The 72,089-nt window shown below is 43.3% G+C and overlaps 2 protein-coding genes across 2 annotated transcripts; both read left to right on the forward strand.

Annotated features, from left to right (window-relative positions):
* The first annotated feature begins 3,830 nt into the window (after window positions 1-3,830).
* Window positions 3,831-35,478, forward strand: LOC149113600 (uncharacterized). The gene is made up of 7 exons (XM_089287361.1): window positions 3,831-3,869; window positions 29,950-30,037; window positions 30,797-30,820; window positions 31,613-31,742; window positions 34,032-34,134; window positions 34,628-34,709; window positions 35,343-35,478. The coding sequence occupies exons 1-7, from the start codon at window positions 3,831-3,833 to the stop codon at window positions 35,378-35,380; spliced, it is 504 nt and encodes a 167-aa protein (XP_089143487.1). The 3' UTR covers window positions 35,381-35,478.
* Window positions 35,479-43,438: 7,960 nt separating this feature from the next.
* On the forward strand, window positions 43,439-53,250 carry LOC149113601 (uncharacterized). The gene is made up of 4 exons (XM_089286145.1): window positions 43,439-50,403; window positions 50,904-51,081; window positions 51,915-52,002; window positions 52,341-53,250. Exon 1 carries the CDS (start codon window positions 49,593-49,595, stop codon window positions 50,190-50,192), a length of 600 nt encoding a protein of 199 aa, XP_089142271.1. The 5' UTR covers window positions 43,439-49,592; the 3' UTR covers window positions 50,193-50,403; window positions 50,904-51,081; window positions 51,915-52,002; window positions 52,341-53,250.
* Window positions 53,251-72,089: the final 18,839 nt, after the last annotated feature.

The raw sequence follows: 72,089 nt of genomic DNA on the forward strand, positions 1-72,089 counted from the left end.
GGGCCGAAATATATCCCCACTTTACTTTAAGACTCATAGAGTAGCCGAGACCGCCTTCCACGCATCGTGATTTTGACCAACTTCGGCTCGATTTCCAGGAACTTAGGGGATATTTTCTAGTACCGGGGACTCTAAACTAACTGCTGATGGCCTTCGTTTGCAGTCAAATGGACAGAGCAAAATCTGTTGAACATTCCGTTTCGAGCTTCTGGGCCGAAATATAGCCGAGACTTCATTGCCCGCATTGTGATTTTGTTCATATTCGGCTCGATTTCTCGGAAATTGGGGGATATTTTCCAGTCCCGGGAACTCTAAACTAACTCCTGATGGGCTTAGTTTTCAGTGAAATGGACACAGGCAAAAGGAGCGCACGCTGGGTGTCGAGCTTCTAGGCCGAACTGTAGCCCCACTTCATTTTAAGACTGAAAGAGTAGCTGAGACCCCCTTACGCGCATCGTGATCTTGAGGTACTTTGGCTCCAATTGCCGGAACTTGGGGGATATTTTCCAGTCTCGGGGAGTCTTAACCTACTCCTGATGGCGTTAGGTTTCAGTGAAATGGACACAGGCAAAAGGAGCGCACGCTCGGTTTCAAGCTTCTAGGCCGAAATAGCTTCACATTTTAAGACTGAAAGAGTGGCCGAGACCGCCTTACGCCCATCGTGATTTTGAGCGACTTTGGCTCGATTTCCTGGTACTTGGGGGTTATTTTCCGGTGCGAGGGACTCTAAACTAACTCCTGATGGGCTTAGTTTTCAGTGAAATGGACACAGGCAAAAGGAGCGCACGCGTGGTGTCGAACTTGTAGGGCAAAAAATATAGGCCGACTTCATTTTAAGACTGAAAGACTAGCCGAGACCAGCTTTCGCGCATCGTGATTTTGAGCAACTTTGGCCCGATTTGTTGCAACTTGGGGAATAGTTTCCAGTCGCGGGGACTCTAATCTAACTCCTGATGGCCTTACTTTTCAGTTAAATGGACACAGCCAAAAGGAGTGCACGCTCGGTGTCGAGCTTCTAGGCCGAAATATAGCCCCACTTCATTTTAAGCCTGAAAGAGTGGCCGAGACCGCCTTACGCGCACCGTGATTTTGAGCAACTTTAGCTCGATTTACTGGAAATTTGGGGATATTTTCCAGTGCCGGGGACTCTAAACTAACTGCTGATGGCCTTAGTTTTTAGTGAAATGGACACAGGTAAGAGGAGCGCACGCTTGGTGTCGAGCTTCTAGGCCGAAATATAGCCCCACTTCATTTTAAGACTGAAAGAGTAGCCGAGACCCCCTTACGCGCATCGTGATTTTGAGCAACTTTGGCTTTATTTGCGGAACTTGGGGGATATTTTCCAGTCCCAGGGACTCTAAAGTAACTCCTGACGACCTTAGTTTTCAGTGAAATGGACACAGCCAAAGATAGCGCAGGCTCGGTGTCTAGCTTGTAGGCCGAAATATAGCCCTGCTTCATTTTAAGACTGAAAAAGTAGCCGAGACCGCCTTACGGGCATCGTGATTTTTGCAGCTTTGGCTCGATTTGCCGAAACTTGGGGGATATTTTCCAGTCGCGGGGACTCTAAACTAACTCCTGATGGCCTTAGTTCTCAGTGAAATGGACGCAGGTAAAAGGAGCGCACGCTGGGTGGAACTTCTAGGCCGAAATATAGCCCCACTCTATTTTAAGACTGGAAGAGTAGCTGAGACCGCCTTAGGCGCATCGTGATTTTAATAATAATAAAATAATAAATAAATAAATAATATTTAATATTTCTAAGGCGCAAATTAACATGTAAATATGATCAAATGCGCCTAACAAACCATATGAGTAATATAAATTAAACGATATGCTATGAATAGTGTGATTAATTAAAAACTAATTATTTACAATAATTATGTACATTAGGCTAAGGTAACGAGCTAAAAATTAAAATATTAAAAACAAGGGATCTAGTAAAAATGTATATAAAACATCAAGAGCTATTCAAACGCTTTTCTAAATAAAAATGTCTTCAGTTTGGACTTAAAACGGTTAAAATTGTCCTCCTCTGTTATTGCACACGGCAATTTGTTCCAAAGTGATGGTGCAGCAGCAGTAAATGCCCTTTCACCAAGTGTTTTCTTCGTTTTCGTGGATGGTGGTACTAATAAAACTTGAGAATTAGAGCGTAGACCATACCGGGAGGGATTTTTAATACGAATAAGATTACAAATATAGTCCGGTGCCTGGCCATGTATGGCCTTAAAAGTAATTATTAAAATCTTATAAACAATTCTGAATCTGACAGGTAACCAATGTAAAGAGTATAATACAGGAGTAATGCGACTAAAACGCGGAGTCGAGCAAATTAGCCTAGCAGCTGCGTTTTGCACACATTGTAGCTTATTAATATGAGTGGTCGGTAAACCATGGAGAAGACTGTTGGAGTAATGAATGCGTTCCATTATGAAGGCATGCACTAGCACCTTGGTAGACTCAACCGTAAGAAACTTCCTAATACGTCTAATGTTATGCAGATGATAAAAAGCAGCTTTACATGTCTTCGTAATGTGTGTCACTAGACTAAGGTTGGAATCAAACCAGGTTCCGAGGTTTCTTGCAACAGCAACAGGGGCAACACTCACATCACCCCCCGATAACTTCTCGATGTCCACCTTGCTAAGCTGTTGTCGTGTACCAATTATTAAGAATTCGGTTTTGTCGTCATTTAGCTTTAACTTGTCAGTTATCATCCACGCTCTGATTGCCTTAATGCAGAGTTCCATTGCTTCAATTGCATCAGATTGACTTGATGTGGTGTCGGACTTGAAGGACAAGTAGAGTTGCGTGTCATCTGCATACGCATGTGCAACAGGTAGATGATCCTTTATCACCTCAAATAGCTTGCTAGAATAGATCGTAAATAGCAGGGGTCCCAGACATGAGCCTTGAGGAACCCCATGTGGCAGCTTGGAACTCTCAGAGAGACATCCGTCTAAAAAGACGCTTTGCGATCGGTCAGAAAGGTAAGATTTAAACCACTTCAGAGCCGTTCCTGTGATACCAAAACTCGACTGTAGACGATGAAGTAAGATTTTGTGGTCCACCGTGCCGAAAGCCGCACTGAGATCTAGAAGAGCTAGAAGTGTCACGTGCTGGCTATTCATATTCATTAGTATATCATTCTGGACTTTTAGGAGCGCAGTCTCGGTACTATGGCATTTACGATATGCAGACTGGAGTGGAGGATACAGGCCAAGATCCATGATGTGGTTGTACGTCTGGTCAAATACAGCGCGTTCTGTCAATTTTGATAGGAATTGAAGATTACTCACAGGTCGAAGGTTTTTAAACACCGAATCAAGGCCAGCCTTCTTTAGGAGGTGGTTGACAAGAGCTTCCTTCCATTCACCAGGAAAGTAGCCTGAGAACAGCGATGAGTTAACTATGCGCGTGATGACGGGGAGGAGCACATCAAGACAACCGACGACCAGTGATGTTGGCATGGGGTCCGTTAGACAAGACTTCTTAGCTAACATCTGGATTAAAGCCCATACATCATTCTCAGTAAGAGGGTGGAAGGCGCTTAAAGATAAACATGTTGGAACGACTTCTACTTCAGGTGGAGTGGGTACTCCATCATCCACAACAGTGGCATCGATGTCTGAACGAATTCTGGTGATCTCACGAACGAAAAAGCCGTTGATGTCATTGGCTAGGGCCGTTTTGTCATGATAGTCAGGAAAAGATAATTCATCCTTTCTGAAAAGGAGTTTCTTGGTAGCTCTAAATAGCCTTCCTTGATCGGCACTGTTCTGATCGATAATATTGGTATAAAACGCCCATCTAGCTTGATTCATGAGATGAGTCACGTGATTTTTCTTAGACTTAAAGATAATCAGGTGGGCAACTTTGGCTTGATTAGCTGAAACTAGGGGGATATTTTCCAGTCCGGGGGACTCTAAACTAACTCCTGATGGGCTTAGTTCTCAGTGAAATAAACAGAGGTAAACGGAGCGCGCGCTCGGAGTCGAGCTTCTAAGCCGAAATATAGACGCACTTCTTTTTAAGAGTGAAAGAGTAGCCGACACCGCCCTACGCGCATAGTGATTTTCCGCAACTTTGGCTCGATTTGCCGGAACTTGGGGGATATTTTCCAGTCCCGGAAACTCTAAACTAAATCCTAATGGACTTACTTCTCAGTGAAATGGACACCGGTAAAAGGAGCGCACGCTCGGTGTCGAGCTTTTAGGCCGAAATATAGCCACACTTCCTTTTAAGACAGAAAGAGTAGCCGAAACCACCTTGAGCGCATCGTGATTTTGACCAACTTCAGCTCAACTTCTTGGAACTTGGGGGATATTTTCCAGTCCCGGGTACTCTAAACTAACTCCTGATGGGCTTGGTTTACAGTGAAATGGACACAGCAAAATTTTTTGAACGCTCATTTTCGAGCTTCTGGGCAGAAATCTAGCCCCACTTAACCTCAAGACTGAAGACTAGCCAAGACCGTCTTGCGCGCATCGTCATTTTGACAAACTTTGGCTCGATTTTCCGGAACTTGGGGGATATTTTTCATTCCTGGGGACTCTAAAGTAACTCCTGGTGGCCTTGGTTTCCAGTCAAATGGACACAGCAAAACTTTTTGAACGTTCACTTTCGAGCTTCTGGCCCGGAATATAGCCCCACTTCACTTTAAGACTGAAAGACTAGCCGAGACCGCCTTGGGCGCATCAGGATTTTGAACAACTTCGGCTCGATTTCCCGGAACTTCGGGGATAGTTTTTAGTCCCGGCGACTCTGAACTAACTCCTGATTGCCTTGGTTTGCAGTGAAATGAACACAGCAAAACTTTTTAAACGCTCACTTTCGATCTTATGGGTCGAAATATAGCCCCACTTCACTTTAAGACTGAAACACTAGCCGAGACCGCCTTGCGCACATTGTGATTTTGACCAACTTCGGCTCGATTTCCCGCAACCTGGGGGATATTTTCCAGTCCCGGGGACTCTAAACTAACCTCTGATAGCCTTGGTTTGCAGTGAAATGGACATTGGAAGACTTTTTGAACGCTCACTTTCGAGCTTCTGGGCCGAAATCTAGCCCCACTTAACCTTAAGACTGAAAGACTAGCCGAAACCGCCTTGCGCGCATTGTGATTTTTATAAACTTTGGCTCGATTTTGCGGAACTTGGGGGATATTTTTCATCCCCGAAGACTCTAAACTAATTCTCATGGCCTTGGTTTCCAGTCCAATGGACACACCAAAACTTTTTGAACGCTTACTTTCGAGCTTCTGGGCCGAAATATAGCCCCACTTCACTTTAAGACGCATTGAGTAGCCAAGACCGCCTTACGGGCATCGTGATTTTGACCATCTTCGGCTCGATTACCGGAACTTGGGGGATATTTTCCAGTCCCGGGGACTCTAAACTAACTCCTGATGGCCTTGGTTTGCAGTGAAATGGACACACCAAAACGTTTTGAACATTAACTTTTGAGCTTCTGGTCCGCAATATATCCCTACTTTACTTTAAGACTCATAGAGTAGCCGAGACCGCCTTGCGCGCATCGTAATTTTGATCAACTTCGGCTCGATTTCCAGGAACTTAGGGGATATCTTCTAGTAGCGGGGACTCTAAACTAACTCCTGATGGCCTTGGTTTGCAGTGAAATGGACAGACCAAAATCTTTTGAACATTCGGTTTCGAGCTTCAGGGCCGAAATATAGCCCCACTTCACTTTAAGACTCATAGAGTAGCCGAGACTTCATTGCCCGCATTGTGATTTTGTTCATATTCGGCTCGATTTGTCGGAACTTGTCCTGGGGACTCTAAACTAACTCCTGATGGCCTTAGTTTTCAGTGAAATGGACACAGGCAAAAGGAGCGCAGGCTCGGTGTCGATCTTCTAGGCCGAAATAGCTTCCCTTCATTTTAAGACTAAAAGAGTGGGCGAGACCGCCTTACGCGCATCGTGATTTCGAGCAACTTTGGCTCGATTTGCCGGAAATTGGGGGATATTTTCCAGTCCCAGGGCCTCAAAACTAACTCCTGATGGCGTTGGTTTGCAGTGAAATAGACACAGCAAAACTTTTTAAACGCTCACTTTCGAGCTTCTGGGCAGAAATATAGCTCAACTTTACTTTTAGACTCATGGAGTAGCCAAGACCGCCTTGCGCGTATCGTGATTTTGACCAACTTCGGCTCGACTTCCCGGAACTTGGGGGATATTTTCCAGTCCCAGGAACTCTCAGCTAACTCTTGATGGCCTTCGTTTAAAGTGAAATGGACACGACAAAACTTTTTGAACGCTCGGTTTCGAGGTTTTAGGCGAAAAGTTAGGCCTCCTTTACTTTAAGACTCATAGAGGAGCCAAGACCTCCTTGCGCGCATCGTGATTTTGACCAACTTCGCCTCCATTTCCCGGAATTATGGGGATTTTTTCAAGTTTGGGGGACTCTAAACTAACGCGTGATGGCCTTGGTTTGCAGTGAAATAAACACAGTAAAACTTTTTGAACGCTCACTTTCGAGCTTCTGGGCAGAAATCTAGCCCCACTTAACCTTAGGACTGAAAGACTAGCCGAGACCGCCTTGCGCGCATCGTGATTTTGAGCATCTTTGGCTCGATTAGCCGGTACTTGGGGGGTATTTTCCAGTTCCAGGGACTCTAACCTAACTCCTCATGGCCTTGGTTTGCAGTGAAATAGACACAGAAAAACTTTTTGAACGCTCACTTTCGAGGTTCTGGGCCAAAATATAGCCCCACTTAACTTTAAGACTCATAGAGTAGCCGAGACCGCCTTGCCCGCATCGTAATTTTGACCAACTTTGGCTCGATTTCCTTGAACTTGGGGGATATTTTCCAGTTTCGGGGTCCCTGAACTATCTCCTGATGGCCTTGGTTTGAAGTGAAATGGACACAGCAAAACTTTTTGAACGCTTACTTTCGAGCTTCAGGGCCAAAATATAGCCCCACTTCACTCTAAGACTCATAGATTAGCCGAGACCGCCTTGCCCACATCGTAATTTTGACTAACTTCGGCTCGATTTCCCGGAACTTGGGGCATATTTTCCCGTCCCGAGGACTCTAAACTACCTCTTGATAGCCTTAGTTTTTAGTGAAATAGATACAGGTATAAGGAGCGGTCGTTCCATTTCAAGCTTCTAGTCCGTAATGAAGCCCCACTTCATTTTAAGACTGAAAGAGTAGCCGAGACAACCTTACACGCATCGTGATTTTAAGAAACTTTGGCTCGATTTGCCTGAACTTGGGGTATAGTTTCCGGTCCTGGGGACGTTAAACTAACTCCTGATGGGCTTAGTTTTCAGTAAAATACACAGAGGTAAAAGTTACGCACGCTCGGTGTCGAGCTTCTAGGGCAAAATATAGCCCCACTTAATTTTAAGACTGAAAGAGTAGCCGAGACCGCCTTAAGCGCATCGTGTTTTTCAGCAACTTTGGCTCGATTTGCCGGAGCTTGGGGAATATTTTCCAGTCCCGGGGACTCTAAACTAACTCCTGATGGCCTTAGTTCGCGGTGAAATGAACACAGGTCAACGGAGCCCACGCTCGGTGTCGAGCTTCTTGGCCCGAAATATAGCCCCACTTCATTTTAAGACTGAAAGAGTAGCCGAGACCGCCTTAAGCGCATCGTAATTTTCAGCAACTTTGGCTCAATTTTCCGCAACTTGGGGGATATTTTCCAGTTCCGGGGACTCTAAACTAACTCCTAATGGCCTTAGTTCTCAGTGAAATGGACACAGGTGAAAGGACCGCACGCTCGCTGTCGAGCTTCTACACCGAAATATAGCCCCACTTCATTTTAAAACTAAAAGAGTAGCCGAAACCGCCTTACGCGAATCGTGATTTCGAGCAACCTTGGCTCGATTTGCCGAAACTTAAGGGATATTTTCCAGTCGAGGGGACTCTAAACTATCTCCTGATGGCCGTGGTTGGCAGTAAAATGGACACAACAAAACTTTTTAAACGCTCACTTTCAAGCTCCTTGGCCGAAATATATTCCCACTTCACTTTAAGACTCATAGAGTGTCCGAGACCGCCGAGCGTGCATCGAGATTTTGACCAACTTTGGCTATATTTCCAACGAAGTTGGGGATATTTTCCAGTCCCGGGGACTCTAAAGTAACTCCCTATGGCCTTGGTTTGAAGTGAAATGGACACAGCAAAACTTTTTTGAACGCTCACTTTTGAGCTTCTGGGCCAAAATATAGCCCCACTTCACTTAAAGACTCATAGAGTAGCCGAGACCGCCTTGGGCGCATCGTGATTTTGACCAACTTCCGCTCGATTTCCCGGAACTTGGGGGATTTTTTCCAGTCCTATGGACTCTAAACTAACACCTGATGGCATTGGTTTAGAGTGAAAGGGACACAGCAAAACTTTTTGAACGCTCACTTTTGAGCTCCTGGGCCGAAATATAGCCCCACTTCACTTTAAGACTAGTAGAGTAGCCGAGACCGCCTTGCGCGCATCGTGATTTGACCAACTTCGGGTGGATTTCCGGAACTTCGGGGATATTTTCCAGTCCCGGGGACTCTACAATAACTCCTGATGGCCGTGGTTTGCAGTGAAATGGACACAGCAAAATATTTTGAACACTCCCTTTCGAGCTTCTGGGTCGAAATATAGCCCTTTTTCACTTAAAGACTGAAAGAGTAGCCGAGACCGCGTTACGCGCATCGTGATATCGACCAACTTCGGCTCGATTTTCCGGAACTTAGGGGATATTTTCCAGTCCCGGGGACTCTAACCAAAGTCCTCATGGCCTTGGTTTGCAGTGAAATGGACACAGAAAAGTTTTTGAACGGTCACTTTCAAGCTTCTGGGTCGAAATATAGCCCAACTTCACTTTAAGACTGAAGGAGTAGCCGAGATCACCTTACGCGGATTCTGATTTTGACATACTTCGGCTCCATTTCCCGGAATTTTGGAGATATTTTCAAAACCCGGGAACCCTAAACTAACTCGTGATGGCCTTGGTTTGCAGTGAAATGGACCCAGGTAAAACGATTGAACGCTCACTTTCGAGCTTCTAGGCCGAAATATAGCCCCACTTCACTTTAAAACTGAAAGAGTAGCCGAGACCACCTTACGCGCATCGTGATTTTCACCAACTTCGGCTTGATTTCCAGGAACTTGGTGGATATTTCCCAGGCCCGGGGACTCTAAACTAACTCCTTATGGCCTTGGTTTGCAGTGAAATGGACACACAAAAAGTTTTTGAACACTCACTTTCGAGGTTCTGGGCTGAAATATAGCCCCACTTCACTTTAAGACTCATAGAGTAGCCGAGACAACCTTACGCGCATCGTGATTTTCACCAACTTCGGCTCGATTTCCCGGAACATGGGGGATATTTTCCAGTCCCGCGGACTGTAAACTAACTCTTCGTCGCCTTGGTTTGCAGTGAAATTGACACAGCAAAACTTTTTTAACGCTCACTTTCGAGCTTCTGGGACGAAATATAGCCCCACTTCTCTTTAAGACTCATAGAGTAGCCGAGAGCGCCTTGCGCGCATGGTGAGTTTCACCAACTTCGGCTCGATTTCGAGGACCTTGGGGGATATTTTCCAGTCCCACGGACTCTTAACTAACTCCTTATGGCCTTGGTTTGCACTGAAATAGACACAGAAAAACTTTTTTAACGCTCACTTTCGAGCTTCTAGGCCGAAATATAGCCACACTTTACTTTGAGAGTCATAGAGTAGCCGAGACTACCTTCCGCCTATCGTGATTTTGACCAACTTCGAATCGATTTTCCGGGACTTGCGGGATATTTTCCAGTTTCGGGGACTCTAAACAAACTCCTGGTTGCCTTGGTTTCCAGTGAAACGGACACAGGAAAAATTTTTTAACGCTGACTGTCGAGCTTCTGGCCCGAAATATAGCCCCACTTCACTTTAAGACTTCTAGAGTAGCCGAGACCGCCTTCCGCGCATCGTAATTTTGACTAACTTCGGCTCGATTTGCCGGAACTTCGGGGATATTTTCCAGTCCTCGGGACGCTAAACTAACTGCTGATTGCCTTAGTTTGCAGTGAAATGGACACAGGAAACCTTTTTGAGTGCTCCCTTTTGACCCTCTGGGCTGAAATATAGCCCCACTTCACTTTTAGACACATACAGTAGCCGAGACTGCCTTCTGCGCATCGTGATTTTGACCAACTTCGGCTCGAGTTGCCGGAACTGGGGCGATATTTTAAATTCCCGCGGACTCTAAACTAACTCCTGATAGCCTTGGCTTGCAGTGAAATGGATAGAGAAAAACTTTTTTAACACTCCCTTTCCAACTTATGGGCCGAAATATAGCCCCACTTCACTTTAAGACTCATAGAACAGCCTAGACCTCCTTTCGCGCATCGTGATTTTAACCAACTTTGGCTCGATTTCTCTGAACTTGAGGGATATTTTCCACTTCCGAAGACTCTAAACTAACTCCTGATGCCATTGGTTTGCAGTTAAATGGACACAGCAAAACTTTTTGAAGCCTCACTTTCGAGCTTCTGGGCCGAAATATAGCCCCACTTCACTTTAAGACTCATAGAGTAGCCGAGACCGCCTTACGCGTATCGTGATTTTAAGCAACTTTGGCTTGATTTGCGCGAGCTTGGGTGATATTTTCCAGTCTCGGGGACTCTAAACTAACTCCTAATGGCCTTAGTGTTCAGTGAAAGGGAGACAGGTAAAAAAAGCGCACGCTGGGTGTCGAGCTTCTAGGCCGAATTATAGCCCCTCTTCATTTTAAGACTGAAAGAGTAGCCAAGACCGTCTTACGCGCATCGAGATTTTGAGCAACGTGGGCTCCATTTGCCGGAAGTTGGGGGATATTTTCCAGTCCCGGGAACTTTAAACCAACTCCTGATGGACTTCGTTTTCAGTGAAATGGACACAGGTAAAAGGAGAGTACGCTGGGTGTCGAGCTTCTAGGCCAAACTATAGCGCCACTTCATTTTAAGACTGGAAGACTAGCCGAGAACGCCTTAGGCACATCGTGATTTTGAGCAACTTTGGCTCGATTTGCCAGAACTTGGGGGATATTTTCCAGTCCCGGGGACTCTAAACTAACTCCTGATGGCCTTAGTTTTCAGTGAAATGGACACAGGTAAAAGGAGCGCACGCTGGGTGTGGAGCTTCACGACCGAAATATAGCCCCACTTCATTTTAAGACTAAAAGAGTAGCCAAGACCGCCTTACGCGCATCGTGATTTTGAGCAACTTTGGCTTGATTTGCCGTGACTTGGGGGATATTTTCCAGTCGCGGGGACTCTAAACTAACTCCTGATGGGCTTGGTTTGCAGTGAAATGGACACAGCAAAACTTTTTGAACGCTCACTTTCGAGCTTTTGGGCCGAAATCTAGCCCCACTTAACCTTAACACTGAAAGACTAGCCGAAACCGCTCTGCGCGCATCGGGATTTTTACAAACTTTGGCTCGATTTTGCGGAACTTGGGGGATATTTTTCATTCCCGAAGACTCTAAACTAACTTTTGATGGCCTTGGGTTCCAGTCCAATGGACACACAAAAACTTTTTGAATGCTGACAATCGAGCTTCTGGACCGAAATATAGCCCCACTTCACTTTAAGACTGCAAGACTAGCCGAGACCGCCTTGCGCGCATAGTGATTTTGACCAAACTTCGGCTCGATTTCCCGAAACTTGGGGGATATTTTTCATTCCCGGGGACTCTAACCTAACTCCTGATGGCCTTGGTTTGCAGTGGAATGGACACAAAAAACTTTTTGAACGCTCTCTTTCGTGCTTCTCGGCTGAAATATAGCCTCACTTAACTTTAAGACTCATAGAGTAGCCGAGACCACCTTGGGCGCATCGTGATTTTGACCAACTTCGGTTCGATTTCCCGGAAATTGGGGGATATTTTGCAGTCCCGGGGACTCTAAACTAACTCCTGATTGCCTTGGTTTTCAGTGAAATGGACAAAACAAAACTTTTTGAACGCTCCCTTTCGAGCTTCTGGGCCGAAATATAGCCTCACTTCACTTTAAGACTCCTAGAGTAGCCGAGACCGCCTTGCGCACATCGTGATTTTGACCAACTTCGGCTCGATTTCCGGAAACTTGAGGGATATTTTCCAGGCCCGGGGACTCTAAACTAACTCCTGACTGCCTTGGTTTGCAGTGAAATGGAGACAGAAAAACTTTTTGAACGCTCAGTTTGGAGCTTCTGGGCCGAAATATAGCCCCACTTCACTTTAAGACTGAAAGAGTAGCCGAGACCGCCTTACGCACATCGTGATTTTGACCAACTTCGGCTGGATTTCCGGAAACTTGAGGGATATTTTCCAGGCCTGGGGACTCTAAACTAACTCCTGACTGCCTTGGTTTGCAGTGAAATGGACACAGGAAAACTTTCTGCTCGCTCAGTTTCGAGCTTCTGGGCCGAAATATAGCCCCACTTCACTTTAAGACTGAAAGAGTAGCCGAGACCGCCTTACGCACATCGTGATTTTGACCAGCTTCGGCTCGATTTCCGGAAACTTGAGGGATATTTTCCAGGCCCGGGGACTCTAAACTAACTCCTGACTGCCTTGGTTTGCAGTGAAATGGAGACAGAAAAACTTTTTGAACGCTCAGTTTGGAGCTTCTGGGCCGAAATATAGCCCCACTTCACTTTAAGACTGAAAGAGTAGCCGAGGTCGCCCTACGCGCATTGTGATTTTGACCAACTTCGGCTCGATTTCCCGGAGCTTTGGAGATATTTTCCAAACCCGGGAACCCTAAACTAACTCCTGACTGCCTTGGTTTGCAGTGAAATGGACACAGGTGAAACGACTGCACGCTCACTTTCGAGCTTCAAGGCCGAAATATAGCCCCACTTCACTTTAAGACTGAAAGAGTATTCGAGACCGCCTTACGCCCATCGTGATCTTCACCAACTTCGGCTCGATTTCCCTGAACTTGGAGGATATTTTCCAGGCCCGGCGACTCTAAACTAACTCCTGACGGCCTTGGTTTGCAGTGAAATGGACACACAAAAATTGTTTGAACGCTCAGTTTCGAGCTTGTGGGCCGAAATATAGCCCAACTTCACTTTAAGACTGAAAGAGTAGGCGACATCGCCTTACGCGCATTGTGATTTTCACCAACTTCGGCTCGATTTCCCGGAACTTTGGAGATATTTCCCAAACCCGGGAACTCTAAACTAACTCCTGATGACCTTGGTTTGCAGTGAAATGGACAACTGTAAAACGATCGCACGGTCACTTTGGAGCTGCTAGGCCGAAATATAGCCCCACTTCACCTTAAGACTGAAAGAGTAGCCGAGACCGCCTTACGCGCAGCGCGATTTTGACCAACTTCGGCTGGATTTCCCGGAGCTTGGGGCATATTTTCACTCCTGATGGCCTTGGTTTGCAGTGAAATGGACACAGCAAAACCTTTTGAACGATTACTTTCGAGCTTCTGGACCGAACTATAGCCCAACTTCACTTTAAAACTGAAAGGGTAGTTGACACCGCCTTAGGCGCATCGTGATTTTGACCAACGTTGGCTCGATTTCCCGGAACTTGGGGGAAATTTTCCAGTCCCGGGGACTCTAAACTAACTCCTAATGGCCTTAGTTTTCACTGAAATGGACACAGGCAAAAGGATCGCATGCTGGGTGTCGTTGTTCTAGTCCGAAATATAGGCCCACTTCATTTTAAGACTCAAACAGTAGCCGAGACCGCCTCACGCCCATCGTGATTTTGAGCAATTTTGGCTCGATTTGCCGAAACTTGGGAGATATTTTCCAGTCCCAGGGTCTCTAACCTAACTCCTGATGGCCTTAGTTTTCAGTGAAATGGACACAGGTAAAAGAAGGATACGCTCGGCTTTGAGCTTCTAGGCCGAAATATAGCCCTACTTCATTTTAAGACTAAAAGAGTAGCCGAGACTGCCTGACGCGCATCGTGATTTTCAGCAACTTTGGCTCGATTTGCCGGACATTGAGCGATATTTTCCAGTCCCAGGGTCTTTCAGCTAACTCCTAATGGGCTTAGTTTTCAGTGAAATGGACACAGGTAAAAGAAGCGCACGCTGCGTGTCGAGGTTCTAGGCCGAAATATAGCCCCACTTTATTTAAAGACTGAAAGAGTAGCCGAGACCGCTTTAAGCGCACCAAGACTTTCAGCAACTTTGGCTCGAATTGCCGGAACTTGAGTGATATTTTCCAGTCCTGGGGACTCTAAACTAACTCCTGATGGCCTTAGTTTTTAGTGAAATGGACACAGGTAAAAGTAGCGCACGCTGAATTGCGAGGTTCTAGGCCGGAATATAGCCCCACTTCATTTTAAGACTCATAGAGTAGCCGAGACCGCCTTCCGCGCTTCGTGATTTTCACCAACTTCGGCTCGATTTGCCGGAGCTTGGGGGATATTTTCCAGTCCTGGGTACTCTAAACTAACTCCTTATGGCCTTGGTTTGATGTGACATGGACACAGCAAAACTTTTTGAACGCTCGCTTTTGAGCTTCCTAGCCGAAATAAAGCCCCACTTAACTATAAGATTCATAGACTAGCCCAGACCGCCTTGTACGCATCGTGATTTGACCAACTTCGCCTCGATTTCCCGAACCTTGGGGTATATCTTCCAGTTCGCGGGACTCTAAACTTACTCTTGCTGGCCTTGGTTTGAAGTGAAATGGACACAGGAAAACGTTTTCAACGCTCAGTTTCGAGCTTCTGGACCGAAATATAGCCCAACTTTTTTCTACGACACATAGAGTAGCCGAGACCGCCTTCCGCGCTCCGTGATTTTCGCCAACTTCGGCTCAATTTTCCGGAACTTGGGGGATATTTTCCAGTCCCGGGGACTCTAATCTAACTCCTGATGGCCTTGGTTTGCCGTGAAATGGACACAGCAATACTTTTTGAACGCTCCCTTTCGACCTTCTGGGCCGAAATATAGCCCCACTTCACTTTAAGACTCCTAGAGTAGCCGAGACCGCCTTGCGCGCATCGTTATTTTGACAAACTTCGGCTCGATTTTCAGGACCTTGAGCGATATTTTGGAGTCCCGGGGACTTTAAATTACGTGCTCATTCCCTTGGTTTGCGGTGAAATACACACAGCAAAACTTTTTTACGCTTACTTTCGAGCTTCTGGGCCGAAATATAGCCCCACTTCACTTTAAGACTCAGAGAGTAGCCGCGACCGCCTTGCGCGCATCGTGATTTTCACCAACTTCGGCTCGATTTCCCGGAATTAGAGCATATTTTCCAGTCCCGGGGACTCTAAATTAACTCCTGATGGGCTTGGTTTGCAGTGAAATGGACACAGCAAAACTTTTTGAACGCTCCCTTGCGAGCTTCAAGGCCGAAATATAGCCCCACTTCTTTTTAAGACTCATAGAGGAGCCGGGACTTCCTTTCGCGCATCGTGATTTTGACCAACTTCGGCTCGATTTCCTTGAACTTGGGGGTTATTTTCCATTTCCGGGGACTCTAAAGTAACTCCTGATGGGCTTGGTTTGCAGTGAAATGGACACAGCAAAACTTTTTGAACGCTCCCTTGCGAGCTTCAAGGCCGAAATATAGCCCCACTTCTTTTTAAGACTCATAGAGGAGCCGGGACCTCCTTCCGCGCATCGTGATTTTGACCAACTTCGGCTCGATTTCCTTGAACTTGGGGGTTATTATGCAGTCCAAGGGACTCTAAAGTAACTCCTGATGGCCATAATTTTTAGTGAAATGGACACAGGTAAAAGGAGCGCACGCTCGGTGTCAAACTTCTTGGCAGAAATATAGCCCCACTTCATTTTAAGACTGAAACAGTAGCCGAGACCGCCTTACGCGCATCGTGATTTTCAGCAACTTTGGCTCGATTTGCCGGAACTTAAGGGATATTTTCCAGTCCCGGGGACTCTAAACTATCTCTTGATATCCTTGGTTTGCAGTGAAATGGACACAGAAAAACTTTTTGAACGCTCCCTTTCGACCTTCTGGGCTGAAATATAGCCCCACTTCACTTTAAGACTTCTGCCTTCTGTGCATCGTGATTTTGACCAATTTCGGCTCGATTTGCCAGAACTTGGGGGATATTTTCCAGTCCCGGGGACTCTAAACTAACACCTGATTGCCTTGGCTTACAGTGAAAGAGACACTGGAAAACAGTTTGAGCGCTCCTTTTTGAGGTTTATGGCCAAAATATAGCCTTACTTCACCTTAACACTGATAGATTAGCCGAGAGCGCTTTGCGCGCATCGTGATTTTGGCCCACTTCGGCTCGATTTGCCGAAACTTAAGGGATATTTTTCAGTCCCGGGAACTCTAAACTAACTCCTGATTGCCTTGGTTTGCACTGAAATGGACACAGCAAAACTTTTTGAACGCTCACTGTCGAGCGTCTTGGCCGAAATATACTAAAACTTCACTTTAAGACTGAAAGACTAGCCAAAACCGCCTTGCGCGCATGGTGATTTTGCTCAACTTCGGCTCGATTTCTCGGAACTTGGGGGATATTTTTTAGTCCCGGGGACTCTAAACTAACTCCTGATGTCCTTAGTTCTCAGTGGAATGCACACAGCAAAACTTTTCGAACGCTCCTTTTCGAGCTTCTGGGCCGAAATTTAGCCCCACTTCACTTTAAGACTCCTAGAGTAGCCGAGACCGCCTTGCGCGCATCGTGATTTTGACCAACTTTGGCTTGATATGCGCGAACTCGGGTGATATTTTCCAGTCCCGGGGACTCAAAAATAACTCTTGATTGCCTTAGATTTCAGTGAAATGTACACATGTAAAAGGAGCGCACGCTCGGTGTCGAGCTTCTAGGCCAAAATATAGCCCTACTTTATTTTAACACAGAATTAGTAGCCGAGACCGCCTGACGCGCATCGTGATTTTGAGCAACTTTTGCTCGATTTGCCGGAACTTGGGGGATATTTTCCAGTCCCGCGGACTCTAAACTAAGTCGTAATGGCGTTAGTTCTCAGTGAAAGGGACACAGATAAAAGGAGCGCACGCTGGGTGTCGAGCTTCTAGGCCGAATTATAGCCCCACTTCAATTTAAGACTGAAAGAGTCGCCGAGACCGCCTTACGCGCATCAGAATTTTGAGCAACTTTGGCTCCATTTGCCGGAAGTCGGGGGATATTTTCCCGTGCCGGGAACTTTAAACCAACTCCTGATGGTCCTAGTTTTCAGTAAAATAGACAAGGTAAAAGGAGCGCACGCTGGGTGTCGAGCTTCTAGGCCAAACTATACCCCCACTTCATTTTAAGACTGAAAGAGTAGCCGAGACCGCCTTACGCGCATCGTGATTTTGAGCAACTTTGGCTTGATTTCCAGTGACTTGGGAGATATTTCCCAGTCCCGGAGACTCTGAACTAATTCTTGATGGCCTAAGTTTTCACTGAAATGGACACACGTGAAAGGAGCGCACAAATATAGCCCCACTTCATTCATTTTAAGACTAAAGGAGTAGCCGAGACTGCCTTATGCGCATCGTGATTTTCAGCAAATTTGGCTCAATTATTTTACAGTCCTGGGCACTCTAAACTAACTCCTGATGGCCTTGGTTTGCATTGAAATGGACACAGCAAAACTTTTTCAACGCTCACTTTCGAACTTCTGGGCCGAAATATAGCCCCACTTTACTTTAAGACACAAAGACTAGCCGAGATGGCCTTGCGCGCATCGTGATTTTGACCAACTTCGGCTCGACTTCCCTGAACTTGGGGCATATTTTCCAGTCCCAGGGACTCTAAACAAAATGGTGATGGCCTTGGTTTGCAGTCAATTGGACACAGCAAAACTTTTGAACGCTCGGTCTCCAGCTTCAAGGCCGAAAGATAGCCCCACTTCACGTTAAGACTCATAGAGTTGCGAAAACCGCCCTGTGCGCATCGTGATTCTGACCAACTTCGGCTCGATTTCCTGGAACTTGGGAGTTATTTTCCAGTTCCGGGGACTCTAAACTAACACCTGCTGGCCTTGGTTTGCAGTGAAATGGACACAGCAAAACTTTTTGAACGCTCAGTTTCGAACTTCTGAGCCAAAATATAGCCGCACCTTATTTTAAGACTCATAGAGTAGCCGAGACTGCCTTGCGCGCATCGTGATTTTGACCAACTTCAGCTCGATTTCCAAGAACTTGGGGCATATTTTCCAGTCCTGAGGACTCTAAACTAACTTCTGATGCCCTTGGTTGTCAGTGAAATTGACACAGCAAAACATTTTGAACGCTCGCTTTCGAGCTTCTGGGCCGAAATATAGCCCCACTTCACTTTAAGACTCATACAGTAGCCGAGATCGCCTTCGGCGCATCGTTATTTTGAGCAACTTTTGCTCGATTTCCCGGAACTTGGGGAATATTTTCCACTACCGGGCACTCTAAACTAACTCCTGATGGACTTGGTTTGCAGTGAAATGGACAGAGCAAAACTTTCTGAATGCTCACTTTAGAGCTTCTGGGCCGACATATAGCCCCACTTCACCTTAAGACTGAAAGACTAGCCGAGACCGCCTTACACGCATCGTCATTTTGAGCAACTTCCGCTCGATTTCCCGGAACTTGGGGGATATTTTACAGTCCTGAGAACTCTAAACTAACTCCTGATGGCCTTGGTTTGCAGTGAAATGGACACAGCAAAACTTTTTGAACGCTCGCTTTCGAGCTTCTGGGCCAAAATATAGCCCCACTTCACCTTAAGACTAAAAGAGTAGCCGAGACCGTCTTCCGCGCATCGTTATTTTGAGCAACTTTTGCTCAATTTCCCGGAACTTGGGGAATATTTTCCACTACCGGGGGCTCTAAACTAACTCCTGATCGCCTTGGTTTGAAGTGAAATGAACACAGCAAAACTCTATGAACGCTCACTTTCAAGCTTCTGGGCCGAAATATAGGCCCACTCTACTTTAAGACCCATAGAGTAGGCGAGACCGTTTTACGGGCATCGTGATTTTGACAAACTTCGGCTCGATTTCCCGGAGCTTCGGGGATATTTTCCAGTCCCAGGCACTCTAAACTAACTCCTGATGGCCTTGGTTTGGAGTGAAATTGACACAGCAAAATTTTTTGAACACTCGCTTTCAAGCTTCTTGGCCGAAATATAGCCCCACTTCACTTTAAGACTCATAGAGTAGCGGAGACCCCATTGCGCGCATCGTGATTTTGACCAACTTCGGCTCGCTTTCCCGGAACTTGGGGGATATTTTCCAGTCCCGGGGACTCTAAACTAACTCCTGATGTGCTTGGTTTGAGTGAAATGGACACAGCAAAAGTGTTTGAACGTTAACTGTTGAGCTTCTGGGCCGAAATATATCCCCACTCTACTTTAAGACTCATAGAGTAGCCGAGACTGCCTTCCACGCAACGTGATTTTGACCAACTTCGGCTCGATTTCCAGGAACTTAGGGGATATTTTCTAGTACTGGGGACTCTAAACTAACTGCTGATGGCCTTCGTTTGCGGTAAAATGGACAGAGCAAAAAATCTGTTGAACATTCCGTTTCGAGCTTCTGGGCCGAAATATAGCCGAGACTTCATTGCCCGCATTGTGATTTTGTTCATATTCGACTCGATTTCTCGGAAATTGGGGGATATTTTCCAGTCCCGGGGACTCTAAACTAACTCCTGATGGGCTTAGTTTTCAGTGAAATGGACACAGGCAAAAGGAGCGCACGCTCGGTGTCGAGCTTCTAGGCCGAACTGTAGCCCCACTTCATTTTAAGACTGAAAGAGTAGCTGAGACCGCCTTACGCGCATCGTGATCTTGAGGTACTTTGGCTCCAATTGCCGGAACTTGGGGGATATTTTCCAGTCTCGGGGAGTCTCAACTTACTCCTGATGGCGTTAGGTTTCAGTGAAATGGACACAGGCAAAAGGAGCGCACGCTCGGTTTCAAGCTTCTAGGCCGAAATGGCTTCACTTCATTTTAAGACTGAAAGAGTGGCCGAGACCGCCTTACGCCCATCGTGATTTTGAGCGACTTTGGCTCGATTTCTCGGAAATTGGGAGCTATTTTCCAGTCTCGGGGACTCTAAATTAACTCCTGATGGGCTTAGTTTTCAGTGGAATGGACACAGGCAAAAGGAGCGCACGCTTGGTGTCGAGCTTCTAGGCCAAAAAATATAGCCCGACTTCATTTTAAGACTGAAAGAGTAGCCGAGACCGCCTAACGCGCACCGTGATTTTGAGCAACTTTAGCTCGATTTACTGGAAATTGGGGGATATTTTCCAGTGCCAGGGACTCTAAACTAACTGCTGATGGCCTTAGCTTTTAGTGAAATGGACACAGGTAAAAGGAGCGCACGCTGGGTGTCGAGCTTCTAGGCCGAATTATAGCCCCACTTCAATTTAAGACTGAAAGAGTCGCCGAGACCGCCTTACGCGCATCAGAATTTTGAGCAACTTTGGCTCCATTTGCCGGAAGTCGGGGGATATTTTCCCGTGCCGGGAACTTTAAACCAACTCCTGATGGTCCTAGTTTTCAGTAAAATAGACAAGGTAAAAGGAGCGCACGCTGGGTGTCGAGCTTCTAGGCCAAACTATACCCCCACTTCATTTTAAGACTGAAAGAGTAGCCGAGACCGCCTTACGCGCATCGTGATTTTGAGCAACTTTGGCTTGATTTCCAGTGACTTGGGAGATATTTCCCAGTCCCGGAGACTCTGAACTAATTCTTGATGGCCTAAGTTTTCACTGAAATGGACACACGTGAAAGGAGCGCACAAATATAGCCCCACTTCATTCATTTTAAGACTAAAGGAGTAGCCGAGACTGCCTTATGCGCATCGTGATTTTCAGCAAATTTGGCTCAATTATTTTACAGTCCTGGGCACTCTAAACTAACTCCTGATGGCCTTGGTTTGCATTGAAATGGACACAGCAAAACTTTTTCAACGCTCACTTTCGAACTTCTGGGCCGAAATATAGCCCCACTTTACTTTAAGACACAAAGACTAGCCGAGATGGCCTTGCGCGCATCGTGATTTTGACCAACTTCGGCTCGACTTCCCTGAACTTGGGGCATATTTTCCAGTCCCAGGGACTCTAAACAAAATGGTGATGGCCTTGGTTTGCAGTCAATTGGACACAGCAAAACTTTTGAACGCTCGGTCTCCAGCTTCAAGGCCGAAAGATAGCCCCACTTCACGTTAAGACTCATAGAGTTGCGAAAACCGCCCTGTGCGCATCGTGATTCTGACCAACTTCGGCTCGATTTCCTGGAACTTGGGAGTTATTTTCCAGTTCCGGGGACTCTAAACTAACACCTGCTGGCCTTGGTTTGCAGTGAAATGGACACAGCAAAACTTTTTGAACGCTCAGTTTCGAACTTCTGAGCCAAAATATAGCCGCACCTTATTTTAAGACTCATAGAGTAGCCGAGACTGCCTTGCGCGCATCGTGATTTTGACCAACTTCAGCTCGATTTCCAAGAACTTGGGGCATATTTTCCAGTCCTGAGGACTCTAAACTAACTTCTGATGCCCTTGGTTGTCAGTGAAATTGACACAGCAAAACATTTTGAACGCTCGCTTTCGAGCTTCTGGGCCGAAATATAGCCCCACTTCACTTTAAGACTCATACAGTAGCCGAGATCGCCTTCGGCGCATCGTTATTTTGAGCAACTTTTGCTCGATTTCCCGGAACTTGGGGAATATTTTCCACTACCGGGCACTCTAAACTAACTCCTGATGGACTTGGTTTGCAGTGAAATGGACAGAGCAAAACTTTCTGAATGCTCACTTTAGAGCTTCTGGGCCGACATATAGCCCCACTTCACCTTAAGACTGAAAGACTAGCCGAGACCGCCTTACACGCATCGTCATTTTGAGCAACTTCCGCTCGATTTCCCGGAACTTGGGGGATATTTTACAGTCCTGAGAACTCTAAACTAACTCCTGATGGCCTTGGTTTGCAGTGAAATGGACACAGCAAAACTTTTTGAACGCTCGCTTTCGAGCTTCTGGGCCAAAATATAGCCCCACTTCACCTTAAGACTAAAAGAGTAGCCGAGACCGTCTTCCGCGCATCGTTATTTTGAGCAACTTTTGCTCAATTTCCCGGAACTTGGGGAATATTTTCCACTACCGGGGGCTCTAAACTAACTCCTGATCGCCTTGGTTTGAAGTGAAATGAACACAGCAAAACTCTATGAACGCTCACTTTCAAGCTTCTGGGCCGAAATATAGGCCCACTCTACTTTAAGACCCATAGAGTAGGCGAGACCGTTTTACGGGCATCGTGATTTTGACAAACTTCGGCTCGATTTCCCGGAGCTTCGGGGATATTTTCCAGTCCCAGGCACTCTAAACTAACTCCTGATGGCCTTGGTTTGGAGTGAAATTGACACAGCAAAATTTTTTGAACACTCGCTTTCAAGCTTCTTGGCCGAAATATAGCCCCACTTCACTTTAAGACTCATAGAGTAGCGGAGACCCCATTGCGCGCATCGTGATTTTGACCAACTTCGGCTCGCTTTCCCGGAACTTGGGGGATATTTTCCAGTCCCGGGGACTCTAAACTAACTCCTGATGTGCTTGGTTTGAGTGAAATGGACACAGCAAAAGTGTTTGAACGTTAACTGTTGAGCTTCTGGGCCGAAATATATCCCCACTCTACTTTAAGACTCATAGAGTAGCCGAGACTGCCTTCCACGCAACGTGATTTTGACCAACTTCGGCTCGATTTCCAGGAACTTAGGGGATATTTTCTAGTACTGGGGACTCTAAACTAACTGCTGATGGCCTTCGTTTGCGGTAAAATGGACAGAGCAAAAAATCTGTTGAACATTCCGTTTCGAGCTTCTGGGCCGAAATATAGCCGAGACTTCATTGCCCGCATTGTGATTTTGTTCATATTCGACTCGATTTCTCGGAAATTGGGGGATATTTTCCAGTCCCGGGGACTCTAAACTAACTCCTGATGGGCTTAGTTTTCAGTGAAATGGACACAGGCAAAAGGAGCGCACGCTCGGTGTCGAGCTTCTAGGCCGAACTGTAGCCCCACTTCATTTTAAGACTGAAAGAGTAGCTGAGACCGCCTTACGCGCATCGTGATCTTGAGGTACTTTGGCTCCAATTGCCGGAACTTGGGGGATATTTTCCAGTCTCGGGGAGTCTCAACTTACTCCTGATGGCGTTAGGTTTCAGTGAAATGGACACAGGCAAAAGGAGCGCACGCTCGGTTTCAAGCTTCTAGGCCGAAATGGCTTCACTTCATTTTAAGACTGAAAGAGTGGCCGAGACCGCCTTACGCCCATCGTGATTTTGAGCGACTTTGGCTCGATTTCTCGGAAATTGGGAGCTATTTTCCAGTCTCGGGGACTCTAAATTAACTCCTGATGGGCTTAGTTTTCAGTGGAATGGACACAGGCAAAAGGAGCGCACGCTTGGTGTCGAGCTTCTAGGCCAAAAAATATAGCCCGACTTCATTTTAAGACTGAAAGAGTAGCCGAGACCGCCTAACGCGCACCGTGATTTTGAGCAACTTTAGCTCGATTTACTGGAAATTGGGGGATATTTTCCAGTGCCAGGGACTCTAAACTAACTGCTGATGGCCTTAGCTTTTAGTGAAATGGACACAGGTAAGAGGAGCGCACGCTTGGTGTCGAGCTTCTAGGCCGAATTATAGCCCCACTTCATTTTAAGACTGAAAGAGTAGCCGAGACCCCCTTACGCGCATCGTGATTTTGAGCAACTTTGGCTTTATTTGCGGAACTTGGGGGATATTTTCCAGTCCCAGGGACTCTAAAGTAACTCCTGACGACCTTAGTTTTCAGTGAAATGGACACAGGCAAAAGTAGCGCAGGCTCGGTGTCTAGCTTGTAGGCCGAAATATAGCCCTGCTTCATTTTAAGACTGAAAAAGTAGCCGACACCGCCTTACGGGCATCGTGATTTTTGCAGCTTTGGCTCGATTTGCCGAAACTTGGGGGGTATTTTCCGGTCGCGGGGACTCTAAACTAACTCCTGATGGCCTTAGTTCTCAGTGAAATGGACACAGGTAAAAGGAGCGCACGCTGGGTGTCGAGCTTCTAGGCCGAAATATAGCCCCACTCTATTTTAAGACTGGAAGAGTAGCTGAGACCGCCTTACGCGCATCGTGATTTTGGGCAACTTTGGCTTGATTAGCTGAAACTAGGGGGATATTTTCCAGTCCTGGGGACTCTAAACTAACTCCTGATGGGCTTAGTTCTCAGAGAAATAAATAGAGGTAAACGGAGCGCGCGCTCGGTGTCGAGCTTCTAAGCCGAAATATAGCCGCACTTCTTTTTAAGACTGAAAGAGTAGCCGACACCGCCTTACGCGCATAGTGATTTTCCGCAACTTTGGCTCGATTTGCCGGAACTTGGGGGATATTTTCCAGTCCCGGAAACTCTAAACTAAATCCTGATGGACTAAGTTCTCAGTGTAATGGACACCGGTAAAAGGAGCGGACGCTCGGTGTCGAGCTTTTAGGCCGAAATATAGCCACACTTCATTTTAAGACTGAAAGAGTAGCCGAAACCGCCTTGAGCGCATCGTGATTTTGATCAACTTCAGCTCAATTTCTTGGAACTTGGGGGATATTTTCCAGTCCCGGGTACTCTAAACTAACTCCTGATGGGCTTGGTTGGCAGTGAAATCGACACAGCAAAACTTTTTGAACGCTCATTTTCGAGCTTCTGGGCAGAAATCTAGCCCCACTTAACCTCAAGACTGAAGACTAGCCAAGACCGTCTTGCGCGCATCGTCATTTTGACAAAGTTTGGCTCGATTTTCCGGAACTTGGGGGATATTTTTCATTCCTGGGGACTCTAAAGTAACTCCTTATGGCCTTGGTTTGCAGTCAAATGGACACAGCAAAACTTTTTGAACGTTCACTTTCGAGCTTCTGGGCCGGAATATAGCCCCACTTCACTTTAAGACTGAAAGACTAGCCGAGACCGCCTTGCGCGCATCAGGATTTTGAACAACTTCGGCTTGATTTCCCGGAACTTCGGGGATATTTTTTTAGTCCCGGCGACTCTAAACTAACTCCTGACTGCCTTGGTTTGCAGTGAAATGGACACAGCAAAACTTTTTAAACGCTCACTTTCGATCTTATGGGTCGAAATATAGCCCCACTTCACGTTGAGACTGAAACACTAGCCGAGACCGCCTTGCGCGCATTGTGACTTTGACCAACTTCGGCTCGATTTCCCGCAACCTGGGGGATATTTTCCAGTCCCGGGGACTCTAAACTAACCTCTGATAGCCTTGGTTTGCAGTGAAATGTACACTGGAAAACTTTTTGAACGCTCACTTTCGAGCTTTTGGCCGAAATCTAGCCCCACTTAACCTAAAGACTGAAAGACTAGCCGAAACCGCCTTGCACGCATTCTGATTTTTACCAACTTTGGCTCGATTTTGCGGAACTTGGGGGATATTTTTCATCCCCGAAGACTCTAAGGTAACTTCTGATGGCCTTGGTTTCCAGTCCAATGGACACAGCAAAACTTTTTGAACGCTCACTTTCGAGCTTCTTGGCCAAAATTTAGCCCCACTTCACTTTAAGACTGAAAGAGTAGCGGAGACCGCCTTGCCCGCATCGTGATTTTCACAAACTTTGGCTCGATTTGCCGGAACTTGGGGGATATATTCCGGTCCCGTGGACTCTAAACGGACTCCTGATGGCCTTAGTTTTCAGTGAAATGGACACAGATAAAAGGAGCGCACGCTGGGTTTCGAGCTTCTAGGCCGAATTACAGCCCCACTTCATTTTAAGACTGAAAGAGAAGCCGAGACCGCCTTACGCGCATCAAGATTTTCAGCAACTTTGGCTCCATTTGCCGGAAGTCGGGGGATATTTTCCCGTCCCGGGAACTTTAAACCAACTTCTGATGGCCTTAGTTTTCAGTAAAATAGACAAGGTAAAAGGAGCGCACCCTGGGTGTCGAGCTTCTAGGCCAAACTATAGCCCCATGTCATTTTAAGACTGAAAGAGTAGCCGAGACCACCTTACGCGCATCGTGATTTTGAGCAACTTTGGCTTGATTTGCCGTGACTTGGGAGATATTTTCCAGTCCCGGGGACTCTAAACTAATTCCTGATGGCCTAAGTTTTCACTGAAATGGACACAGGTAAAAGGAGCGCACGCTGGGTGTCGAGCTTCTATAGCCCCACTTCATTTTAAGACTAAAAGAGTAGCCGAGACTGCCTTATGCGCATCGTGATTTTCAGCAAATTTGGCTCAATTTGCTGGAACTTGGGAGTTATTTTACAGTCCTGGGCACTCTAAACTAACTCCTTATGGCCTTGGTTTACAGTGAAATGGACACAGCAAAACTTTTTCAACGCTCACTTTCGAGCTTCTGGGCCGAAATATAGCCCCACTTTACTTTAAGACTCAAATACTAGCCGAGACGGCCTTGCGCGCATCGTGATTTTTACCAACTTCGGTTCGATTTCCCTGAACTTGGGGCATATTTTCGAGTCCCAGGGACTGTAAACAAAATGCTGATGGCCTTGGTTTGCAGTCAATTGGACACAGCAAAACTTTTTGAACGCTCGGTCTCGAGCTTCAAGGCCGAAAGATAGCCCCACTTCCTTTTAAGACTCATACAGTTGCGACAACCACCCTGCGCGCATCGTGATTTTGAACAGCTTCGGCTCGATTTCCTGGAACTTGAGAGTTATTTTCCAGTTCCGGGGACTCTAAACTAACACCTGCTGGCCTTTGTTTGCAGTGAAATGGACAAAGCAAAACTTTTTCAATGCTCGCTTTGGAGCTTCTGCTCCGAAATATAGCCCCATTTCACTTTAAGACTCAGAGAGTAACCGAGATCGCCTTCGGCGCATCGTTATTTTGAGCAACTTTTGCTCAATTTCCCGGAACTTGGGGGATATTTTCCAGTCCTGAGGACTCTAAACTAAGTCCTGATGTCCTTGGTTTGCAGAGAAATGGACACAGCAAAACTTTTCGAACGCTCCCTTTCGAGCTTCTGGGCCGAAATATAGCCCCACTACACTTTAAGACTCATAGAGTAACCGAGATCGCCTTCCGCGCATCGTTATTTGGAGCAACTTTTGCTCGATTTCCCGGAACTTGAGGAATATTTTCCACTACCGAGGACTCTAAACTAACTCCTGATGGGCTTGGTTTGCAGTGAAATGGACAGAGCAAAACTTTTTGAATGCTCACTTTACAGCTTGTGGGCCGATATATAGCCCCACTTCACCTTAGGACTGAAAGACTAGCCGAGACCGCCTTACACGCATCTTGATTTTGACCAACTTCCGCTCGATTTCCCGGAACTTGGGGGATATTTTACAGTCCTGGGGACTCTAAACTAACTCCTCATGGCCTTGGTTTGCAGTGAAATGGACACAGCAAAACTTTTTGAACGCTCGCTTTCGAGCTTCTGGGCCAAAATATAGCCCCACTTCACCTTAAGACTAAAAGAGTAGCCGAGACCGCCTTCCGCGCATCGTTATTTTGAGCAACTTTTGCTCGATTTTCCGGAACTTGGGGAATATTTTCCATTACTGGGGGCTCTAAACTAACTCCTGATCGCCTTGGTTTGAAGTGAAATAAACACAGCAAAACTCTATGAATGCTCACTTTAGAGCTTCTGGGCCGAAATATAGGCCCACTCTACTTTAAGACCCATAGAGTAGCCGAGACCGTTTTACGGGCATCGTGATTTTGACAAACTTCGGCTCGATTTTCCGGAGATTGGGGGATATTTTCCAGTCCCGGGCACTCTAAGCTAACTCCTGATGGCCTTGGTTTGGAGTGAAATTGACACAGCAAAACGTTTTGAACGCTCTCTTTCAAGCTTCTTGGCCGAAATATAGCCCCACTTCACTTTAAGACTCATAGAGTAGCGGAGACCACCTTGCGCGCATCGTGATTTTGATCAACTTCGGCTCGCTTTCCCGGAACTTAGGGGATATTTTCCAGTCTCGGGGACTCTAAACTAACTCATGATGCTCTTGGTTTCCAGTGAAATGGTTACAGAAAATTTTTTTGAACGCTCACGTTTGAGCTTCTGGGCCGAAATATAGCTCCACTTCACTTTAAGACTGCAAGACTAGCAGAGACCACCTTGCGCGCATCGTGATTTAGACCAACTTCGGCTCCATTTACCTAAACTTGGGGGATATTTTCCAGTCCTGGAGACTCTCAACTATCTCCTTATGGCCTTGGTTGGCAGTAAGATGGACACTGCAGAACTTTTTGAACGCTCACTTTTGACCTTCTGGGCCGAAATATAGCCCCACGTCACTTTAAGACTCATTGAGTAGCCAAGACCGCCTTACGGGCATCGTGACTTTGACCATTTTCGGCTCGATTTCCCGGAACTTCGGGGATATATTCCACTGCCGGGGACTCTAAACTAACTCCTGATGTGCTTGGTTTGCAGTGAAATGGACACAGCAAAACTTTTTGAACGCTCAGTTTCGAGCTTCTGAGCCGAAATATAGCCGCACCTTATTTTAAGACTCATAGAGTAGCCGAGACCGCCTTACACGCATCGTGATTTTGACCAACATTAGCTTGATTTCCCGGAAGTTGGGGGATATTTTCCAGTATCAGGGACTCTAAACTAACTCCTGATGGTCTTGGTTTCCAGTGAAATGGACAAAGCAAAACTTTTTCGACGCTCACTTACGAGCTTGTGGACCAAAATATAGCCCCACGTCACTTGAAGACTGAAAGACTAGCCGAGACCGCCTTGCGCGCATCATGATTTTGACCAACTTCAGCTCGATTTCCAGGAACTTGGGGGATATTTTCCAGTCCTGAGGACTCTAAACTAACTCCTGATGGCCTTGGGTTGCAGTGAAATGGACAAAGCAAAACTTTTTCAGCGCTCGCTTTCGAGCTTCTGGGCCGAAATATAGCCCCACTTCACTTTAAGACTCATAGAGTAACCGAGATCGCCTTCCGCGTATCGTTATTTTGAGCAACTTTTGCTCGATTTCCCGGAACTTGGGGGATATTTTCCAGTCCTGAGGACTCTAAACTAAGTCCTGATGCCCTTGGTTTGCAGTGAAATGGACACAGGAAAACTTTTTGAACGCTCGCTTTCGAGCTTCTGGGCCGAAATATAGCCCCACTTCACTTTAAGACTCATAGAGTAACCGAGATCGCCTTCCGCGCATCGTTATTTTGAGCTACTTCCGCTCGATTTCCCGTACCTTGGGGGATATTTTACAGTCCTGGGGACTCTAAACTAACTTTTGACCAACATTAGCTTGATTTCCTGGAAGGTGGGGGTATTTTCCAGTCCCAGGGACTCTAAACTTACTCCTGATGGCCTTGGTTTGCAGTGAAATGGACACAGCGAAACTTTTTCAACGCTCACTTACGAGCTTCTGGACCGAAATATAGCCCCACTTCACTTTAAGACTCAAAGACTAGCCGAGACCGCCTTGCGTGCACCATGATTTTGACCAACTTCAGCTCGATTTCCAGGACCTTGGGGGATATTTTCAAGTCCTGAGGGCTTTAAACTAACTCCTGATGCCCTTGGTTTAATTCCAGTGAAAAGGACACAGCAAACATTTTTGAACGCTCGTTTTCGACGTTCTGGGCCGAAATATAGCCCCACTTCACTTTAAGACTCATAGAGTAGCCGAGACCGCCTTGCCCGCATTTTAATTTTGACCAACTTCGGCTCGATTTTCCGGAACTTGGGGGATATTTTCCAGTCTCGGTGACTCTTAAGAGGCGCCCTCTGTAATTTTCAACTATGGCCATTTGGACCAGAAAAAATCAAATTCCTCAAACTTTTTCAGATGAATGGTCTAGATAAGTGATTCACAAAAATGAAACTTTCAGTTCAATTCGATTCGTATTTCGCTTACGTTTGCCACTGTGGGCGAAAGACTGGTTTATATTGACAAACAAGCGGAAAAAATGCCCATGTTTAGACCTGGTATCTGCAGTAAGAGTAATACAAATAAGTAGCTCTAAACTAGCCATTAATTTTGTGTCACTCAAATGCTCAGAACATGTCACTTAAAGAATATTTGGTGTGTTTTTGTATCAGGTAAAGGTTACAAAGGGAGACGAAACGCGAACTGCAGTGTTCAAGGAAACTATTCCAGTATGGCCCTCCGACATCCGCTGGTATTCTGGTACGTCCTGACGCCAAAACAACAGCTGGAAAATATTATTTGTTCTAGAAATCTAATGCCCATGTGTACTCTTAAAACTAGACCTTATTCAAGCTAAAACTTTCCAATGCACCCATAGTAGTCTAATTGGTAAGTAATTGGTTTGGTTTTGGTTTTAGGACACTCAATTGAAAACCACTCTATGCTCAAGGTTTCCTAGTACCGTATGATAACTTTCTGAACTCTATTATTAGTATAGGAAATCGTATGAAAGCGAGTGCAATTAAGGACTACACCACGAGTAATAGTTAAAAAATTGTACGATTGCTCATTCCTGGCTTATTTATTATACGCCTACCCGCTATATATTATGCATTGTATTGGATTTACTTTTAAGTGTGATTATGCATTTGATATATTTTATCCACTTTAACTGGTAGGTTACTTAGATACTAGTTAGTTACACATGACCCCTCAAGCATGTAATGCTTTTAATCTTATCGTATTTAAATAAAGGATTTTACTAACTTACTTACCTCCTCCCCCGAAAGTTGACGCTCACGCGTTCAGCCGTCTCTTCTCGCGGAGGAACGTAGACCAGACTCGAGAGAGCGGCGGAAATCGAGCCTTCATCAGAGAAGGCAGAATAATTCTCCTATTCATGCTCTCTTGACCGCACTGCGTAATAATAGTGGCATATGGCCATTATGATATTAAAGTGTAACACAAACAGCTTTATGAAGTCAATTTAATAAACTTATCTCGTATTTTGCTTTGCAGTTAGAGCCTGGCTTAATCCATACGGTAAGTAGAATGAGAATGACGCAAAAAAGTATAAATAAATTTAAATATGATGAAAGAAATTAGTGAGATAAAGTTAAGAAACCATTCTTATGAGGGTATTTAGAGCTACTTAGAAGCCGCTGCGTTCAGAACCACTGTGTTTTGGCCTTGGACCTGAAATTCTCAGTCGAAAGCTTTCAATCGTCAACGGCTTAAAACTGTATATATTGTATCAACTTCGGTGATTTACAAGGATTTCCGGCCCTGAGAAAAGCCGAAATTGAACATGTGAGTAAACCTACGATAATTTAACTGTAATGATATCAATGACGTGATGTTTGATATCAAGGCATGCTTGACCCTTTCACTGTACTTAAATTTGTTGGTGTTAATCGAAACATCTTCAGATGTTCCTCGAAAGTCTTCTGCAACTTCGGTAATCTTCGGAAATTTTCGGAAAATGTCTTCGGAAACGTGCGTGGGCTTAGGAATCATTTGGAGAATACTTAAAAATTTTCGGAAACTGGTCGGAAATCTTCCAAAAATCGTCAAAAACGTCGTTATTTTTATGTTTATGTAACAAACAAAATAATACATGGTTGCTTTTAGATATGGAATTTCTATTCTCGTGTTCAACTTTATATCTTAGGAGTGAGCGCAGTTCACTCGTAAGATATCCAGTAGAACACTTGAAGTTCCTTATCTACGATTACCCATGCATACATGTACGTATCATTCTAGAAAAAAATGCATGTGGAGCCTGTCTTATTTCATAGCATGCTCCTTTCATGTTCATTCTGTTTATTTCAACAGTTTCCTACTCGGTCAAAGTTTACGGATCGGACACAGAGACTAAAAATATCTTGTCACTGGCTGTTGTGATTGAAGGAGAAGATAACACAGAAACTAAATTCAAATACTTGACCAACAAAGCGACAGAAGGGTATGAAATGTTCATCATGTCTTCAGCCGAAATGGCGGGTCCCGGTCGGGGGGCTGGAGGGGGGGGGGGGGGCTGGTATAGCTTAGCATGTTTAATAAATTGATCAATGTTTATCCTGGCAGCTGGGAACACAATACGTTTGGAATCAGAGAGAACTGATACCTTTTATAGGTGAAGAAGGGGGAGACGGCATGGCCGAGTGGTTAGGGCGCTCTGACCACTAAGCTGGATTTGTTTCTCAGTAGACCCTAGTTCAACTCTTCGGCAACGCTTGTAAATAGCCAAGTGTTCTGCCTCCTTCCAGTTGGGATTTGCAACTATGTTATGTTCATTTGCAATATTTGTTTCATAAGGTCTAGATAGCAGCAGACACGTAAAGATTTTGAGGAAAACGACCAATTTTTTAAGTTTAAAAGACATGTTTCGACAGAACTTCTGTCATCTTCAGTTGAATGAATGATTACAAAGCAAGTTGAACAATAAGTAGTACTTTTGTACAGGACATTCAATCTTTATCTATGTTTGGTAAATTTATGGTTTCCTTCGATGTTGAAAGTCTCTTTACTAACATACCTCTTGAGGAATGTATTGATCTGGCGGTCAATTACATTTCCGAGGGCAATCCTGACCTCAAGTTAAGTAAGCCTGAACTTAGAAGCCTTTTCACTGTAGCCACCGCCCAGACCCATTTCTTATTTAACGGTTCTTTCTATGACCAAATTGACGGTGTGGCCATGGGGTCTCCCCTTGCTCCCGTATTAGCCAATCTTTTTATGGGGCATCATGAAAAACTATGGTTGGAAAATTTTCAATATTCTAAAATTTTATTTTATCGTAGGTATGTTGACGACACTTTTGTTTATTTCACTCGGAGCACGATGCTGTTATATTTTTTGACTACATTAACTCTAGGCACCCCAACATAAGGTTTACTATGGAAAAAGAACTTAATCGCAAATTACCCTTTCTAGATGTCCTTATTGATAATAGTGACACTAATTCCTTCCTAACTAGGGTTTACCGTAAGAAAACCTTCACTGGGTTATTAACTAATTATTTTAGCTTCACCTCGTACTCATTTAAAGTAGGTCTCATTAGGACTCTTGTTGACAGGGCCTACAAGATCAACAACACTTGGTCGGGGTTACACGAGGATATAACCAAGCTTACTGAAATTCTCAAAAAGAACCTTTTCCCTGCCCATTTAATTGAAAAAGTGGTTAACCGTTACATCACTGGGACCCATAGCAATCATTGTCCCCGGGGCTACCCCCTTACCACCTCGCCCACGTTTTACTTTAAGCTGCCGTACATAGGCCATTTCTCTGTCATCACTCAGAAGAAGATTCGACACTTAATCAAGCGCTATTGTAATGATTTAGACATGAAATTAGCTTTTTCTTCCTTTAAGATAGGTAACCTTTTTGGTGTGAAAGACCCTATCCCCGGCGGGCTTCGTTCACGTGTGGCTTATAAGTTTACATGTGCGGGCTGTAATGCCTGTTATGTCGGCGAAACCTCCCGACATATTTTTCCACACGCGTACGTGAGCACTTAGCCGTTGATAGGGCCTCTCACATCTTCAAACAGCTTCAGAATTCTGAACGTTGTCGCTCATTGTGTTCAATAGACTGCTTTCATATTTTAGATCACGCCACTACCAGCTTTCAACTCAAGATAAAGGAGGCTATCCATATTCAAAAAGAACTACCTTGCCTCAATCAGCAATTACACCATGTAAATCTAAAATTATCCTTTTAATATACACCTTTTCACGTTCTGTTGTTAATATTTGTCTCAATCAGCATTTTTGTCTACTTATTATTCAACTTGCTTTGTAATCATTCATTCAACTGAAGATGACAGAAGTTCTGTCGAAACATGTCTTTTAAACTTAAAAAATTGGTCGTTTTCCTTAAAATCTTTATTTGTTTCATCATTTGGTTTCTTTGGCCCTGAAAAGCCCCATCGGGGAAGTAGTCAATTAATTAATTAATTTATTTATTTAGTTAGTTATTTAGTTATTTATTTATTTACTTATTTATTTATTGATGTAAAAAGAATTCCAGCAGCGCCCACAAAATGCGATTCCGGTCCTCTTTCTCGTCCCCAGAGCCTCCGTTTCTTTTGGTCATGTGGTCGGCAATTTTAAAACGAGTAGCACTGGGATCGAGAACTGGGACTACCGATGATAGCTCTCGTCAAATTTATCTCCCGTACGGTTACAGGGAGGAAAAATCTATAAAAATCGGTTCTTATTGCCAATTTTCTCTTGTTTACTCCCTTTAGTAACCAACTCGTCATCAAAGGCAGTTTCAGGGATATTAATGTGGGTATTATGGAATGGATTCGGGTAAGAGCAGCGACAACAATTGATTGGACTCTTAAAGAGGTACAGTGATATTTCCGGTAAAAGTATCTTTAGTGACGTAGTTCAAAAAGTTCAGGCACTGGCACTTGAAGTAATTTGCCTCTACAAAGGTTAACACTTAGAGCGGTTTTCAATTGTGTATTGTAAAACCAAAACCGATGACATCCCTCTGACCAACCATGAAGGAGGTAGCCAGTCCAATTAACCAATCAACACTCGAAGCAAATGCATGAAGTCGGCCCGATGCGCGGGAAAATCTGCGCGAACGAGTTTTACAGGCCTGCAAATGATCTCGGGACTGCAAATCATCCCCAAATTATACCGCAAATGATCCCCCGACCAGAAGTTGTCGCTTCGCTATTTTAAGCCAATTACTTAGCGTGGTAATTTAAAACCAAAGAAAATGGCCTGCTGCATGATCTACTAGCACTAAACTGAAACTTTACTCCTGCCTCTACCCCGTTTTATTGATTCCAAGGGTCGCCGAGTAATATTTGTTTTGCTTGTGTATCAGGTAAAGGTTACAAAGGGAAGGGAGACGGTAACTGCAGTGTTCAACAAAAAGACTACCGCATTTAATCTAAATAATTATCGAGGTAGGTCAGATCAGCTGACTTGAAACTACTCAAAATAGTATTTACTTTTTGTTTTTGTTGTCAGAAGTGTTTTAGCTCTCGTAAGCTTGTAATATTTTTTTTCCTGCTAGCAGCTGTTATTGTTTTGAGGCTAGGGGCATTGTTTCTGTTGTTTTGTCTATTGTCCTCTCAAAGGGTATCAAGCCATTCGTATGAGACCTTGCGAGAGCTACCACCCGACCCCTTGTTGTTGGCTCCCTAGACTCAAGTTGTTATGGGAACACGCTTCACTTCTCGAATACAGCCAATTTGGGTTTTAATTTTCCTAGCTAGCGGTCCGAATTACCATGAAAGTATTGATCAAAAAAAATTATGACAACACTTCGAAGATAGAATTGATATTCCTACTTAATTCAAGTCCTATTTTTTCTTTTGATTTCCACTGTGTATTGGTTTCGCGTTTTTCATCTATCTGTAGGAAATTTGGTGGCCAAAGATAAATTTTATAACATTAACTGAGTAAATAAAGCAGTATCGGACTAATAATAGTTTCGAGGAAAGTTGGCTGTATAATGCTGTAAGCTGATTAAAGTTCGAACTAATAGAGACAGTTATTGATTATCAGTTAAAATGATTTTGCATTTTGTTTTGCAGCTAGGGCACAGGCGTCTAGCCCACCGTCTGGGTCATAACGGTCAGCGGAATGGGAACGGAGCACAAATAGCATGCGCATAATCTGCAATGAGAGGAAACGAGTGAAAAAAAAATAAATAAAAAATTTATGATTGAAGTTTCTTTTACGACTTATTCAAGTCCAGTTCTTAAGTTTCACGGATTCCCAGACGGTTACAGTGAAATCGTTATTTCTCAGTGAGTTTGAAACTTGCTCGGTATAAGAAGGGACTTTAGATATCTTGAGCGCTTACCATCTGTGTAGAAAACCAGCAATCAAAATGAGAAGGGATGAGTGTGTACCATTTGACAACATTTGAAAACCTTCCATTGGAAAGGACATTCTCGACTCCAGAGCTACTCTCTTTTGCGCATGCCTGATGGCTTCGTGTCTTATATACCTAGTCCAGAACGCGAAGGTCTGAAGCGGGAATGGTGGAAAGGACTGTTTCCATTTCCCAGTTTCCCACCGAAACGACTGCGTATTTCCCGGCGGGCTGAAGTTGTCTTCCAATTCACTACAGAATCTCCTGCTGCCAATTCCCCCGCTAGAAGTACACTACCAATTTGTTTCCCTTTTGATTTTATACAACTGCTGCAATCACTAGCTTTCTAACCCCGCACGCAACCGGAAAATATCATTTGCGCACATGCAGAACTAAACAACACAAATGTAATATGGTTTACGTATCAAGACTTACTTAGAAGCACGCATAACTATGGATTTTCACACGGTAATAACCTTTTAGGAATGCTTTCGCTATTTTCCAAACAATATAACATGCTTTTCGAACGCATATTTCATCTCTTGGTATTAGAACCCTGTCTCTTAAACATTGGATGGAAATATAATCCCTAACATGTGAGTCATGGCTCATAAACGTAGTGCCAACTTGCCACGACGTCTAATATTTGGGTCCAATAACTTGTTATGTAGTGCCTTGGTAGTTTTTGGCTGATATCAAAAGATACCACAGTCGCCAAAACCTTCATCTCTCGCTAATAGAATCACGTCTCTTTCACGGGTCGAAAAAGAGTATGATGTCAAACTTTGGATAGGTATTACTTATATTCCACCATCTTGAAACTAGATTTAACCTTTGGGATCTAATATCTTTTACTGTAGGACCTTGCCAACAGTAGTCCATCTTGATATTCAGTCCGCAAAAAGGACCAAGGTACAACACAAAACGTTATTAGACTCGAAAAAGTGGACATAGTTTTAAGACAAGAATTGGTTGGAAGCTGCCGGCAGGTTGGTGAAAAAATGCTGGGAAACTTGGAGTGATAAATTACAACATGGCTTTTAACATAGTATCCAGTCTCGGACCACTTCAAGATTATGTAATCTACTGCTCATATGGTGTTTGTAAGCTTAGACAACCCCTGTGCTGTTAAATATAGAGACTGAGGGGTCACAAAGCCACCGCGCCCTAAAGGTACTATTACAAAAAAAACAAATATTTGCTCTTTCCCTGGTCCCCAGGGCTCCACTTCCTTAAATCCACGGTCTTTTTCAGTCTCGCATGGAATATAAACAAAATACTTGGGAAGAGTGTGACTTTTCCGTCCAAGTACTTTAAAAGTGTATGCCAGCGAATTTTACATTGTGGACCTTACAACCCGTTCTGCCTTTTTATTAGTCCGTCAAGCGAAAAAGGACAGAAACAAAACGCATGTGATGACATAAGGCGTGCGCGAGAACACAAGCGGCCGAGACGCGCCCGCATAATGTGACGGAGGTTTAGCCGGCCGCATCATACAGCAGATGGTTTCAGGGGCACAGCACAAGGGCGCGCTCCGTGTTCGTGTATCGCGCTTTGAGTATCGGAGCTCTGCCCCGCTAAACCACCTGCTGCGGGCTACAGAAATCACAGGAGAACCTGATGAGAGCAGGAAGACTTGTTTGTCCACAGCCATTTCTTCTTTTCTTTCTAAGTAAGCGCGAGTTCCATTTCCCGAACAACGCCGACTGGTAATCGAGCCTAGGCTACGCCTTACGCACACCCCCCGTGAGCGGACATCGGTCAAGAAACATCTCAGGTTTTATTTCCCATGAGCGGGACCCCCTCCCAGCTGGGTCTTTTTCACTTGCTAAAAGCGTACGCTAAACGGAAGATTTGTCTAACTCCGTAAACACGTTACATTATACTGTGATTAAACACAAGGAAGTTCTACTGAAGTCTCCTAAGCATGCTCTAACGAAATATAAAATAAGCCCTTAAATAAGGGGACGTTATTCCTGCGTGTTTGGGAGGTGTGGAGGAGTTTCTTTTTTTTTTCACCTATCGGGCACCTTTCCCCTGCGAGACATGACAGAAAATCGAGCGATATAGCTTACATAAATGCAGAATTTTGAACATTTCACGATGTGGCTTTTGCAGAGGACAAATGGCTAACCTGTAACCTTCATTTAACCTTTAGCTGTGCGGTATTTTCGAGTGTTTTCTCATAAGAAACCCCAAGAAACCCATAGCAAAACCATTTAAAGGCCAGTGCAATTAAAAAAGCCAATCAGAAACCAGACCTTACCCACGTGGGTCAGGAAGCCAATAAGAAATAAGGTTTAACCTAGGTGTTAAGGATTACTCAATTTCGCGGGTCCTCTTCGTCCTTGAAAGTCTACTTTAAAATCTTGAATGGCGAGAAGAAACGGGAAATATTCACAGAATTCGAAGTTATATCTTCTAAAACATCTTAAACTTACAGTTTTCAAACTGCGTAATGGCTTTTTTCATCAAATTGAAAGTCACTGACAGTCAATGACGTAGTCGACGAAAGCCCGTGCAACGAAACAAGCCAATCAGCGCAGAGTAGTTTATCACGTGATGTGCGGCCGAAAAAAGCGCTGCTTTCAAAATTTCATTCCCCGCCAAATATGCACCTCGAAGGAAGTGAATTTTTTTCACTGAAGAAGCTCGGAATTTCTATTCTTTACCGACTTAATTGACGGTGTAACCAGCTTCAGCAACATTCTTGCAGTTACGAGAAGCTAACTGCGATAAACATGTGAGTGTATTATTGTTTCAGGCCACAAAATGTTTCAAAAATCAACACATGTTTGCGAGTTAATGTTGCTTCATTCGCGGCGAAGAAAAGCTCGTTTTCCGTTCACGTACGTTTTCCTCAAAAAATTATACGTACGAACTAGTTCCTCTTTAGTAATTAATTGTAATTTTGTATTTGTAGGCAGAGTTTGCCAGAGAAAATGAGAACATTGGTCGTACACCTCCGTACACAAATTTGCTGTACACTCGCCCTCGCCATGCCGGATTAAAAACCATGTTGACAGTTCACAAATCGACAGGTAGGCGAAATTCACTCGTTACACTTGAGCTAAATTTAAAAAAAGTAGCTGGAATTATTTTTATACGCAAAATTTTCTTTCAAGTTCCCTTATTATTCTAGAAATGAGGAACGCTAGAGAGTTCCCGCGCGAAGCGCGACGTTTGCCGCCAAACTGAACCAAAATGTTTCTCAAGTGGTTATGCGTTTTTCGCGGAATGAAATTTTTTTTTTCGAAGTCGCTCTATAAAGGTAAATTACTATTCTTTTCTTTAAATTATTGTTGCTGCTTCTAAATTCCGCAATTAAAAGTTAGGGAAAAGTGAAATTCCTTAGAAAGTCGCCATAATTATCTGAAGATGCGACTTACGATTTATAGTCAAATTTCTTGTTAGCACCTACGTAAACAATATTCTGTTTTGGACTATGAGCGTATTTGGTTTTGGAGCGATTTTACAATACCGGGCCACTTGTTAACATATCAAAAAGAATCATTCAAATTAAGTGAGATGCAAATGAGTTGTCCGTTTTTCTAAAATCGTGCCTAGGTTTTATGGGATCTTGAATTTAAGTTGTAAATAACGGCCTGAAAATGTTTAAATCAGTTATGTGACACTCGAGTTTCTAACACCGACTTCAACAACAGTTTGCTGTACAGATAATTACCATTTCCTTTAAAATCCTTAAACTTGAGTTAAGCAAAGTGCTTCTTTTAAAAACTTTAATTTCTGTACGTAGAGTTAATTACTTTTAATTACTTCGGCCGCTTTACAGTTCATGTAACTCCGCACACTCGCGTTCTGAATATTTTGTTGCGAACTGCATGAGACAAACATGACTTGGTAAATAATCTTGAAGGAAATAACTGGATCATCGTTCAATGAAAAATAAACTGACTTAATAGTTGTTGTATCGAGAAATGTGTTTTTAATTATAGATGCAAAGAAGCTTACATTATATTCGAGACCTACGTTTTCCTAACATTTTGTGACTAGAATAGTAAACCCATTCAAAGTCGGCTGAAACATTTGCGAGTAATTCAATTTACGGGTTTGAATGGTCTTTTTAATCCACAGTAACCAAATCTGATTCCAAAATCACTTTACTGTAATAATAATAATAATAATAATAACAATAACAATAATAATAATAATAATAATAATAACAATAACAATAATCATAATAATAAAAAACAAACAATAGACTGTAATATTCCAAAGAGCGAAATTTATAAAAATTGTGACATCAGTCTTGGTGATATCCTCCCACGTAGAACAAAAAAAAAAAATGCACACTTATAAACTTTGCCAGGAGTCACATCCTTTGTTCCACTTGGAACTTAAAGGATTAATCCAGTCAGCTGTTTTTAATTGTATGTATGATGTGTTGCAATTTCTGGAGCAAACTTGTTACCAGCATACCTTGTGTAATTAGTTCTTGTTATCTTTCCTTGGTTTAGTGTTTCTTGACCTTGGAGGAGGAACAGGCTTGGTCCATCACTTCAGCACCATACAGTCCACCTGTGCAAGACAAGGCCTGACTCTGACCTGATCGACTCTGATGGGGACATTATAAGATGCAAGGATAATGTAAGGGTGGGGAAGATGAAGTAACCTCTTCTCTTTCCCCCTTCCCATTGTCTACTGCTACTTATGATTTACTCAGAGGAGGAGAGTGGGAACGAGTCAGTTCAAAGATTCTGAAGGAAGACTCTTTTGCATATCTAAACATATGCAGTTGGTTGGTAACATTGATTGTGGGTTGGTAGGGGAGGTTTTAAAATACTGTAAAGCTCTGGATGAACCTTAACACTAAATTTCGGCCAGAGGTCAACAAACCTCTGATTCGGCTTAACTTAATGTAGTTAGATTAGCTAGTTGGGTCCCAAGGTTTTGGGTGGTTCCTCCCTTAAGGTTTGTCCATTGGGTTCCTTTTCAGGTTATTTCGGTCAAGATTCGACTTTTCTTCAATTCGATGCTGGGTCTGCTTCGAGGATTTATTCGGACAAGATTCAACTTTGTTCAACTGGACACTGGCTCTACAATGTGGATATTTTCGGCATCCACTTTGGCTCGACATTTTCATGACTGCGTCTCCCGCTTAGCTGCGCAATAAAAACTTTAATTCTTTCCATGCTTTACTTGATGACAGGGACTGTGATCAAGTAAAACTATTGCGACCAAAATTTTTCAAAAAACTTTTCATCATTAAAACCATTTCGGCCTAAAGGTTCAACCAGACATGACTTAAAAGTAGATAACTGGAGATTTCAGGTCATTCAGCTGAAAGGAGGAAGGCTGGTTTCCTACTCCTATGCAGTTTAGTGGCTTGACTCTGGTTGTAGCTAATAGTTAAGGCCAGGAATACAAAGCAGTTTAGGAGGGAATATAGGGGACAAAACACACACTTCAGTTTAGTTCGCTTGCATACATTTAGGCCAATTGTCTGATGTCATATTTTGACAGTTTCACAACTGTCAGTCAAAATTTTGGGCCATTGTGTACATTTTAGGGTTTAAGCCAATTGTCTTGTTGTGGCAGTTTGTCAACTGTCTGCTAAATTATTACATCAACATCGCACAAATAAAAAGGTTGTCAGTTTTCAAGTTTCCACAATGGCCCATACAGTTGTTTTCACTTCACACTTTAGGCCAATTGTCTTGACACGGCAGTTTCAGCTGCCCGCCAAATTTTCATAACTTAAATTATCGCCAATCTTGTGATGAACATGGAAAGGAGGAGGAGCACTGGTGTTTAACAGCAATCCATGTAAGGTAGGGCAAGTTCTACACCCTGGCATCAGGTACGTGGTGTAATTTAAGGACGACAAATTTCGCTTTTGGATTCGGTTTTCGGTTCGGCTTTCAACTCGGAACACCAATTGGCGCTAATTTACAAACAAAGGCTTGGTATCGACTATAACTCGTTAGCAAGCCGCTAATAACCCCCATGTACCATCCGGGGCACCCTAAGTGTTCATTTCGGGGTGTCGACATTTACTGACACAGAACACTTGAGGTTTCTCAGGATGTCAAATTTTTCACATAGGAATGCGCGTCCCCTTAATTAGGTCCTGTGGATAATGTAGGAAACATGTAACATACTTTAAATAATAAATCCAACACAACTGTGTGTCTGTGTCATTTTTTTAAACCTATTAGCTAAGATTAATTCAAGGCAGTTATGGATAGCGTGAAGCATTGTTGAACAGTGCAAAACAAGATAAATTAAGTACTAACCATTTTCAATTTCAGGACCTTCGACTATAGTAAGTATTTTATCCGCACTGAGCCCATTTTCGGGGGCACGCCCATGTTAGTGTAGCATAATGTAGCAAACATGTAATATATTTCAAACAATAAATCCAACAAAACTGTGTCTCTGTGTCTTTTTTTAGCCTAATGACTAACATTAATTTACAGCAATAATGCATAGTGTGAAGCATTGTTGAACGATGCAAAACAAGACAAATTTAGTACTAACCATTTGCAAATGGTAAGTTACTTGAGCCCATTTTCGGGGGTTCGCCCATTTTCGGGGGTTCGCCCATTTTTGGGGGTTCACCCATTTTCGGGGGCGCACTTGCAGCCAACGCACAGTTAAACAAATTTAAAAATAAGGTGAGTAGTCAAGGCATTTCTGGCCCACTTTTAAGGGCTGGCTCATTTTCGGGAGCAATATCTCCAGTCTAGTATACGGGTGTAGCTGTGCAACGTGGTCCTGAGGGCAACACCATCACAGGAGCCATCAGGAAGGAACTTGAGGAAGTTTGAGAGAACAGTTGTCTACATGAAATTAACATCTGTCTGAGTTTCCAGGAGGATTTTGGATCATGTGTGTTTGGGTGGTAAGTCATACATGCATACATGTAAATAGGAACATGAACATGATAACATTTGTGCTCTCATTTAAGTTTCCAGGAAGCCTCCACACAGCCAGTGACACCAGTCACAAGGAAAGAGCCCCTTCCAATGCAACCTAAAAAAAAAACAGGTAATGACACAAATAAATTCTGCCATTTAGCTGCTGACTTTTTTTTTTACATGGATCATTTTTAAGCAATTAAGTTCTTTCATCATCTTCATCATCATCACATCCTTTTCCCATCTGGGAAATAAGGCTTTATGAATTGCCTGTGGATGAATTATTGGAAAAAAAAATTACCTGAAGGTGCCTTTTTTTTTTTCAACAGCACAAAAGATGAGGCAAAACACTCAAGATCAATTGTCTGTGAAGGAACCAAATTATATACCCTTATTTATGGCATTTACAAAATATTTTTGACACGATATATTCAAGGTAAATTGTCTGAAATGAGATCAAATTTTACACCATCTTTCACCATCGACTGTGGACAGAGGAGGTCAAAATTTTGGTTTATTCATTAATCAGTTATCACTACTAAATTATTGACTGTTATTTTTATCAGGTACAACTGATGTCACCACTAGCTATTGACAAGACAGTTATCTGTTGAGGAGCTCAAATTGATCATATGTCGCTTATCAGCGTAAAACAACAGTGCATTTATCCTTATTTTAAGACAACAGGGCCCTATTGATGACAGTGATGTGTAGAGGCTACCCTGTATGATGCAGAGTGATGTGAATAATATGTCTCTGTATGTCTTTTCCAGTGTCATAAAGAAAATACAAAAAGCCAATTATAATACCTTTGGATGCTTTAAGCCAATTGTCTGTCAAGCAGCTCAAATTATAGACAGTTTTTCGCAGTATAACTGAAAAAAATAATGGATTACATGGATTATTCCTTTTGGAAGGATGCTATATGCCCAATTGTCTCTTGATGGGAAAAATAATGGGCAACATTTTTCAGCAGTGTGCAAAAAACATTGCACCAGGATAATTGTCTGTCACTGCAAAATTGTTTTAAAAAATAATGGGCAACATGTTTCTGCAGAGTACAAAAGACATTGCACCAGGATAATTGTCTGTCACTTCGAAATTGTTTTAAAAAACTTTATTCCACATTATGCCTCAACAGTGTCTAGTTTTAAATTTTGCTAGGAGCAGGATAATCTGAGGAACAACAACCTTGAGGTTGAGCAGCCAACAACACAGATGACCTCCAGACGCCATAGTACCAATGGTCTCAGTGGAGAAACTTATCCATGCTTAACTGGTTCTGCCGCAAACTTGGAAAGAACCTGGTAGCAAAGAAGGATGACACACCAACACTAAACAGTTATGTGCATTTCAAAGGAACCCGACAGGAAGTAGCAGGTCACATCTCAAAAGCAACAAGTGAGGACTGGTAGTGAAATGAAAGATGGACTAAATGGAACTGCTTGTCATGTTTGATGGTGAGGGGCTTTTTTGAATGCTATGCGTCACTCTTTTACTCTGCTGGAATAGAGAAGTCTCTCAAGGTGATTTGGATGCAGTTATAGAATTTACTCTCCTGTAGTAAAGTCATAACCCCTATCAAATGACTCTTCATTGTCCAGCCGTTTCATTTGTCGATAATGATATGCTGCCTCTTCAGTTGGCAGAGTTTGTCTGTCATCTTGACATGTTAGTCAACATGCAGAGGAAATAATATTCTAGTCAGGGAAGCATTGTGTTCTTTGACAAACCACTGCATACTGCAGGGTCCTATATAAACTGTGCCCTTGAACCCAAAGACTTTTAATACAGAGATGACATTGCTCTTGATGCAATGTTTTGTCATGTTACATGTAAGTCATGGGGTGATCAATGTTGGCACAATTCTACTCACTGATGAACAATTAGTTTATGTTTTGGAAGCTGTGCAAGGGATCATCAGTGTCGCTGAGCAGGGGCCGCTACATTAGTCCAATATTGTAATCATGCCTTGTATTTCTCAAGAATCACACTTTCTTTCAAGGTTTGATTTTTCTGCCTGTAACATCTAGTACACCTGGTAACATCTGATACACAGATACCAGGCCAGAATACTGTACTTCAGTGGCCTATCAGGAATCACAATTTATTTCAAGGTTTGATTTTTCTGCTTGTAACATCTGGTACACCTGATAACATCTGATACATGGATACCAGGTCAGAATACTATACTGCAGTGGCTTATCAGGAATCACACTTTATTTCAAGGTTTGATTTTTCTGCCTGTATGTCCCTGTTCACAGTCCATTAGACTATAGATAGTGATGGCCTCCAGCCATGATTTGAATTGGTTATACATTCAAATGAACTGACATCAATTTCCAATCCTCTGACAAAGACTTTAAACTTAAGTCTTTTACAGGCTCAGTTAAGCAGTCCTTTTCAGGACTCTTCCCCCCAGACAGTCACACTAGAGGAGTGTGATTCTTTACAACTTACAATTTTTCTTCTTTCTGGAATACATATACCACAACAATTAACCAGACTCCTCACTTATCGTTGGATGGACTACATTGCTAATTTAGTGATCGAGTTGACAGGGAAAAATGTTCAGCTCTGGACAAATAAGACCTCCACTGCAACATTAATTAATTGGAGCCAAAAGTCTTTCTGTGACTTCCTGTGCTATCAGTCTGTCCTCTGTCAGTGCTTTTGATGATGTAGTAAATTGTGGTAACATCTGATATATGGATACCAGGCCAGAATACTGTACTGCAGTAGCTAATTATGCTTGTGCAAATGCAAATAATAAGGTAATAAATGTACTCAGTATCTGATGATCTGCTTGCGAATATTACCAGTAACATTATATGGAACAATGTAAAGGTGCACCTTTGAGCAACAGAATGCAACAACTTAGAGCATGTGTATCTATCTCTGTCCTTTTACAGCCTTTGTTTTTATCAGCTTGCATCTGAATGCAACCAACACACAAGGGACTCCAGTAAGCAGCTGTTGAGCTCTAAGTCTTTCTCTTTCACAATGTAGAGCTTGGTTGTCCTCAGGTATTATTACCAGTCCAGTACTATTTGTGTATGTTGTATGGCTATCTGAGGCCAGAATTCTGCACCCTGAAGATGTGATGTGGCACATTGGCAGCAAAATTAAAATTACTTTATGATCTTGTCAAAAGAGATGGCAAAATCAGCCAGCAAGACCAAAACAATCATGAAGACACACAGTGACAAAAGAGTTGGAGTGCACCAGGACGAAAAAGGGTGAGACTGAACTGATTGCAAACAACAGAGTACAGTGAAGAGCTACATGTATGGTACAAGACCTGTGCCTCACAAGGGGCAAACACAATTGAGACTAAGACTCAATCTAACATTAAATTTGCTTGCCTCAAACCTTTGTGTCAACACTGCATTTAGCTCTGTACTCTTCCACATTAAAGGAGTTGTTATAAGCTGAGTAAAGATCTGTGCTTGAATAAAAACTGCGCAGGAAAACTCTGCAGGTATTCTCATTTCTACAACAGACTGAAAAAGCTCATTTGGCCTAGCTCTAATCATCACAAAACAACTATGTGAATTTAATGCTGAAACTTAAGGGGTTATTTGATCTTTCTGACAGACTGTAGAACTTGATGTTATTGACTGTGTTTTCATTCACTTGTAAATTTCTATTTGCTTTGCTGATGCTTTCAACGAGTGCTTCATCATCAAATCTACAAAAAATTTAGTGGATACCAGGCTTTAATACTGCAACCAAGTAGCTTGTGTTCTGTGAATTGAAGTGCAAATATTTCTCCATGCCCACATGAGCTCCACTCTAATTTTGATTAAATGTCTTTGCTCAAAGACTACCAACAACAATCACAATGCAGCTGCCCCCACTAAACCACAGAGATTTCTGTGCTAACACTCAACTACAGTGTGCATAGGTATGGCTTATTTGTTACTTTCCCTACTTGCAATAATTCAGTTCAGTCCTTTAAAGCCAACTTGGACCATGATTTTCCAGATTACATTGCTCTGACTGGCTCTGGCCTTGACCATCACATCACATCACATCACATCACATCACATCACATCACATCACATCACATCACATCACATCACATCACATCACCCTTGACTAGAATGTACACTACAATGTAAACAGCTCTGGTATGTTTCTACAAAAGTGGGGCCACTGGAGGACAACAGTAATCTCATTCAAGATGGCAAAGAGCTTACTAGAGATATCAGACATTGGATAGAGATTAATCAAGTGTGCATCAGCAAAATTACAGAAAGATGGGGGAACTTACTGTAAATATGGACCTCATGGTGGACAGGAAGATTATTTTAGACTGCTGTGGAGACCTAATCTAATTTCATTACATTAGTTATTAAAGAGCAAGCTGCACATCTTAAAAGGAAACCTGCAAATTAATAATGGTGCTTGAGTGTCTGAGGGACCTGGAAGATGTTTATTTTGTGTCTCACATCCAATAAATAGCAAAACTTACAGCTTACTCACAACATCCTGCACATTTCCTGGGAGGAAAGATCACCGAGAAAGGAACTTTGGAAGAAAATAAGGCAAGATAGACATTGGACCTGCTTAATTCAATGGGAGAAGACTGTCCACCACTGAAACATCACCATCAAAAACTGGTTTCAGTCACTTAATGTCTGCATGGCTGCTTGTTTCTCAATGCTGTCTAGCTTCATGGCTAAGCCAGAAGCTATTTGTGTCAGAGACACAAAAGACCTGTCCTTTAAGGGCACTACCCCCTGCTGCCATAGCAAAGTACTCATATGCCACAGCTTGAACCTGTGGTCACTGGGATCCTTGCCTAAATATACCCCAGGCCTGCAAAATCTTCTAGTTTTCTTCCTGGTGATTCATCAAATTAAAGATGAGTTGAGGGGTGGGACCTTTTGTTGCCTCCAGAACCTCCAACAGCAGCTCTATTGACCTGCATTTCTTCAAGTGGCTAAAGAATTAGAGCACCTGGAAGTTGACATGGTTCCTCCTAGTTCACTCATGCATTATCCTTGTCATCACTGATTGCAGCATTTAAATACTACTTGATCATCTCTTCTTGCGATGAAGACTCCACCAATTACAATGTTGCACCGCAGCCACATACAGGATTTAGCTTTCAGTTCCATATCTTAATCATCTCTCAATGAAATTTTAAAGAGCATTGATGATATATTTTGCCTGGGCAGCCTTTTCTCTCTTCATTGGTTACCCCCTGCAAGCTGACTTTGCTTGCAGTCATTAGAAGGATGTATTCATCATAACTTACAACAATTCCTGGTTTGCCATTTAAAGTAAATCAAACAATATATTTGGAGTGTAATCACATACAATCTACAGCTGGATACAATTTGGACTTCACCTTTACATGACACATCAAGTAATCTTCAGTGCAATCATCTTGTGAAACCTTTCTCTACTTGATGACACATCCCCCTATTGGAAAATCAACGGGAAAAAAAATATGGAAGATAATCTGCCCCAAACTAGATTGCATTGTGTGATTCTGCTCTTATTTACTGTATGCTGTAAATACCTGTCATGACTGATCTGCATGCAAGAGAATTTCAACCCCTTGGCTCCTGTGGACTGATCAAAACTTGGATCACCCCTTTTGAGGCCTTACCTACTCTTACAATATTTCAATACTGGTTTAAACAATGTTTGCTAAAAGTACTGAGCTATTCTCTTCTCAGCAGTATCTCAGGTTTAACACTATTCAATTTCTTGCTAGACAGAACACTCACATGCCCCTGACATATCAAGAATTGATGATTATAAATTTTCTGTTATTTTTGAGAATTCACTCTTCACAACCTCACATAGAATTGGTCTACAGTTTTGTTCCCCTTCTGGATACTCAAACATCTTCCTCCAAATTGATGCTTTTCGAAGTGCACATCTGTCCTCAAGTTTCATTAGTTTTCAAATTGCAGACCAATTGTCTCTGACCAGCTTTATTTCCTTGCCTCCTTGAGCTAATCATGCTGCTGAAAACTTCAATAAACATGGCATACTTCAGCCAGCAAACTGGGTCACAATGGTTTTCTTGACCTGAGGGTCAGGTTGTGGTTTGTTGTCTCACATCATCATCTTTGTCCTTTCTCTATTCTGAGTGATTTAGGCTGTTTTTGCTTGTCTATACTCTACACAACTCTTTTTTGGTAGGATTTTCTGACTCCTATCAGTCAAACCCCATCTGCCACACTGATCTATTTTTGTTTATTCTCAACAGTTTTCCGCATTTCATAAATAATCATTCTTCTCCCGTTTTGAAACATTTTAAGTTCAAAACAAACTGTCATATTTTTTTGGGAAAGCAAGTAACAAAATGTATTCAAGCTAACAAAGGGATTCAAACCCATAACCTTTCCATAGGTTATTGGTTTCAAGTGCTGAGCTGTCAAATCCACTGGAAGTGTTTGAGGCCACTTACAGTGTTTAAAAAATTGTCTTACCTATATATGGATACTGTGAAAATTGTTTGCTGTTCAGAATTTTCTCCAGAGTTTGAACTGAATTACGTTATTATGTAGTGACTGGTCAGCCAGCAAAGTGTTTAACAAAAGTGAAAATTTAGGCTTGAATGGGATTCAAACCCACGATAAAAGACTGCAGTCTTGTACACCTCACCGTGCAAATTACAATGTGTTAGTCACTTCAGGATCAAGTCAATTATTGGATAAACTTGATTTTTAAAATCACAAAAAAGGAACAGAGTTGTTCAAATAATCTTTTTAAACTTATTTTCATCAAAATGTGATGCCTGTTTACTTCTGACACCAAAAGAATCATGTGAAAGGAAATTTCAAGCAAATTCCGTTAACAAAAGAAGGTAAGTAGGTAAAAAGGAAAAATGTAAAGGGTTCAATGGGATTCAAACCCATGAAAAGGGACTGCAGTTCAACTGCTCAATCAGAGCTTCAAAGCTACTGGGAGCATGTAAGATACAAATATCTTAGCCTATGAAAAGAAGACTACATGATAAATCACTATGAAATAAATCATGTAAACTGAGGGTGAAATTCATTGCTTTGAATTTCAGTCACTGTTCACATGTATGATTTATTTCATATAACTGTACTATCATGAAAAGTAATTTGTGTGCTATAGAGTTCCAGTCCTCAGCAACTGTCAACCACAAGCAGGATTTGTCAGTCCTTACAGAGTCAGGTCAGACCATCAGGACCAACCAGGACAGTGGATCTGTCAGCCCATGGAGAGCAGTCAAGTCAGACCATCAGGACCAGCCAGGACAGTGGATCTGTCAGCCCATGCAGAGCAGCCAACTCAGACCAACAGGACCAACCAGGACAGGGGATCTGTCAGCCCATGCAGAGCAGTCAAGTCAGACCATCAGGACCAACCAGGACAGTGGATCTGTCAGCCCATGCAGAGCAGTCAAGTCAGACCATCAGGACCAACCAGGACAGTGGATCTGTCAGCCCATGCAGAGCAGTCAAGTCAGACCATCAGGACTAACCAGGACAGTGGAACTGTCAGCCCATACAGAGTGTTCAAGCCAGACCATCAGGACCAACCAGGACAGTGAATCTGTCAGCCCAAAGAGAGCAGTCAAGTCGGACCATCACGACCAACCAGGACAGTGGATCTGTCAGCCCATAAAGAGCAGTCAAGTCAGACCATCAGGACCAACCAGGACAGTGTATCTGTCTTCATACATGTAGAGTAGTCAGGACCAACTAGGACCGTGTAACAGGCCAGCCAGGACAATGGATCTGACTAAACAAAGCAGTCAGGACCAACTAGGACCACGGACCTCAATGTTAACCTATACACTGCAGTCAAGTTGGACCATCCACTAACAGGCCAGCCAGAACAGTGGATCTAGATGCAAACCTATACCGTGCAGTTAAGTTTGAAAGCCAGCCAAGCCAGGTACAGTGTATATACAAGAATTCTACATCCCAGTCATAACAGCTAGCTAGTAATCACCTAATATTACACAAGTTTAAGACAGTACCACTAACCACAAGGCATACTAAACCCATTCTAATGCATGTGTGATATATATCACTGCTCTTAGCTATATAGAAGTAAATTATGTTCCTGACCAATTATTCACCTAGTACTGGGCCAAATTAATAAAAATGTTGGCCTCAACATAAAATAGGAGGAGCGTTAAGTAATCATAAAAGTTAGTGCCAAAAACCACTCTGCTCCAACTGCTTTGAAAGCTTTCATTGAAATATTTTGATTTAGTCTAAAAGTCAAGAAGAGACTGTACAATGTCATCTGTAGAACTAGCATTTTATATATTTCAGATTTAACAAACGAATAGCAGTCTTTATTGATAATCAGACATGAGGTATTCAGACCTAATGAAAATTACATTTCTGATACCTTGTCAGTAACATTTGTTTTCTTGCACATTTTAGCTCCATGTAAAAATTTGTCTGAGATGACTGCTTATACAAGCAATTGCAGATGTGTACCTGTTATGCAGCTCATCATGATGCCATAGTCACAAGAGGCAATAGAACAGCAGCCCAGTTGGATCAACCTGAAAGGAATTGAAGAAAAATTAACACGAGCAAGCTACCCTGGTCTTGAAAGGTAAAAAAATACAGTATATTAAAAATGGTTATCATTAACCACTTATTTTAAATTACCCAACCTTTCCTGACCTACACTATGACAATGTCAGAGTTCACAAAGAGACAAGAAATGTTTATAAGACAGGCTATTATTATTTTATTATTAAAAGAAAATTGTTGGAGAGCAAGACTTTGATCTCTAGTTACATGTACTGTCAACTTTTATATAAAATCCTCAAAATTTTGTTAAACATTCAAAGCACTATAGTTTTCCTTAAATGTCCCTGGTCAGTCAAGCTACATGAATGTCAACAATGTTGCTAATTGCATTGAATGCTCTTTCCATTTCTAAAGGTTGTGGTCTTTTACATGTAGTTGAAGCCCTTTAGTTAAAATATTTTTTCTTCACAAAAATAGGTCCTTATGATTATTATACATGCAGGATCCCTTCAAAACTAATTTTCAGCAATCATTAATTGAAACACAAGCACAAGCATGAACGGATCATGTGCCCCCAAGGAAGTGTTGAACGAAACTCTGGATATATATACCCTTGATTTAGATCTTGATCGATACTTACTCGACACTGAATCGACACTGAATCGACACTGAATCAACAGCCAGATGATAGTCGGCTGAGTGTTGACCAACATATATGCATCAATTGAAAATTAGTCTACTCCTGACCAACTGTCAACCAAGATGTCAATTGAGTGTCAACCGAGGTGTCGATTGAGTGTCCATCGAGTGTATCAATTGAGGGTATCGATTGACACTCAATCACAGATGCCACGATAAACTAGAGAGGTCAGCAAGGGAGTCCAAGTGTAACGACATTCTCTCTCTTCTTAGGCCATGGTCAAACAACAAAATTTGCAGGAACTGAACCTATTATGCAAATCATGGTGTTGGTGACACAGTGCAGGACGACACATGAAGAGTAAGTACCTGTTTGTTGTTTTGATACTTTCCCTTATGTTGCTAACAGTTATATACTTTTTGACTCATAAACATTGTTTACTTAGACCTTCTAAATTTTATGTACATGTAGATACATATGTACACATAATTGAATTCTAAAATCTCCATAATCAACAGTTTCTAACATTTCTCAAGCAAGGGAAGAAATTTATTCCTGTGCAGAAACATTGTATGTTTTACAGGCAGTCCTAGTTACATGATTTTATGCCCATTTGCAAGAAATGAGTCTGAGAACAATTTACTCACTAACAAAAGTCACGTGTGCAAATATGGTGATTTTCGTTTTGTTATTTTCAGTCAACAATCACAGATGATTGCTGGACAGGAAAAAGGCAAATCACTGGATCACACAAAGGACAAGCAACTTGATGATGACTCACTGAAGATGGCGGCAGACGATCAAGACAATGCAAAGTATTCTGGAGGACTTATAATTTTTAATTTATTTTCATTATTAATTATGTTTGTCATGCTATTTCTTTTCAGTAGACAGCCATTAGTCACATAAAGATTTATGTTGTGCATCAAATGAAAATTCTAAAAAACTAATATTCTTGTTCTGTACAAATAATAGCAACAAAGCTATTTATTTAAAGTCAAATAAATAGCTTAAAATGCTAATATTTAACAGTAACAGTCAAGCATTATTAAGAAATAATAGCCTAATGCTATCATTAATGAAATGATAGCTTGAATGCAATTATTTCAAAATAATAGCTTGATGAATTTTTCCTATTCAAAAATTTTAGCTTCCTGCAAGCTATAATTTTTGAATAGACTCTTGAAAATTATTCTTTGTGATATATAAGGATAGCTCAGGAGAGTTCTTATAAATTAGAAATTTCATTTGATGTTAAAGACCCACTTCTGTATGTGATTAGATTTGTCTTCTGAAAAGAAACTGATACAGACATGACAATTAAGCTTGTTGGCAAAACTGGACAAGATGAACTCATTACGTCAATAACTTGATTTCTGTCGGAGTCTGCATAGTGAATATCAAGATCATTAAATGCAAGGTAGACTTGAATTTTAAACCACAAGATTAATCAATTGATATTAATTATTATCATTAGAAGTTCGAAAGGAAACATCTGGACAGTATGAACTCTTCTTGATTAACATAAGCTAAGCTGATAATAACATAACCCCAAACAACAACTAATGCTCTTAGTAACTCATGGAGAGTTCTACATGTTTCAGTATGCATTGAAAAAAAAAAAAAAAAGAATCAAAAACCTTTTTGCATGATTTAAATCTGCTTTAAAATTCAAGTCTACCTGATACTTGGCAGTTTTCATGAGTTTTAAAGTGCTAGTAAGAATAAAATTAAACCTTGTTTTGCTGAAGAGAAAATTTCTTTTTAACTATCCGAAGTAAAGTACAAGTTCTGGTCAGTTGTTAGGGCCTAGGCTTTTTGCAGTATTGATTCAAGTTACATTTGTCATTTATGAGATGTCAAATATTTACAGTAACGAAATTAAATTGGCCATGAATTTTTATGACTAGCCTGCTGGACAAACATGAAAGTTAGTTTGTGAGAACTCAAAATTTGGGGACCTGGGATGGATTGGGACTGTTGGGGGTTTAGGGTTCCAAGGGCAAGGAATTTTGGCTATTGAGATTAGGGTTAAGGTTTGGGCCAGGAATTTGGGCTTGGGACTTGGTTAAGGGAAAGGGTTGGAGTTGGGGATTGGGTCTAATGGGTTAGAGTTAGGGATTTGGGACTGGACTAGGGTATGGGTCAGGGATTAGGGTTTGGGTCAGGGAAAAGAACCAGGGATTTGGGTAAAGGTTAGGGTGACTGGGTTTTTGAGTTTTCACAATCTCACTCAAGTGTTTGCAGCCAGCTAAGTTACATGAACCTTTGATGTGCTAGTCATGATATTAATGTCCTTTTACATTGTTATTTATAACATGTATCCTTGAAAGATAATTATTCTTCCCTTGATGCTGGCCTGTTCTGTACAGTACTTGGGATTGTTTTGTTATTGCTTAGGTTTAGTTTTATTCATCAACGATTAATTGTATACATGCAAGAGTTTTCATAGCCTCAACCCAGAGGTTTAGGTGAGGTGCAGTGGTTTGGAGAATATGCTTCCAGTTTTTCTCTGATTGAGTTTTTACTGGTTTGTGCATCCGGAATTTCACCACTATTAATATGTATTTGTGTATATGTATAAAATTTATAATAAATTGGACCGTGTTTGACTAAGGTACACTTAGAGCTATTTTGAGCTGTAAACTCCAGAAGTTTAGGTAAAATGCAGTGGTTGGGAGAATATGTTTCCAGTTTTCTCCAGTTCAGGAGTTTTTTCTGTTTTTTTGCATCCAACATTTCACCACTATAGTGTTGCTGTGTATTCCAATAAATTATTCCATAATTTTCAATTTGCCTCACAAGAATATGTTTAACAAATCATCCTCAGTTACTCCTTTTTTAAAATCAACAAGAATGAATTTATTACCTTTAAATTATTAATAATAAAAATAATAATTATTTTATGGCAATACATGTAACTGTTGTTTTACTTCTGCTCAAAATTTTTTCAAGGCGAAAAGACAGCTCCACTTTGCCCATATCACCTGTAGGGAGCTAGCTAACACTAACTGCCGCCTGTCCAATGATCTGTATGACCCGGAGGGGACAGGTCGAGGATGCTCGTCAGAAAATTTGGACTGAACCCTTAAAGGAGACCAACCTGGAAATGGCTTGAATTTTATTTTGACCCCTAAAAGGTAGTACGCTTATCAGTTAAGTAAGGCACGACCGAGCTTTGGTGATGAAGTTTTAGACTTGAAATTACGGTGTTGCCACAGGCAACTTTCCTCATTTCCAATGGTAAAAATATTGTCGCTTGCAATTTCGCGTGCTTTGCTGCCAATGATGTCAATGGTTGACAGGTTGCTATTAGAAATGAAGCCAGTTGCCTGTAACAACAACACAAGTTGAACGTTGAAACCTGGTTGCCAAACTTTTGATGTGCCTTACTCAACTGATAACCGTAGTACCACTTTAAATGGAATAAGCCTTACTTTCAGCCCCTGCTCAGCAAAGGAGCCCGCCCTGGCGGGGGGGGGGGGGGGGGGGGGACGGGGTACTTCTGGAAGAATTGGGTGAGGGTGTGCAGCCCGCTTCCCAAAACCCTTACCCTATCTATGACCAAAATCTGTGTTTTACCTACCCTATTTATGGGCCTGAGCAAAATTGGATATCGTAGTTATGACTGTTGTGGCTGACACAGTTGAAAAGGTAGCTTCTTCTAAAAGAACATACCTAATTCAAGACTAGAGTGCAAAAACCACACCCTATTTATGATGACAAGTGGCCAAAATCGATACCCTGTTTATGATCAATACGCCTGAAAAACGATACCATTTGGAGCAGCCCCCCCCCCCCCTCCCCCGCAACCCCGGGTTTATACCCCTTCCACTAAAGGAAGAGTACGACCTTTTCATATGGGAGTCCCCCCGCCCCCCTCGGCTGGATGACTTTAATCCCACTCTGTATTTATTTTCTCCAGGAGTGGAATGGTGCGGACCGTGAAAGAAATAATCAAAGTTATACCTGAGCCATTGAAATCACACGACACGAGTGGAAATCGATCAGAAGGGCGAGCATTACAATCGCAGAAAATACTTTACCCTAGCAAAAACCGTGGTGAAAAAGAATAACTACAGCTTGAGATCACTTTACGAGTTTATACCACCTTCGTTGAAATCAAACTCGTCATGCTTACCTTCGATCATAAGCTGCAATAGTCATACCAGTGTTTGAAAGTGTTCACAAAACTATCAAGCAAAGGAAGGCAAAAGTGCGTTTAGTTTGACCGCGTGAAAGTTGGGGCGAGGGAGGACAAAATGTTTTGAGCGGTGGGTCGCTCAGCCACACAGCATAAGGTCCTGTAAGTTGGATAACGTCACCATGCCAATGCATCAATCTCAGCCAAACATTATTTTAAGTCCAAAATAAAATATTCTGAAGTTTCGGCACAAGTGGCTCTGAACATAGGCTCAATCTCCAGCCGTGGGTGTTTCGGTGCGCCCGTGTCCCCCACGGGTGGAGACCGATCACCGGTGGAAAGGTGGAAAGTGTCGCCATATCAACGTTCTAGAATCTCAGCCAGTCAGTATTTTGCGTCCAAAATTTGGACGCACTGATTCAGAATTCGCTACGATGCGGGCAGGGTCTTCTTCTCCTCTTCTGTCCTTTCTTACCATACGAAGAGCTTGCCCCAAGTGTAATAAATATTTTAACTCTTAAAAGAGTTATGGCCGAAATATAAGAGTTTATTATGAACATTAGGAGATGACATTGAAATCGGTCTGATGTATGTGTAATTCACCGAATAAAGACTCTTGAACATCTAATGGTACCATTTCTTCTCATCCTGGAAATATAAAATGAAGCATCGTGGAACATCCAGTTGTCGACATGTCGCGAGATAAGTGGAATATATCATTTTTTTCTCTGTGCATCGTTATTTTCACGTTATTATGCTAATTAGAACGGCGGTCTTTGTTGACAAAAACACAGCTTAAACTTCTTCTAACATTTTACAGTTTTAACTGCCCCAAAATTTTATTGCATGTTTTTACAGGTGAGACATTGCTCTTTAAGTGGAGGGTAGTTTTGGGATCTCAAGTGATGTACTTTTGGCGATATTTTCCTTTAAACGTCGCCTTTTTTATGGCGCTTCATGAGTAGTCCGAAAGGGAAGAAATTTAAAATTCTGTAGAAAAATCAGGTGATGATCAAATTGCCAAAACAGCCTCTCAATGTAACAAGAAACATTTGCTTGTCTCGAAGAAAGGGTTTTTACCCGGAGTTAGATCGTTTTCTTTGTATGGCAAATTGTTAAAAATGTGCCCTAAAATGGCCGCTAAAAGCCCTCTCAGAGGGGCAAAACCAAGATAGTGGCCCCAGCGCTAAAATACGAATCGAATTGAACTGAAAGTTATATTTTTGTGAATCACTTATCTAGACCATTCATTTGAGAAAGTTTAAGGAATTTGATTTTTTCTGGTCCAAATGGCCATAGTTGAAAATTACAGAGGGCACCTCTTAAAGTGAAGTAAGGCTATATTTCGGCCCAGAAGCTCGAAAGTGAGCGTTCAAATATTTTTGCTCGGTCCATTTCACTGCAAACAAAGACCATCAGGAGTTAGTTTAGAGTCCACGGGACTAAAAAATATCCCCCAAGTTTTAAGAAATCGAGCCGAAGTTGGTTAAAATTACGAGGCGCGTAAGGCGGTCTCGGCTGCTCAATTAGTCTTAAAGTAAAGTGGGTCCATATTTGGGCCCAGAAGCTCGAAAGTGAGCGTTCAAATATTTTTGCTCTGTCCATTTCACTACAAACCAAGGCCATCAGGAGTTAATTTAGAGTCCCTGGGACTGGAAAATATCCTCCAAGTTTTGGGTAATCGAGCCGAAGTTGGTCAAAATCATGAGGCGCGTGAGGCGGTCTCGGCTACTCTATCAGTCTTGAAGTGAAGTGGGGCTATATTTTGTCCCAGAAGCTCGAAAGTGAGCGTTCAAAAATTTTTGCTCTGTCCATTTCACTGCAAACCAAGGCCATCAGGAGTTAGTATAGAGTCCCCGGGACTGGAAAATATTTCTCAAGTTCCAAGAAATCGAGCCCAAGTTGGTCAAAATCACGAGGCGCGTAAGGCGGCCTCGCCTACCCCTATTAGTCTTAAAGTGAAGTGGGGGTATGTTTTGGCCCAGAAGCTCGAAATTGAGCGTTCAAAAATTTTTGCTCTGTTCATTTCTCTGCAAACGAAGGCAATCAGGAGTTAGTTTAGAGTCCCCGCGACTGGAAAATATTTCCCAAGTTCCAAGAAATCGAGGCGAAGTTGGTCAAAATCACGATGCGCGTAAGGCGGTCTCGGCTACTCTATCAGTCTTAAAATGAAGTGAGGTTATATTTTGGCCAAGAAGCTCGAAAGTGGGCATTTAAATATTTTTGCTCTGTCCATTTCACTCCAAACCAAGGCCATCAGGAGTTAGTTTAGAGTCCGTCGGACTGGAAAATATCCCCCAAGTTTTGGGTAATCGAGCCGAAGTTTGTCAAAATCACAAGGCGCGTAAGGCGGTCTCCGCTACTCTACCAGTCTTAAAGTAAAGTAGGGCTATATTTCAGCAAAGAAGCTCGAAAGTGAGCGTTGAAAAATTTTTGCTCTATCCATTTCACTGCAAACCAAGGCTATTAGGAGTTATTTTAGAGTCCTCGGGACTGGAAAATATCCCCCCAAGTTCCGGGAAATCGAGGCGAAGATGGTCAAAATCACGAGGCGCGTAAGACGGTCTCGGCTACTCTATCATTCTTAAAAAGAAGTGGGGCTATATTTTGGCCAAGAAGCTTGAAAATGAGCGTTCAAAAATTTTTGCTCTGTCCATTTTACTGCAAACCAAGGCCATCAGGAGTTAGTGTAGAGTTCCCTAGACTGGAAAATATCCCCCAAGTTTCGGGAAATCGAGCCGAAGTTGGTCAAAATCACGAGGCGCGTAAGGCGGTCTCCGCCACTCTATCAGTCTTAATGTGAAATGGGGCTATATTCTGGCCCAGAAGCTCGAAAGTACGCGTTCAAAAAATTTTGGTCTGTCCATTTCACTGCAAACCAAGGCCATCAGGAGTTAGTTTAGAGTCCCCAAGACTGGAAAATATCCCCCAAGTTCGGGCAAATCGAGCCGAAATTGGTCAAAATCACGAGGCGAATAAATCGGTCTTGGCTACTCTATCAGTCTTAAAGTGAAGTGGGGCTATATTTCGGCCCAGAAGCTCGAGACCGCCTTACGCGCCCCGTTATTTTGACCAACTTCGGGTGGATTTCGCGGAACTTGGGAGATGTTTTCCAGTCCCGGGGACTGTAAACTAATTCCTGATGGCTTTGGTTTGGAGTGAAATCGACAGAGCAAAAATATTTGAACGCTCCCTTTCGAGCTTCTAGGCCGAAATATACCCCCACTTCACTTTAAGACTGATAGAATAGCCGCGACCGCCTTACGCGCCTCGTGATTTTGACCAACTTCGGGTCGATTTCCCGGAGCTTGGGAGACATTTTACAGTCCCTTGGACTCTAAAGTAACTCCCGATGGCCTTGGTTTGCAGAAAAATGGACAGAACAAAAATATTTGAACTCTCACTTTCGAGCTTGTTGGCCGAAATATAGCCCCACTTCACCTTAAGACTGATAGAGTAGCCGAAACCGCCTTACGCGCATCGTGATTTTGACCAACTTCGGCTTGATTTCCCGGAACTTGGGTAATATTTTCCAGTCCCGGGGACTCTAAACTTTCTCCTAATGACCTTGGTTTGCATTGAAATGGACTGAGCAAAAATTTTTGAACGCTCACTTTCGGCTCACGGCTACCCTATCAAAGTAAAGTGGGGCTATATCTTGGCCCAGAAACTGGATAGTGAGCGTTCAGAAATTTTTGCTCTGTCCTTTTCACTGCAAAACAAGGCCATCAGGAGTTAATTTAGAGTCCCCGGAACTGGAAAATATTCCCCAAGTTTCGGCAAATCTAGCCGAAGTTGGTCAAAATCACCAGGCGCGTAAGGCGGTCTCGGCAACTCTATAAGTCTTAAAAAGAAGTGGGGCTATATTTCGGCCCAGAAGCTCGAACGTGAGCGTTCAAAAATTTTTGTTCTGTCTATTTAACTGTAAACTAAGGCCATCAGGAGTTAGTTTAGAGTCCCCGGGGCTGGAAAATATCCCGCAAGTTCCGGGAAATCGAGTCGAAGTTGGTCAAAATCACGAAGCGCGTAAGGCGGTTTTGGCTACTCTATCAGTCTTAAAGTGAAGTGGGGCTATATTTCGGCTAAGAAGGTCGAAGGTAAGCGTTCAAAAATTTTTGGTGTCTCCATTTCACTGCAAACCAAGGAATACAGGAGTTAGTTTAGAGTCTACGGGACTGGAAAATATCCCCCAAGCTCCGGGAAATCAAGCCGAAGTTGGTCAAAATCACGAGGCGTGTTAGTTGGTCCCGGCTAGACTATCAGTCTTAAAGTTAAGTGGGGCTATATTTTGGACCAGAAGCTCGAAAGTGAGCGTTCAAATATTTTTGCTGTGTCCATTTCACTGCAAACCAAGGCCATCAGAAGTTAGTTTAGAGTCCCCGGGACTGGAAAATATCCCCCAAGTTCCGGCAAATCTTGCCGAAGTTGGTCAAAATCACGATGCGCGTAAGGCGGTGTCGGCTACTCTATCAGTCTCAAAGTGAAGTGGGGCTATATTTCGGCATAAGAGCTCGAGACCCAGCGTGCAATCATTTTACCTGTGTCTATTTTTCTGCAAACTAAGGCCATCAGGAGTTAGTTTACAGTCCCGGAAACTGGAAAATATCCCCCAGGTTTCGGGAAATCGAGCCAAAGTTGGTCAAAATCACGATGCGCGGGAGGTGATCTCGGCTGCTCTTTAGTCTCAAAATAAAGTGGGGCTACACTTCGGCCTGAAAGCTCGAAACCGAGCGTGCGATCGTTTTACCTGTGTCCATTTCTCTGAAAACCAAGGCCATCAGAAGTTAGTTTAGAGTCCCCGGGACTAAAAAACTATTCCTGAAGTTCCGGGAAATCGAGCCAAAGTTGGTCAAAATCACGTTGCGGGTAAATCGGTCTCGGCTACTCTTTCAGTCTTAAAATGAAGTGGGGCTATATTTCGGCCTAGAAGCTCGAAATCGAGCGTTCAAGTATTTTTCCTCTGTCCATTTCACTGAAAACCAAGGCAATCACGACTTAGTTTAGAGTCCGCGGGACTGGGAAATATCCCCCACGTTCCGGGAAATCGAGCCAAAGTTGGTCAAAATCACGATGCGCGTAAGGCGGTCTCGGCTACTCTTTCAGTCTTAAAATGAAGTGGGGCTATATTTCGGCCTAGAAGCTCGAAATCGAGCGTTCAAGTATTTTTCCTCTGTCCATTTCACTGAAAACCAAGGCAATCACGACTTAGTTTAGAGTCCGCGGGACTGGGAAATATCCCCCACGTTCCGGGAAATCGAGCCAAAGTTGGTCAAAATCACGATGCGCGTAAGGCGGTCTCGGTTACTCTATCAGTCTTAAAATAAAGTGGGACTATATTTCGGCCTAGAAGCTCGAAACCAAACGTTCAAATATTTTTCGTCTGTCTATTTCACTCAAAACCAAGGCCATCACAAGTTAATTTAGAGTCCGCGGGACTGGGAAATATTCCCCAAGTTCCGGGAAATCGAGCCAAAGCTGGTCAAAGTGACGATGCGCGTAAGGCGGTCTCGGCTACTGTATGAGTCTTAAAATGAAGTGGGGCTATATTTCGGCCTAGAAGCTTGAAACCGAACTTTCAAATATTTTTCCTCTGTCTATTTCACTCAAAACTTAGGCCATCAGGACTTAGTTTATAGTCCGCGGGACTGGAAAATATCCCGCAAGTTCCGCGAAATCGAGCCAAAGTTGGGCAAAATCACGATGCGCGTAAGGCGGTCTTGGGTACTCTATTAGTCTTAGAATGAAGTGGGGCTATATTTCGGCCTAGAAGCTCGAAACCGAGCGTTCAAATATGTTTCCTCTGTCCATTTCACTGAAAACCAAGGCCATCAGGAGTTAGTTTAGAGTTGCCGGGACTGGAAAATATCTCCAAGTTCCGGGAAATCGAGCCAAAGTTGGTCAAAATCACATAGCGAAAGGTGGTCTCGGCAACTCGATCAGTCTTAAAATGAAGTAGGGCTATATTTTGGCCTAAAAGCTAGAAACCGAGCGTTCAAATATTTTTCCTCTGTCCATTTCAATGAAAACCAAGGCCATCACGAGTTAGTTCAGAGTCCTTGGGAATAGAAAATATCCTCCTATTTCCGGGAAATGGAGCCAAAGTTGGTCAAAATCACGATGCGCGTAAGGCGGTCTCGGCTGCTCTATCAGTCTTAAAATGAAGTGGGTCTATATTTCGGCCTAGAAGCTCGAAACCGAGCGTTCAAATATTTTTCCTCTGTCCATTTCACTTAAAATCAAGGCCATCAGAAGTTAATTTAGAGTCCCCGGGACTGGAAAATATGCAAGAAGTACTGGGAAATCGAGCCAAACTTGGTCAAAGTGACGATGCGCGTAAGGCGGTCTTGGCTACTCTATCAGTCTTAAAATGAAGTGGGGTTATATTTCGGCCTACAATGCAAGCTTAAAACCGAGCGTTCAAATATTTTTCCTCTGTCCATTTCACTGAAAACCAAGGCAATCACGAGTTAGTTTAAAGTCCCTGGGACTGGAAATTATCGCCCAAGTTCCGGGAAATCGAGCCAAAAAGGTCAAAATCACGGTACGCGTAAGGCGGTCTCAGCTACTCTATGAGTCTTAAAATGAAGTGGGGCTATATTTTGGCCTAGAATCTCGAAACCGAGCGTTCAAATATTTTTCCTCTGTCCATTTTACTAAAAACCTATGCCATCACGAAATAGTTTAGAGTCCCCGGGACTGGAAAATATCTCCCAAGTTCCGGGAAATCGAGCCAAAGTTGGTCAAAATCACGATGCGGGGAAGGCGCTCTCGGCTACTCTATCATTTTTAAAATGAAGTGGGGCTATATTTCGGCTAAGAAGCTCGAAACCGAACGTTCAGATATTTTTCCTCTCTCCATTTCACTGAAAACCAAGGCCATCACAAGTTGGTTTAGATTCCCTGGGACTGAAAAATATCCCCCAAGTTCCGGCAAATCGAGCTAAAGTTGGTCAAAATCACAATGCGCGTAAGGCGGTCTCGGCTGCTCTATCAGTCTTAAAATGAGGTGGGGCTATATTTCGGCCTAGAAGCTCGAAACCGAGCATTCAAATATTTTTCCTCTGTGCATTTCACTAAAAACGAAGGCCATCACGAGTTAGTTTATAGTCCCTGGGACTGGAAAATATACCAGATGTTCCGGAAAATCGAGCCAAAGTTGGTCAAATGCACGATGCGCGTAAGGCGGTCTCGGCTACTCTATGAGTCTTAAAATGAAGTGGGGCTATATTTCGGCGTAGAAGCTCGGAACCGAGGGTTTAAAAATTTTTCCTCTGTCCATTTCACTGAAAACCAAGGCCATCACGACTTAGTTTAGAGTCCCCGGGACTAGAAAATATCCCCGAAATTCCGGGAAATAGAGCCAAAGTTGGTCAATATCACGATGCGCGTAAGGCGGTCCCGGCTACTCTATCAGTCTTAAAATAAAGTGAGGCTCTATTTCGGCCTAGAAGCTCGAAACCGAGTGTTGAAATATCTTTCCTCTATCCATTTCACTGAAAACCAAGGCCATCACGAGTTAGTTTAAACTCCCCGGGACTGGAACATATCCACCAAGTTCCGGGAAATCGAGCCAAAGTTGGTCAAAATGACGATGCGCGTAAGGCGGTTTTGGCTACTCTATCAGTCTTAAAATGAAGATTTTGCCTTCACTACACAAGCGAAGACACTGAAAGGTTGAGGCATGGGCGCGTTGGTCAGCCAGGCCCAAGATGTGTTTTATTTGCGACAATAAGCTTAGAACAAAGTCGATAAGAGATACATTAAGTAAAGTCCTACATGCGCCAAAGCCGGACACGTAAACCCCAAAAACCTTTTGTTAGGAAAAATAGGGACCGTGTACCCTCGACCAAATGCAGTGGCGCCACCTTTGGGGTTTTAACGTTGACCTATAAGCAACAGAATGAAAAAAACAAATCATATGACGCTAATTTCACAATAACAATAAACCTTATGGGAAAGTGCTAGTGGCCTTGTAGCGGCCTTGTACCTAGCCTTATAGCTAGCCTTGTACCTAGCCTTGTACTGCTCCTCATTGCTCTTTTTGTTGATGTGAGGAACGGAATCTCGCTTCAGCCTCTTAATCTCTGACATCTGTTGGGAAGTGATGGACTCGTTAGACCGTTTGAGGTCAGAAATCGAAGTATTTATGAGATCTTTGATCTGAACGATAAGATCTTGGTTGTTTTCAGCGATGACTTTCCTGACGCCTGCTTCATCCATAAATAGCCAAGGAAAAGTGATGAAGAGAAGAAATAAACCTTATGGGAAAGTGCTAGTGGCAAGGCTGACCGTAGAATGTCACAAGTTTCTCAACCGTCTCTTTTTACAAACGTACTACCCATGAGCCTTCGCGTACTACTCTCCCACCCAGTTCTCTGTTCCGTGATGGCAAAATATTAATTTATGTCAATACCGATTATCACAAATTACTTTAGGTTATATTTCGGCCTAGAAGCTCGAAACCGAGCGTTCAAATATTTTTCCTCTGTCCATTTCACTGAAAACCAAGGCCATCACGAGTTAGTTTAGAGTCCCCGGGACTGGAAAATATCCCCCAAGTTCCAGGAAATCGAGCCAAACTTGGTCAAAATTTACGATGCGCGTAAGGCGGTCATGGTCTCGGCTACTCTGTCAGACTTAAAATGAAGTGGGGGTATATTTCGGCCTAGAACCTCGAAACCGAGCATTCAAATATTTTTCCTCTGTCCATTTCACTGATGACCAAGGCCATCCCGAGTTAGTTTAAAGTCCCCAGGACTGGAAAATATCCCCCAAGTTCCGCGAAATCGAGCCAAAGTTAGTCAAAATCGCGATCCAGGCCTAGCGACTCTCAACTAATTCCAGAAGACTTTGGTTTTCTGTCAAATGGACAGAGGAAAAATATTTGAACGCTTACTTTGGAGCAATCTGACCGAAATATAGCCCCACTTAATTTTAAGACTGAAAAAGTCGCCGAAACCGCCTTGCGCGCAGCGTGATTTTGACCAACTTTGGGTCGATTTGGAGAAACTTGAGCGATATTTCCCAGCAATAGGGACTCTAAACTAATTCTGGAAGACTTTGGTTTTTACTCAAATGGACAGAGGAAAAATAATTGAACGGTTACTTTGGAGAAATCTGGCCGAAATATAGTCCCACTTAATTTTAACACTGAAAAAGTGGACGAAACCGCCTTGCGCGCAACGTGATATTGACCAACTTTAGGTCGACTTGCAGGAACTTGGGCGATATTTCCCAGCCCTAGGGACTCTAAACTAATTCCGGAAGACTTTGGTTTTCAGTCAAATGGACAGAGGAAAAATAATTGAACGCTTACTTTGGAGCAATCTGGCCGAAATATAGTCCCACTTAATTTTAACACTGAAAAAGTAGCCAAAAGCACCTTGCGCGCAGCGTGATTTTGACCAACTTTGGGTCGATTTGCAGCAACTTGAGCGATATTACCCAGCCCTAGGGACTCTAAACTAATTCCGGAAGACTTTGGTTTTCAGTCAAATGGACAGAGGAAAAATAATTGAACGCTTACTTTGGAGCAATATGAGTTAATATGGCCGAAATATAGCCCCACTAAACTGACTTAGTGAGTATGACTAGAAAGTCGCGGAGATCGGGCTGCGCGCAGCGTGATTTTGACCAACTTTGGGCCGATTTCTAGGAAGTTGGGCGATATTTCCCAATCCTAGGAACTCTAAACTAATTCGAGAAGACTTTGGTTCTCAGTGAAATGGCAAGAAGAAAAATAATTGAACGCTTTCTAATGAGCAGTCTAGCCGAAATATTAATTGTCTCAGTGAGTATGACTTGAACGTCGCCGTGACCGCGCTACGCGCAGGGTGATTTTGACCAACTTTGGGCCAATTTCCAGAGACTTAAGCGATATTTCCCAGTCTTGGGAAGTCTAAACTAATTCGACAAGACTTTGATTTGCAGTGAAATGGCCAGAACAAAAATAATTGAACGCTTAGTTATGAGCAGTCTAGCCGAAATATTAACTCACTTAGTGACTATAACTAGAAAGTCGCCGAGACCGGGCTACGCGCAGCGTGATTTTGACCAACTTTGGGTCGATTTCTAGGAACTTGGGCGATATTTCCCAATCCTAGGAACTCTAAACTAATTCGAGAAGACTTTGGTTTTCAGTGAAATGGCCAGAAGAAGAAAAATTGAACGTTTACTTATGAGCAGTCTAGCCAAAATATTAACTGACTTAGTGACTATGCCTAGAGGGTCGCCGAGACCCCGCTACGCGTAGGGTGATTATGGCCAACTTTGGGTTGATTTCCAGGAACTTGAGCGATATTTCCGAGTCCTAAAAGCTCTAAACTAATTCGCGAAGACTTTGGTTTGCAGTGAAATGGCCAGGAGAAAAATAATTGAAGGCTTACTTATGAGTAGTCTGGCCCAAATATTAACTCACTTAGTGATTGTGAGTAGAAAGTCGCCGAGACCGGGCGCGCAGCGTGATTTTGACCAACTTTGGGCCGATTTCCAGGAATTGGGCCATATTTCCGAGTCCCAGGGACTCTAAACTAATTCGAAAAGACTTTGCTTTTCAGTGAAATGGCCAGAAGAAATATTATTGAACGCTTACTTATGAGCAGTTTGGGCGAAATACTAATAACTCACTTAGTGACTATGGCTAGAAAGTGGCCGAGACCGGGCTACGCGCAGGGTGATTTTGACCATTTTTGGGTCGATTTCCAGGATCTTCTGACATATTTCCGAATCTCAGGGACTGTAAAGTAATTCGGAAAGACTTTGGTTTTCAGTGAATTTCCCAGAAGAAAAATTATTGAACGCTTACTTATGAGGAGTCTGGCCGGAATATTAACTGACTTAGTGACTCCAAAAAACCAAAGTTTGTGTTGTTAACTTGCTTGCTGCCATTTTTGACGACCGAAGGATCAAGGGTTTTAGAGAAAAAGGTGAATGAAACTCAGGCATCAAAAACTGTGTTCAGCCACCTTAAGGACTCTCAAAGTGCTCAATTTAAAGAGTGTTAAACTACGCACTTAAAGAAGTGTTGAAGCGCGCAATGAATTTAACCGGGGCTATATATTTCGGCCAGCATGCACATAACCAAGCTTAAGATTATTCTTACTCTGCCTATTTCACTGCAAGCCGAGACCTTCTCGAGTTAGTTATAAGTCCCTGGGACTCGAATTTATCGTCGAAGCTCTCTGAAATTGACCCTTACTAGGTCAAAATCAAGGTGTGCGTAGCCCGGTCTCTGCAACTTTCCAGTCTCTAAGTGAGTTTAACAGAGGCTATATATTTCGGCCAGACTGCACATAAACAAGCTTGCGATTATTTTTCCTCTGCCGATTACACTGAAAGCCAAGGCCTTCTCGAGTTAGTTCAAAGTCCCTGGAACTCGGATTTATTGTCGAGGCTCTTGGAAATCGACCCTAAGTAGGTCAAAATCAAGGTGGGCATAGCCCGATCTCTACGACTTTCCAGTCTCTAAGCGAGTTGAAGAGGGTTATATTTCGGCCAGTCTGCACATAACCAAGCTTGCAATTATTTTTCCTCTGCCGATTTCACTGAACGCCATGGTCTTCTCGAGTTCGTTTTGAGTCCCTAGGACTCGGAAATATCGTCCAAGCTCTTGGAAATCGGATTTACGGAGTTACGTCTTTCTAGTGTGGATTGTTTTCGCAAATCTTCGTTTCTCCGTTGGGTAAGACTTTTTCCACGGGGTGACACCCTTAAAAATGAAGAATACAAAAGCATAAACTGATACGACGAAGAATAATAATCATCATCATCATCATCATCATCAACTTTATTTATTGAGGGTAGCACATAACAGTAATAAGTGAAAAACCAGTGGCCCTCATATAAATAATTTTACAAAATAAAAGAAAAACACAAGTTGAAAATTAAAAATATAGAAACTGATTCTCAAATATGGAACGATTATATAAAAATAACTGAAATATGAGATACACTAAAATATTGAAAAGCAAAGCATCTTAAAAGACTGAAAGAAAAGCCGAGACCGCCTTAGGCGCATCGTGATTTTGAGCAACTTTGGGTCAATTTGCTGGAACTTGGGGATGTTTTCCAGTTTCAGTGACTCTAAATTAGCTCCTGATGGCCTTAGTTTTCAGTGAAATAGACACAGGTAAAACGACCGAACGCTGGGTGTCGAGTTTCTAGGCCGAAATATAGCCCCACGTCATTTCAAGACTAAAAAAGCAGCCGAGACCGCCTTACGCGCATCGTGATTTTCAGCAACTTTGGCTCGATTTGCCGGAACTTGGGGAATATTTTCCAGTCCCGGGGACTCTAAACTAACTCCTGATGACCTTAGTTTTCAGTTAAACGGACAGCGGTAAAAGGAGCGCACGCTGGGTGTCGAGTCTCTAGGCCGAAATATAGCCCCACTTCAGTTTAAGACTGAAAGAGTAGCCGAGACCGCCTTACGCGCATCGTGATTTTCAGCAACTTTGTCTCGATTTGCCGGAACTTGGGGGATATTTTCCACTCCCGGGACTCCAAACTAATTCCTGATGGCCTTAGTTTTAAGTGAAATGGACACAGGTAAAAGGACTCCACGCTAGGTGTCGAGCTTCTAGGCCGAAATATAGCCTCACTTCACTTCAAAACTAAAAGAGTAGTCAAGACCGCCTTACGCGCATCGTGATTTTAAACAACCTTGGCTCGATTTGCCGGAACTTAGGGGATATTTTCCAGTGTCGGGGACTCTAAACTAACTCCTGATGGCCTTAATTTTCAGTGAAATGGACACAGGTAAAAGGAGCGCGCGCTCGGTCTCGAGCTTCTAGGCCGAAATAAAGCCTTACTGCATTTTAAGACTGAAAGAGTAGCCGAGACCGCCTTACGCGCATCGTGATTTTCAGCAACTTTCGCTCGATCTGCCGGAACTTGGATGATATTTTCCAGTCCCGGGGACTCTAAACTAACTCCTGATTGCCTTAGTTTTCTGAGAAATGGACACAGGTAAAAGGAGCGCTCACTCGGTGTCGAGCTTCTAGTCAGAAATATAGCCCCACTTCATTTTAAGACTACAAGAGTAGCCGAGACCGCCTTACGCGCAACGTGATTTTCCGCAACTTTGGCTTGATTTGCCGGAACTTGGGCAATCTTTTCCAGTCCCGGGGACTCTAAACTAACCCCTGATTCCCTTAGTTTTCAGTGACATGGACACAGGTAAAAGGAGCGCTCGCTCAGTGTCGAGCTTCCAGGCCCAAATATAGCCCCACTTCATTTTAAGACTAAAACAGCAGCCGAGACCGCCTTACGCGCATCGTGATTTTCAGCAACTTTGGCTCAAATTGCCGGAACTTGGGGGATATTTTCCAGTCCCAGGGACTCTAACCTAACTCCTGACGGCCTTAGTTTTCAGTGAAATGGACACAGGAAAAAGGAGTGCACTCTCGGTGTCAAGCTTCTAGGCCGAAATGTAGCCCCACTTCATTTTAAGACTGAAAGAGTAGCGGAGACCGCCTTAGGCGCATCGTGATTTTGAGCAACTTTGGCTCGATTCGCCGGAACTTGGGGGATATTTTCCTGTCCCGAGGACTCTAAACTAACTCCTGATGGCCTTAGTTTTCAGTAAAATGGACAAACGCAAAAGGAGGGCACGCTCGGTGTCGAGCTTTTAGAGCGAAATATATCCCCACTTCATTTTAAGACTGAGAGAGTAGCCTAGACCGCCTTTCGCGCACCGTTATTTTGAGCAACTTTGGCTCGATTTCCCGGAACTTGGGGAATATTTTCTAGTCCCGGGCTCTCTAAGCTAACTCCTGATGGGCTTGGGTTTCAGTGAAAAGGACACAGGTTAAAGGAGCGCGCGCTCGGTGTCGAGCTTCTAGGCCGAAATAAAGCCTTACTGCATTTTAGGACTGCAAGAGTAGCCGAGACCGCCTTACGCGCATCGTGACTTTCAGCAACTTTGGCTCGATTTGCCGGAACTTGGGGAAATTTTCTAGTCCCGGGGACTCGAAACTAACTCCTGATGGCCTTAGCTTTCAGTGAAATGGACACAGGCTAAAGGAGCGCACGCTCGGTGTCGAGCTTCTAGGACAAAATATAGCCCCACTTCTTTTTAAGACTGAAAGAGTGGCCGAGACCGCCTTACGCGCATGCTTATTTTGAGCAACTTTGGCTCGATTTGCCGGAAGTTGGGAAATATTTTCTAGTCCCGGGGACTCTAAACTAACTCCTAATGGCCTTAGGTTTCAGTGAAAAGGACACAGGCAAAAGAAGCGCACGCTCGGTGTGGAGCTTCTAGGCCGAAATATAGCCCCACTTTATTTTAACACTGAAAGAGTAGCCGAGACCACCTTACGCGCATCGTGATTTTCAGTAACTTTCGCTCGATTTGCCGGAATTTGGGCGAAATATTCCAGTCCGGGGGACTCTAAACTAACTGCTGATGGCCTTAGTTTTAAGTGAAATGGACACAGGCAAAAGAAGGGCACGCTTGGTGTCGATCTTCTAGGCCGAAATATAGCCCCACTTTATTTTAAGACTAAAAGAGTAGCCAAGACCGTTTTACGCGCGTCGTGATTTCGAGCAACTTTGGCTCAATTTGCCGGAAAATGGGGAATATTTTCCATTCCCGGGGACTCTAAACTAACTCCTGATGGCCTTGGTTTGGAGTGAAATTGACACAGCAAAACTTTGTTAACGCTCCCTTTCGAGGTTCTGTGCCGAAATATAGCCCCACTTTACTTTAAGACCCATAGAGTAGCCGAAACCACCTTGCGCGCATCTTGATTTTGACCAACTTCAGCTCAATTTCCCGGAACTTGGGGGATCTTTTCCAGTCCCGGGTACTTTAAACTAACTCCTGATGACCTTGTTTTGCAGTGAATTGGACAAAGCAAAACCTCTTAAACGCTCACTTTCGAGCTCCTGGGCCGAAATATAGCCCCACTTTACTTTAAGACTGAAAGAGTAGCCGAGATCCCCTTACGCGCATTGTGATTTTGACCAACTTCGGCTCTATTTCCCGGAACTTTGGCGATATTTTCCAGTCCGGGGAACTGTAAACTAACTCTTGATGGCCTTGGTGTGCAGTGAAATAGACACATGTAAAACGATGGCACGCTCAGTTTCAAGCTTCTAGGCCGAAATATAGCCCCACTTCACTTAAACACTGAAAGAGTAGCCGAGACGCGCCTTACGCGCATCGTGATTTTCACCAACTTCGGCTGGATTTCCCGGAGCTTGGGGGATATTTTCCAATCCTGATGGCCTTGGCTTGCAGTGAAATGGACACAGCAAAACTTTTTGAACGCTCACTTTCGAGCTTCTGGGCCGAACTATAGCCCCACTTCACTTTAAGACTGAAAGAGTAGCCGAGACCGCGTTACGCGCATCGTGATTTTCACCAACTTCGGCTGGATTTCCCGGAGCTTGGGAGATATTTTCCAATCCTGATGGCCTTGGCTTGCAGTGAAATGGACACAGCAAAACTTTTTGAATGCTCACTTTCGAGCTTCTGTGCCGAACTATAGCCCCACTTCACTTTAAGACTTAAAGAGTAGCCGAGACGCGCCTTACGCGAATCGTGATTTTGACAAACTTCGGCTAGATTTCCCAGAGCTTGGGGGATATTTTCCACTCCGGATGGCCTTGGCTTGCAGTGAAATGGACACAGCAAAACGTTTTGAACGCTCAATTTTGAACTTCTAAGCGGAAATATCGCCCCACTTCACTTTAAGACTTAAAGAGTAGCCGAGACCGCCTTACGCGCATCGTGATTTTGACCATCTTCGGCTCGATTTGCCGGAACTTGGGGTATATTTTCCATTCCCGGGAAATCTGAACTAACTCCTGATGGCCTTGGTTTGCAATTGTGAAGATATTTTCCAGCCCCGAGGACTCTAAAGTAACTCCTGATGGCTTTGGGTTGCAGTGAAATAGAGAGAGAAAAACATTTCAAACACTCACTTTCGAGCTTCTGGGCCGAAATATAGCCCCACTTTACTTTAAGACTGAAAGAGTAGCCGAGACCGCAATACGCGCATCGTGATTTTGACCAAGGAACTTGGGGCTATTTTCCAGTCCCGGAGAGTCTAAGCTAACTCCTGATGACCTTGGTTTGCAGTGAAATGGACACAGGTAAAACGATCGCATGTTCGGGTTCGAGCTTCTGGGCCGAGATATAGCCGCACTTCACTTTAAGACTGAAAGAGTAGCCGAGACCGCGTTACGCGCATCGTTATTTTGACCAACTTCGGCTCGATTTGCCGGAACTTGGCGTATATTTTCCATTCCCGGGAAATCTAAACTAACTCCTGATGGCCTTGGTTTGCAGTAAAATGGA

This window comes from Orbicella faveolata, unplaced genomic scaffold, assembly GCF_042242905.1.
Source record: "Orbicella faveolata isolate gen_17 unplaced genomic scaffold, um_ofav_v1 contig_14, whole genome shotgun sequence".
Taxonomy (NCBI): domain Eukaryota; kingdom Metazoa; phylum Cnidaria; class Anthozoa; order Scleractinia; family Merulinidae; genus Orbicella; species Orbicella faveolata.

What these genes read in the sequence shown, in the direction of transcription:
- LOC149113600 (XM_089287361.1), top strand. Translation starts at nt 3,831, where the DNA reads ATGAGTCACGTGATTTTTCTTAGACTTAAAGATAATCAG. An exon ending in TTAGACTTAAAGATAATCAG is followed by an intron (nt 3,870 to 29,949) that starts GTGGGCAACTTT and finishes TTTTTGTATCAG; the next exon opens with GTAAAGGTTACAAAGGGAGA. An exon ending in TTGATTGGACTCTTAAAGAG is followed by an intron (nt 34,135 to 34,627) that starts GTACAGTGATAT and finishes CTTGTGTATCAG; the next exon opens with GTAAAGGTTACAAAGGGAAG.
- LOC149113601 (XM_089286145.1), top strand. Translation starts at nt 49,593, where the DNA reads ATGAAAAGTAATTTGTGTGCTATAGAGTTCCAGTCCTCAGCAACTGTC.